General features: G+C 35.4%; 8 protein-coding genes across 8 annotated transcripts; 5 read left to right on the top strand and 3 right to left on the bottom strand.

The window, feature by feature from the left end:
- Positions 1-3,998: 3,998 nt before the first annotated feature.
- LOC148581958 (uncharacterized) lies at positions 3,999-4,574 on the bottom strand. Its single transcript, XM_088494687.1, has one exon. It carries the CDS (start codon positions 4,572-4,574, stop codon positions 3,999-4,001), a length of 576 nt encoding a protein of 191 aa, XP_088350813.1.
- An 11,537-nt stretch (positions 4,575-16,111) lies between these two features.
- On the bottom strand, positions 16,112-20,248 carry LOC107623647 (protein ABA AND ROS SENSITIVE 1-like). Its single transcript, XM_016325991.3, has 8 exons — positions 20,118-20,248; positions 19,356-19,468; positions 18,770-18,869; positions 18,410-18,617; positions 17,446-17,689; positions 16,791-16,866; positions 16,515-16,561; positions 16,112-16,419 (listed from the first exon to the last, which is right to left on the bottom strand). The coding sequence occupies exons 2-8, from the start codon at positions 19,439-19,441 to the stop codon at positions 16,233-16,235; spliced, it is 948 nt and encodes a 315-aa protein (XP_016181477.1). The 5' UTR covers positions 19,442-19,468; positions 20,118-20,248; the 3' UTR covers positions 16,112-16,232.
- Positions 20,249-29,997: 9,749 nt separating this feature from the next.
- Positions 29,998-36,117, top strand: LOC107623763 (tRNA threonylcarbamoyladenosine dehydratase 2). The gene is made up of 11 exons (XM_016326127.3): positions 29,998-30,267; positions 30,562-30,605; positions 31,215-31,308; positions 31,950-32,097; positions 32,524-32,736; positions 33,111-33,245; positions 33,706-33,840; positions 34,173-34,388; positions 34,793-34,917; positions 35,327-35,384; positions 35,852-36,117. Exons 1-11 carry the CDS (start codon positions 30,173-30,175, stop codon positions 35,966-35,968), a joined length of 1,380 nt encoding a protein of 459 aa, XP_016181613.1. The 5' UTR covers positions 29,998-30,172; the 3' UTR covers positions 35,969-36,117.
- An 8,059-nt stretch (positions 36,118-44,176) lies between these two features.
- LOC148581957 (uncharacterized) lies at positions 44,177-44,871 on the bottom strand. The gene is made up of 2 exons (XM_088496726.1): positions 44,538-44,871; positions 44,177-44,211 (listed from the first exon to the last, which is right to left on the bottom strand). The coding sequence occupies exons 1-2, from the start codon at positions 44,869-44,871 to the stop codon at positions 44,177-44,179; spliced, it is 369 nt and encodes a 122-aa protein (XP_088352852.1).
- Positions 44,872-45,590: 719 nt separating this feature from the next.
- LOC148581956 (uncharacterized) lies at positions 45,591-46,746 on the top strand. The gene is made up of 5 exons (XM_088494680.1): positions 45,591-45,604; positions 45,993-46,109; positions 46,208-46,329; positions 46,419-46,443; positions 46,599-46,746. The coding sequence occupies exons 1-5, from the start codon at positions 45,591-45,593 to the stop codon at positions 46,744-46,746; spliced, it is 426 nt and encodes a 141-aa protein (XP_088350806.1).
- Positions 46,747-50,439: 3,693 nt separating this feature from the next.
- On the top strand, positions 50,440-52,185 carry LOC148581955 (uncharacterized). Its single transcript, XM_088494675.1, has 3 exons — positions 50,440-50,545; positions 50,846-51,242; positions 51,480-52,185. Exons 1-3 carry the CDS (start codon positions 50,440-50,442, stop codon positions 52,183-52,185), a joined length of 1,209 nt encoding a protein of 402 aa, XP_088350801.1.
- A 1,735-nt stretch (positions 52,186-53,920) lies between these two features.
- On the top strand, positions 53,921-55,482 carry LOC107621392 (uncharacterized). The gene is made up of 2 exons (XM_016323415.1): positions 53,921-54,775; positions 54,832-55,482. The coding sequence occupies exons 1-2, from the start codon at positions 53,921-53,923 to the stop codon at positions 55,480-55,482; spliced, it is 1,506 nt and encodes a 501-aa protein (XP_016178901.1).
- A 5,723-nt stretch (positions 55,483-61,205) lies between these two features.
- LOC148581954 (uncharacterized) lies at positions 61,206-69,879 on the top strand. Its single transcript, XM_088494669.1, has 17 exons — positions 61,206-61,364; positions 61,555-61,822; positions 61,926-62,022; positions 62,154-62,275; positions 62,388-62,472; positions 62,582-62,714; positions 62,846-63,000; positions 63,147-63,297; positions 65,504-65,671; positions 65,764-65,937; positions 66,087-66,241; positions 66,333-66,462; positions 66,604-66,792; positions 66,875-66,946; positions 69,192-69,266; positions 69,313-69,395; positions 69,645-69,879. The coding sequence occupies exons 1-17, from the start codon at positions 61,206-61,208 to the stop codon at positions 69,877-69,879; spliced, it is 2,451 nt and encodes an 816-aa protein (XP_088350795.1).
- The last annotated feature ends 865 nt before the right edge of the window (positions 69,880-70,744 follow it).

The raw sequence follows: 70,744 nt of genomic DNA, 5'->3' as shown, positions 1-70,744 counted from the left end.
CAAAATTAATTTTAGTAAAAATTGCCAAACATAAATTATGTTGACACAAACTCACTTCTACCTAAAATCAATTCTACAAAATCACTTTCATTCAAACTCTAGTTCCAAACACATACCAAGTAGGCAAGTAGTGTTTAATTTGTTGCAAAAGGTATATATATATATATATATATAAATGGATGTTATGTTCGTATACCTAAAGAGTACTGTATGCTAGTAACCAATATTTATCGATTAATTATTTTTTTAATTTTAAATTCTACATTATAAAATATAAATCTTTAATTTTGTATTCTAAAATTTAAATTATAAATTTTTAGTTATACGCTGTAAGTTATAAATTTTAAAATTAGTTAATGTAGACTAATTAAAAGTTGAATTTTTTTATATTTTTTATTTAACAAATTTAGATTAAAAAGTTGTATTACTAACATATGGACTAAAACGGCACCGAATTCGATGGTTCCAGAAACGTTTGGACCATTAAATGGTCTCATAACAAAACATGTTTTTTAAGTTTTTCAATAATTGCTAAATAGTCCGTTTCTAATTTTAATTATAAATTAACCCCATATATTTTATTTAATCATAAAAACTATTTTTTATTTTATAAATTATTATTTTATCATTCATCAATTATGTTTATTAATAATCAAAAACAAAAACAATAACGAATTAGATCTTCTATTAATCGTAATAAATATTTTGCAATCTTAATCGATCGTAATTTTATTATTGATCCGTTCCATACATATTGGATTGAAAAAATCGTGTTTGTTAGAAATTCAATCAATTGGATGCACAAACCAATCGATTGAAATTCAGGTTTTCTAAATTTCAATCGATTCGAATTGATATACAATCGATTGAATTTCTCACGGCACGTGGGGTTTCTTTTTTTTTGAAATAACGAAAGCTCAACACAAACCAGTGGAGCAAGAAGTCAATGTGCTACAAATAGAGAAACAAGGAAAAAAGAACAAAGAAAAAAGACCATAGAGCCTGTTATCCCCAGCACTACTATCAACACTCCCCGGGATTACTGTCCGTCCATTCTTTGTAGCTCAGAAGCGTTTTCTGTTGTATGAGGTCAACACCTGCTATCTGATTGTTGAAAATCCTACCATTACGTTCCAACCAGATGTTCCAAATCACTGCAAAGAACCCAGTCAACCACCGCTTCTGCTCTTGTTTACTCGTGTGCAAACCAGTCCAACTCTCAAACAGACCTCTGATGGAACTCGGCATAGCCCACTTTCTACCAACTGACCGCAACCAACAGCACCACACTTGCCATGCTAAATCACACAAAAGAAATAGATGCTGGACAGTTTCTATCTCCTTGTTACAGAGCACACAAATATTATCACTGTGATGAATAACGCCTAGCCTACCCAACCTGTCTTTGGTATTAACTCTACCAACAAGTACAAACCAGCCAAAAAGCTCAATCCTCGGAGGCACCACTCCTTTCCACAATGAACTTGTGAAACTATAGCTTGTGATCGTTGCTGGCAGATTCTCCGATTGAAGGACCCGCATAAGAGACTTAGTAGAAAACACACCCTTACTATCAAACTTCCAGACCACATTATCCTCCATGCCCTGTGACAGCTTTACTGGCCGTAACCTCTCGTGCAGCTGGTGGACAAGTTCCAGCTCCCATTGGAAAAGTTCTCTTCTCCATTGGAAGTTCCATATCCACTCCAATCCATCCCAAAACCCACAATCCCCTACCACCACTCCTTGTTGGTTGGATACAGAGAATAGTCTTGGAAACGCCACTTTCAGTGGCCCGCCTTGCACCCAGTTATCCTCCCAAAACAGGGTACTCCTTCCATTCCCTACTTCCATGGCCAGGCCAGTAACCAATTTATCCCTTAGTTGCTGCTCCTTTATGTTTAACTGGCATATGTCCTTCCAAGGCCCGCCTTTCTCTGGTATCTTCTGATTTACCAACATGACATCAGGGCTCAAATTGTTACAGGAGCAGACAATTTTCTTCCATAAGGGGCAATCCTCCTTTGAAAACCGCCACCACCACTTAAACAATAGTGCTGTGTTCCGAAGCACTGCATCCCCAACCCCCAATCCCCCAGCCTTCTTCGGAGCCTGGACCAACTCCCACCTAACTAATGGGATACCATCCTTCCCATCCCCCTTACCCCACATAAATCTCCTTTGCAGTGCAACCAGCTTGTCCGCAACCGCCTTTGGCATCTTGTACAGACTTAAGTAATATATCGGCAGGCTATTCAATACCGACTTAATGAGGATAAGCTTGCCTGCTTTATTCAACACCTTCGCTTTCCATAGGCTGAGCTTTTCTTGCACCTTATCTATGACTGGTTTCCAAGTCTTCACTAGCCTCGGATTCGCACCTAGAGAGATTCCAAGGTACCTAACTGGTAACACAGCTTGGTTGCACCCCAGAAGGCCGCACACCTGATCAACCCACTCCTGCTCACAGTTTACTGGTATCAGATTTGACTTATCATAATTGATGCTCAACCCCGACATCAACTCAAAACACGGTAACAATCTCTTATAATTTACCACTGTCTCTGTGTTTTGGGGACAAAATAAAATCGTATCATCCGCAAATTGAAGGTGTGATAATTCTACATGCTCACCTCCGACCATTAGTGGTTCAATACGTCTGTTTCTGACTGCTTCCCCCACCATGCGATGCAACACATCAACCACAAGCACAAACAGAAGGGGGGACAGGGGGTCCCCTTGTCTTAGGCCCCGCTCCATGTTGAATGGCTTGGTTGGAGACCCATTCACCAGGACTGACATAGATGCCGTGCTCACACACTCTTTTACCCAATCCCTCCACCTCTGGCCAAACCCCATATTCTGAAGTACAATATCTACAAAGCTCCATCGGACTCTATCATACGCTTTTTGAAAATCAAGCTTGATAATAGCCGCCTTCTTTTTTCGCGCCTTGAGCCAATGGACCGTCTCACAGGCAATGAGCGCACCGTCATGGATTTTCCTACCCTTTACAAATGCCGTTTGGGTCTCTCCCACCAGTCCTGGCATAACCGATCGCATCTTTCTTACCAAAACCTTCGAAATTACCTTGTAGACACAGCCCACCATACTAATCGGCCGGAAGTCCTTGATTTCCTTAGCCCCCACAAATTTTGGGGCCAGTGTCACCCATGTGATATTCACATCAGATGATAACTCTGCCGTTTGGAAGAATTCCAATACTGCTCCAGTGAACTCCTTTCCAATCTCCTCCCAGCAATTCTTGATGAAATTCATATTGAACCCATCACTCCCTGGGGCCTTAGACGATTCACAATCCCATACTGCTTCCTTGATTTCTTCCGCCGACGGCAGAACCTCCAAGGCCTCAGCCTCAGCCCTATCAATCTGTTTCAGTAGCCCATCACGCACACCAATTCTCGAAGCATACTCCTGGCGATATAGCTCCTTATAGAACCCCCTAATTGCATACTTTATTCTTACCGGGTTCCGCACCAACCTTCCCTGGATCATCAGAGCCTCAATTCTGTTATGCCGCCTTCTGGCCGATGCAATGTTATGAAAATATCTCGTATTCCTGTCCATGTCCCTCGCATGTTTGGACCGAGACATCTGCTTCCAGTAAACTTCCTTCCTGATGTACCACTTTTCACAAAAACTCACCAAAGCCTTTCTTCTAGCTTCCGTCGTACCGTCATAAATCCCATCACTAACCTGGATGTCAAACTTCTTTATTTCATCCTCAAACCTCATCAGTCTACTGTCCATATCGCCGAAGTTATCCTTGTGCCACTGTCTCAAAGGCACCGTCAAAGCCTTCAGTTTACCAATAAATGGAGCATCTCCCAGGTTCCTCCATTCGTCTCTTACCATCCTCAGGAAGCCCTCATGGGTAAACCAGGAATCTAAACTCCGGAAAGGTCGCGGGCCCCCTCGTACCCTAGCATCCTCCACAATTAACGGGCAGTGATATGACAGTCCCCGCGGACCACCTTTTACCCAGGAAACTCCTCAACCCACTCAACAGAAACCAACACCCTATCAATTCGACTACATGATTGACCCCTAAACCATGTGAACTTCCCATCAGAGAGAGGTAGATCCACCAACTGCATGTCTTGAACCCAACTCTTATACTCCTCCGCTGATGCCGGCAGAGTCGTCCCCCCTTTCCTTTTCTCCACTTGCAGTATCTCATTGAAATCCCCTAGCAAGCAGAGAGGAACTTGGCACAGTCCCGCAATATAGCTCAATTCTTCGCAAACCATCCGCTTTTCTTCCCTCCCGTGCGCCCCATACACCAAACAGAACGCACAGTAAAAATTATTCTTTGTTAACACTCCTTCAATGCACAACCACCTTTCTCCTTTATAACAATGACTAGTCTGAAACATCATGTCATCCCACATCAATAAAAGCCCTCCAGCCGTCCCATCAGATTCCACAAACTCCCAACCTACCGGATTATCTCCCCAAAGTCTTGCAACATCATATTTCGAAATCACCTCCCTTTTCGTTTCAATTAAACCCAGCATATGCAAATTATATTTTTTCTTCAATGATTTCACCATACTTATTTTCCCATCCCCCCTCAACCCCCTAATATTCCAGCAACTCACAATCATTTAATCAAAGTACTGTTCACCTTATTTTTGTTCTTCGGACGACTCCTTCTTGCCTTTTCTTTTTGTTTTGCCAATCTTCTTTTTGCTGCTATTTCGTCATTTTGAGCTTTCAAAATACTCATGATATCCACATCATCATCATACAGCACAGCACCAGATTCAACAGCCAGAGACCAAGTAACTTCATTTTCATGCATCTGATCCTCTTGTGAATTCCTGGCCATATCTTCCTGGTTGGGGTTGCTGTTTCTCCTTATGCCTAATCCTGTGCTACGCCCCTTCACAGGCGCTCCTCCACCGTTCGCCCAACCTTGCTCACAACCCAATGCTGTTCGGTTAACCCCCAAGACCGCTTCCTTCCCTCTCCCTTGGTCCACCAGCCCCGGTAAGCACCCTTGATCTCGGCCATCGCCCATGGTCCCTGCCCAGGCCACCGGAACCGGCACCAGACCCTCATCGACCGCGCACCACTCTTCCCGGAACCCCTCCCCGACACCAAGCCCTGCAGGAACACCCTTCCCCGCCGATTCCATCGCATCTCCCTGCATACCATCCGGCGCCACCGTACCAGCCACCATCGACGGGATCTCTACCCAGACCACCTGCACCGGCAACAAACCCTCATCGCTTGCGCGCACCCCTTCTTGCATCCCCTCCTCGACACCGAGCCCTGACTGACCACCCGTCACCGCCGAGGCCATAGCAGCTCCCTGCAAGCCATCCGGCATTACAGGCCCCGCACTCGTCGACAGGTCCTCCCCCATCTGCTTTAGACTTCCGCTTCTGCCACCTTCCACTAGGGTTGTCGCCGCCTCAGACCCTTCACCACCCTGTGCTTCGGACCAGCAAGCCTGAGAACCTGGTATGACCCGTCTGTCCGATACCCGACCCGCCTCACCAACACTTGGATCTTCAGATACCCCCTTATCCACCTGCCCCCATGGGGTTTCTTTACCCAATCGATTGAAATCATCAAAGTAATTTGAGAAATACATAGATACACGGGAATAAACTGTATTTAACAAGAATTTTTTTCATTATAAATTAAAAAAATTATTTTTTCAATAAAGATAAGACTTATTCATGTGTACTGTTGTGTACTCCTATAATGGTTGCCATTGTTTATTATAAAGATTAATAATTTGAGTTAACCATTTTTGTAGAATTTAAAGTGAAGTTCGTCTGCATAAAAAAAATTCATATTTGAAAAATTAAAGTTGAAAAATTGGGTTTTGGAAAATAATAATTTTTTTTAATTTTATTTCAGAAAAAAATTCATTACTAAAAGATAAAAAAATATTTTTTCATTACACAATCAATTGCATGAATAAAGAATCGAAACAAAAAATTGCAAAATTAGAGATTAATCTCGATTTTGTAATAAAAATAATGGATTATTTTCTAAACACTACCGTGTAAAATTGATTGGATCTCTATCGCCGACTGTGATTATCAATTAATGATGAACAAATATTGGATATTAAAGAGATGGATAAACAATAAAGAAAAATTGGATATTAAGTAGATGGATAAACAATGAACAGAAACAATGAAAAAATTGATAATTAATCAGATTAATAAACGATTCTAATGGTAGGATTGAGTAATTGTTGATAGATTATTCACTAATTTATAATCTTAATATTAAAGAAAATATAAGATTAGAGTATCTAAATCAAAATAAAAACTTAAAAATTGAAGATAGAATTTTAAAGATAAGATAGATGAATAATAAAATAATATTTTATAATCACGAGCAAAAAAATTTAGAGAATTGTAACATATAACGCATTGCACAATTCAATCGATTGCCAATCTATTGAATTGTGAAAATTTATATTGCTTTGAAGACTTAAATCGATTGGGTAATATGACCAATCGATTGATAATAAAACATCCACATGTCTTGCAAAATTCAATCGATTGTGTATCAATTCCAATCGATTAAAATTTGAAAAACATGAATTTCAATCGATTGATTTGTGCATCTAATATAAACAGATAAATAAATAATAAAATAATAATTTATAAAAATAAAAAATAAATTTTATAATTAAATAATATATAAAGAGTTAATTTATAATTAGAATTAAATAAGAACTATTTAGCAGTTATTAAAAAAATTTAAAAAACATATTTTGTTATGAGACTATTTAATAATCCAAATGTTTTAGGACCATCGAATCCATTGCCGACTAAAACATTTATGTGGGACCAAAAGGGAGCATTTTTTTGTGGATAAAACAAAGAAGGTACAATTTTGTTAGCTTTTTCTCTCAAAAATATTATTTAAAAAATATTATTTTCAGTCTTAAAATGTTAAAATTCATTAAAATTTTTTAAATTTGCAGAATTTTTTCGTCCCACTAAAAAAGTTATCATCTAATAAATTATATGTGCTGTTGCAGTAATGATATCTGTGATTCTGCGAGCTAGTAGACACTGAGGTAGTCATAATGGGGTTAGTCAATGGGCTTAGAGAAGGTCCCTTCTCACAGTACATATCTAAAAGACACCCCATCTCCTTAAGTGATGTACAGGAAAGAGCCGAAAAGTACATCAACATGGAGAAAAATGCTAAGCTGAGAGACCTAAGTTGCCGACCTGGGCACCCCCCCTCAACAAAAGAAAGGGAGAGGGAAACCAAGAAGAAGGAAGAACTCGGTCTCGATAGACCAAGGAAATATCACTCTTATACTCCTCTAAAAGTCTCTATAGTGGATGTATACAGAGAGATTTGTAATACTGAAAGGCTGCCACCTCCCAGACCCATTAAAAATAAAAAAGGTGGGAGCCGCAGTGACTACTGTGAGTACCATAAAATATATGGTCACTCCACAAACGACTGCCACGACCTTAAAAATGTGATAGAAAAGCTGGCTAGAGAAGGTCGGCTTGACAGATATCTCATAGAAAGGTCGGACAGTCATGGGAAGAGAAAGCGAGATGATATAGATAGAAGAGACCCACCACCGCAGACTCCGGAGAGACATATCCATATGATCTCAGGGGGGTTCGCGGGAGGGGGACTCACCAAATTCTCTCGCAAAAGGCATCTTAAGAGAGTCTACCAGGTCGGAGGAGAGTCATCCGACCTCCCTACCATTTCATTCACGAAAGAAGATGGGCAAGGAATAATCCCTGGACACGACGATCCAGTGGTAATAACTATGATCCTAGCAAATTCCCATCTCCATAGAACCCTAGTAGACCAAGGAAGCTCAGCGGACATTCTTTTCAAACCCGCTTTCGACAAACTAGGGTTGGATGAAAAAGAGTTAAGAGCCTACCCCGACACCTTTTAAGGATTAAGTGACACGCCAATAAAGTCACTGGGATTTTTGCCCCTCCACACCACTTTTGGAAAAGGAGAAAAATCAAAAACTCTGAGTATAGACTTCATAGTCATCGATGTAGGGTCAGCATATAATGCTTTAATCGGCAGAGCTACCCTTAATCGACTCGGAGCAGTGGTATCCACTCCCCACCTTTGTATGAAATTCCCGACCTCAGCGGGAATAGCAACGGTAAGGGAGGACCAGAAATTGGCAAGAAAATGCTACAATGAAAGCCTAAACCTGAGAGGAAAGGGCCGAGAAGTCCACACAATAGAACTCGGAGGTGCAAGGGCTAGAGAAGAGCTACGACCACAGCCAGGAGAAAAAACTGAGGAGATACAGATTGGCGAAGAGGAAGGGAAAGATGCTCACATAGGAGCCAACCTAGGGGAAACCCTAAAACAAGGGTTGACTAAGCTCCTAAGAGATAACTCCGATCTCTTCGCCTGGAAGGCCTCCGACATGCCAGGGATAGACCCCGAGCTCATATCCCACAAGCTTTCGGTCTACTCGGGGTCCCGACCTGTACAACAAAGAAGACGCAAGCTCGGCCCGGAACGAGCCCTAGTAGTAGAAGAGCAAGTACAGGCACTCCTAGAAGCCGGCTTCATCAGAGAAGTCAAGTACCCAACATGGCTAGCCAATGTAGTGCTAGTCAAAAAACAAAATGGCAAATGGAGAATGTGTGTCGACTATACCGACTTAAATAAGGCCTGTCCCAAGGACCCTTATCCACTGCCAAGTATTGACACCCTAGTAGACTCCAGCTCGGGGTATCAATACTTGTCGTTCATGGACGCTTACTCGGGGTATAACCAAATCCCGATGTATGAGCCAGACCAGGAGAAGACGTCATTCATCACGCCCAGAGCTAATTTCTGCTACGTGGTCATGCCATTTGGATTGAAAAATGCAGGGGCCACATACCAGAGGTTGATGAATAAGGTGTTCGCCTCTCACCTTGGAAGCCTAATGGAAGTGTACATCGACGACATGTTGGTGAAAACCGAAAAAGAAGTTGACCTCTTGTCAGATCTATCACGAGTCTTCGACACTATAAGGTTATACGGGATGAGACTAAATCCCGCAAAGTGTGCCTTCGCGGTAGAGGCAGGAAAATTTCTAGGGTTTATGCTGACACAAAGAGGGATCGAAGCAAATCCCGATAAGTGTAGAGCTATCCTGGAGATGAAAAGCCCGACTTGTTTAAGAGAGGTCCAACAACTGAATGGCCGACTTGCAGCCCTCTCCAGATTTTTGGCAGGATCAGCACTAAAATTCCTTCCACTGTTCTCCTTATTGAGAAAGGGATGTCAGTTCGAATGGACCCCTGAATGCGAAGAAGCGTTCCAGGAGTTCAAAAGATTCTTGAGCCAACCTCCTATTCTGACCCGACCTATAGCTGGAGAAGACCTCGTCCTATACTTATCTGTAGCAGACAAGGCCGTCTCATCGGCCCTAATAAGAGAAGACGAGGTCGGTCAGTACCCAGTATATTTCATCAGTAAAGTTCTACAAGGCCCTGAGCTAAGGTACCACAAACTAGAGAAGTTTGCCTACTCCTTAGTAGTAGTCTCACGAAGACTACGGCCTTACTTTCAAGTTCACACAATAAGAGTCCGCACGAACCAACCCATGAAGCAAATCCTCCAAAAGATGGATGTTGCAGGGAGAATGGTTCAATGGGCAATAGAGCTCACCGAGTTCGACTTGAAGCATGAAACTCGGACGGCGATTAAATCCAGTGCCTCACCGACTTCATTGCAGAATACGCAGGAGACCAAGAGAAAAAACCAACTACATGGGAACTCTATGTAGATGGATCCTCAAACAAAACAGGAAGCGGTGCAGGCATAATACTGGTGGATGAAAGAGGAACCCAGATAGAGGTTTCCCTCAAATTTGAATTCCCAGCTTCAAATAATCAGGCAGAGTATGAAGCCTTGATTGCTGGATTGAAACTGGCGGAAGAAGTCGGTGCTACAAAGGTAATGATATACAGCGACTCACAGGTGGTGACCTCCCAGATAAGTGGAGAGTATCAGGCAAAAGACCCAAAAATATGAAGAGGTACTTGAAAAAAACTCTGGAACACCTTGGGCGCTTTGCAGAAACCGAGGTCAAACACATAATTCGGGATCTCAATTGCAGAGTAGACGCCCTATCCAAGTTAGCAAGTACCAAGCTAGGAGGGAATAAAAGAAGCCTGATCAAGGAAACTCTCCAGGAACCCTCCGTAGTAAAAGAAAAAGACAAACAAGAGGTCCTTGAGGTAGTCGGATTGAGCCTCGGATGGATGAACCCCTTGGTCGAATACATGAAATTCGACATCCTCCCGAAGGAGGAAAAAGAGGCTAAGAAAATCCGGAAGGAAGCACAACACTACACCTTGGTGAAAAATATTCTATACAGGAGGGGAATATCAACACCATTATTAAAGTGCGTACCGACCTCAAAGACCACCGAGGTGTTAGAGGAAGTCCATAGTGGGATCTACGGAAATCATCTCGGAGCAAGGTCATTAGCCAGGAAAGTGATCCGAGCTGGATTCTACTGGCCGACCTTGCAGAAAGATGCAACCGAATTTGTGAAAAAATGTCAACCATGCCAGATGCATGCAAATTTCCACGTGGCTCCCCCGGAGGAGCTCATCAGCATCACTTCTCCATGGCCCTTTGCGAAATGTGGAATGGACTTATTAGGTCCTTTTCCCCAGGCGCCAGGACAGGTCAAATACCTGATCGTGGGAATAGATTACTTCACAAACTGGATATAAGAAGAACCATTGGCCACCATCACCGCACAGAGAAGTCGGAGGTTCCTATACAAAAATATCATCACAAGATATGGGATACCTTATTCCATTACTACAGATAATGGAACCCAGTTCACCGACTCTACCTTTAGAAGCCTAGTAGCCAGTATGAAAATCAAACACCAGTTCACCTCGGTGGAACACCCGCAAGCCAATGGGCAAGCCGAGGCAGCCAACAAAATCATACTGGCAGGGCTGAAGAAAAGATTACAAGATGCAAAGGGAGCCTGGGCCGAAGAGCTCCCACAAGTGCTATGGGCTTACAGGACAACCCCCCAGTCCGCCACTGGAGAAACGCCCTCCCGACTAGTCTATGGCGTAGAAGCCATGATACCAATAGAAGTCAACGAACAAAGCCCAAGAGTAATTCTCCACGACGAGGTCGGAAACGTACAGGGGCACAAAGAGGAGCTCGACTTGCTCCCCGAAGTCCGAGAGAAAGCCCAGATAAGAGAAGCAGCGTTGAAGCAAAGAATGACTACAAGGTACAACAAAAAAGTCATTCGAAGAGCATTCGCCCCGAACGACTTGGTCTTGATCAGAAACGACATTGGAGTCAACAAATCAGGGGAAGGAAAACTCGCTGCAAATTGGAAGGGACCATACAAGGTCAATGAAGTCTTAGGAAAAGGTTATTATAAAGTAACCGACCTGAACGGAACCGAGTTACCGAGGTCGTGGCATGCTTGTAATATGAAAAGGTACTACAGTTAAAAGCGAACTCTACTCCCTGATGTACTCTTTTCCCAACTTCATGATTTTTTCCCAAAAATCAAAGGATTTTTTCTGGAGAAGGGTTTTTAACGAGGCATCATAGTAGAGGCTAAGGGAAATAGGTTGTCAAATACCCTTAGTAGCAATAAGGTACCTCCCCGATTAATAAAGATCTTTTTCATCTTGCAAATATCTCTTATAAATTCCTTCTTTGTTTTCTCTTTCGACGAAACGCGCCGACTTAAGCTCGACAAAACGTGAAAATCCCATGAACCGACCTAGATGGTCGTCAGGATAAAATGACGAGGTACAAGTCGGTGTAAAGAGGTTATAAAAGTTGATCGTAATAAACTCGGAAATTATCTGACTTACAAGTCGGAAAAGCTGAGAAATAAAGAAACGCATCGCAAAAATAACCTAAGTCATTAAAACTCAATAAAACAAAATTGAGTACGAGGAATAAACAAAAGAGATCGAAAAACCCTTAAAACAAAAAGGTGCAGGAAGACAGACAAGCCAAAGAAAAGGTTTTTTTAGAAAAGATCAAGGAGAGTTCGAGAAATCACTATCAAAAAAGCATGCACACATAAGGTAACTTAAATCCTTATCCAAAAAAGGACATTTATTTTTAACTTAAACCCTTATTAAAAAAGGGTATTTTAAATATGTTGTTTACGGCCTTATAAGGCCAGAAGTAAATTGTTCAAACAGCACCAAACACAAATAAAAGTTTAAAAAAGGGGGGACCCACAGGCCGGGCCCCCATATAGCCAACAAAATTATTTTTTTGAAAAAGGAATAGACGGATCACTACCACCAGAATCAGGAAGAGCACCACCAGGACCAGGGAGAGAGGCATCCATTGGAGATGAAGAGGAAGTCGGAGGAACTGTTGAAGAACTCGGAGCGTCCTTTGAGTGAGGAGGGGACTCAATGATCCTCTGCCCCTGAGTCTTCAATTCTGACTCGGAAACAATCAGGGGAGCAGGAGGATCAACTATGGCACCGTCAATGACGACTTTGTCAGGATCCAAAGGAGAAAGGTCCAAGTCAGGAGCAATGACTCCAACTTGTTCCCTAAAGATCCTCCAAGCCTCCTCGGAAGCCTCAGCAATAGAGTCCTCCAACTCAGTATATGCCTTCCGAGAATTCAGCAAATCATTCTTCACAGACACAAGGTCTTCAAATAAACTTTGGTAGCTGTCCTGCGCTGTCTTCCTCAAACCCACCTCCATGTTGCATTGGGCCTGCAACTTCCTCTCCCTCTCCCGAAGGCCATCTCTCTCCTCCCTCAGCTTGGTGACCTCCTCCTTCAACCCCCTCTCATGCTCTTGATATACAAGAAGCCTTCCTTCCAGCTCCTCAACCTTCAAGGTTGAATCCAAAGAGCTGAGAGGAGCCTTCTCAAAAATATCTAAGAGTTTACTGCAAACACCCGCCGCCCTGAGACTCTCCTCAACCAAAGAGGTAAGGTGATTCCGAACAGATACATCATCCATCCTCATATGAGCATGGGGGTAGATGTACTTTCGGACGAATGCAAGGGCATCCGCCTTAACATCACCCTCAAAGGAAGAGCCAGACTCTAAAGTCTTGCACTTCCTCCTCTCAGGCTCAGGAGAAGGTCGGCCGGAAGGAGGCGGCTGAGAGAAAGCTGAAGAAGAAATCACGATAGGCTGGGAGGGAGTCCCAACGTTCCGAGGAGGAGGGGGAGGAGGAGCAGAGATAACTGCCTTGGAGCCACTAGTCCTGGCTCGAGACCTCGCTTTGGCCTCCTGGACTCTCTGGTAAGATTCCTGAGCATTCTGCTTCGCCATCTCTACAAAAGCAAGAAGTAATTAAAAGTTAAACAAGTCGGTACAAGAAATCACAAGTCGGAAGCAAATTAGAAAAAGCTACCTAGCTGTGCCTGGACAAAGGTCGGGGACCCCTGGAGAAACTTTTTAGTGTCCAAATATGGGGCCCTCCCCCACACTTCTCGGAGGAACCCCACAATGGCTGTTTCTACCTCGTCCAGGTCGTCCAGACCATATTTCTCGCAGGGAGAGGCCTCCAGCCAGTATAGAGGAAAGCGAGGAGAAGAACTCTCGTCCAAGAAAAAGGGGTGGTGACCCTCTACAGCTTGAACTTTGAAAAAATAATTTTTAAAGTCATGGAAGGATTCGTCAAAAAGGGTGAAAACTCTCCGACCTTGTATGGCTCGAAAAGACACCCACTGTTGCTTGTTATTTAGCCCACTAAAGGGCTTGGTCATATGGAAGAGATAGAAAAAAATCTTCAGAGAAGTCGGGAACTCCAAAGCCTGGCTAATAAATTGATAAATTTTCAAAAAACCCCAAGAGTTGGGATGAAGCTGAGTAGGGGCAACTCGGCAGTGACGCAACACAGACATCTCAAAATTTGAAAAAGGAAGGAAAACACCCAAACGGGTGATCATGCACTCATACATAAAGAAAAAATGAGGGGCCGCCTCATTGGCCCTCCCAAAACAAACCCGGTCTTCTGGACCCGGGACTACCAATTCATACTTCGGCTCATCTTTCTCAAAAGTACAAATTCTGTGGTGAGTACGAAGATGGGTGATAAACTCAGTATCGACCGAAGGCTCCTCCCCTAGGACCGTGACATCAACCCACTGAGAAAGAACATCTACGGAAGCCATTTCTTTTCTTAAAAAGGTGACAAAAAACCTACAAGGGAAAAAGAAAAGGAAAATCAAAAAACACGGTCTCTAAAGGGGGGGGGGGAATACGGAACTAAAGACTACAAACCAACCTATCTACAAAATAAAGGCATGCAAATAGAAAGCATGATTACAGAAGGAGAAAATGCTAACCTTTATCTGAAAATGAGGTTGGAGGAAGTAGAAGCCTTCGAAACACAAAAGTGCAGCACGAACAAATGAAGAAGAAATTTGAAAAATCGCAGAAACGAAACAACGAAAAAGAGGGAAAGTATTTATAAACATGTTAGGGACACAATGGTAAAAGCGAGGCAGTCATTAATGAGAATGCACCATTACCAAGACCATTAATCCCTACGCATATCCCTAAACGGACACGACGCTTGATTAGACGTAACTGTCAGAACCAAAAGGTCACGAAAAGTCACGTTGGTTTCAGAACATCACGTCGGTCCTCCAACAAGTCGGATACAACCCCGATGAGAATACTCGAACCAAAATCTTAAAAAATTGGGCTCGAGTAGGGGCACTGTTCATACCCTGGCCCAATGATAAGGCCCATCTCTAAATAAAAGGCCCAATCCTAAAGGATGCGCCCCGCATCTCACCTTCCATCCTCCCCGGAAGTCGGTTCCTACCCCGACTTACTCTAAAGAAGTCGGAGATGAGAGTTAACTGGCAGATAAACACTCGTTTGAATGAGTAACTGCCCCTAGAATCTCTCTAACCACTTCTAGGAGCCATATCTTAACCTCCCTAAGATAAAGGGACGATTAACACCCTAAAAAAGTGGCACTACTTCAACGGTGGTTATTGGTTCACCACTATAAGTACACTGACATCCCTCAGGTATCTCTAAGTTCCAATACATCCTAAACCTGCTTAACCCCTTGCTGACTTAGGCATCGGAGTGTCTTTGCAGGTACCACCCCCCATTCGTTCATACTCACAAGTCGGACGGAGGCCCCCAAGGTGCAGACCCTCTCAAAGGCTTCCTTCCTCAGACGATTGGGCTAACCTAGCAAGTCCAGCCCACCATCTCCGATTATCCATCATAATACATCCCTTTTAAATTAGCCATGTTTACCACTATTATTATTATACACAAATACATAATGATTGATTTTTGATGTCTGCAACTTTGTGTTCTCCATATATATAGTTGTTTGTTGCTTTTACTTTGTTTTTTTTCATTAAATATTTACTGAGTATTTTTTGTTGAACATTTATTTGTAATTATAAATGCTTAAGAAATAAAATTCAGAAGTTTATTACGATTATTGTATTAAGCCACTAGTTAATTAAGAGAATTATCACTTTTTTAACGTCAAACAATATACACAAATTGCTTCATGCCAAATATAATTTGAGAATGGAGTAAATAGGTATTATTTTTAATCCGAATGCAGCATATTAAGAAGCATATGGTTTTCCCAATTAAGCTAGATCTCAGCTGCACACTCATCTTTTTTTTTTTTTTTTAGGTCAAGAGCTGCACACTCATCTTAATCTTCAATTAAATGTATCAGTATGTGGGTCTGTGTTTTCTTAGGCCCGAAAAGAACGAACACACCTGGCTGGACCCGATTACAGAAAAATGGGCTTCAATAGGCTTCCAAGTAGAAGACCAAAAGCCCAAAAGTAAATGATGAGCGACATAGACTCTAATATTGATCCAAGTCCAGAGAAAAAAAAAAGACTCTAATGTTGATCCATGACAACAAGAAAAGAGAATCTAATATTGATTTAACTTTTATTTTTCACTTATCTTTTTAGGGACCTCCTCTAGGAATGAGAACATCCCAGGTAATAATAATTCGCATCAAAACCGATGAATATATCTAACTCTCAGTCCCATGCAGCACCAAATCAAATATTACGAAAAGAAACAGCATGTGAGTAAACAAATTTAAGGAAACCGAAATGGCTCATCTTAAAACAAGTGGATGTTGACTGTTGAGTAAATTGTTCTACATACAAACTGTGGTGTTAATGTACATACTACATAGTATATAGAATTAAACAAATATCAAGTGTTAGTTATCAATTAGCATTCACAAGTGTTGTGCTCTCCAGTCCACAGCAAAATTCTCACCACTTTCATCATCACTGGATGACTCTTCTTCATGCCTTGACTCCTCCTTGGTTTCACCCTCACAAGTTTTACCTCGCTTTGCCGACTTTGCTGCTTTCAGCTCCAGTCTCTTTTTCTTCAACATTTCCACTCTCTCCCTGAAGATCCTGTTGAGGAGTGGTTAAGTAGTTTGAGTATAGGTAGAAGAACAAAACAAACCAAAGAAGTCAAAGACTTTTAAGTATAATGCAGATAAACATACTTTTGTTCAACGGATTCAGCTTCTTCTATCATTTCAGCAGCATCAATCTGGAGAAAAACAAACATTAGATCATATCTCATGTTTGTAGTGCATACATATGATATCTTAAAGGTTGTTACGTCATACGGCTTAATACAAAACCCTTAATCGTCCATAATATCATAGGATCTACCAAATAAAAAATTTAAGGATTTTTTGTCTATTAACAATAAAAGGTATGTTCCTAGCCATATATAGGGTGTGTGTATATAGCAAAAAGAAAATCACAATCCTCACCTCTTCTTCTTCCAATCGGTCATCCACCTCCTTCAAGTCCTCTTGAATCAGCTTCTCAAACTCCTTGTACTCATCCCTAATAGAGAATTTAATCCAAACAGGGGGGAAAAAATAAAAATATAAAATATCAATCATTATACGTCTGATCCACTTAACCAAATTTGAAAATCTTCAACGCAATTTAAAACAACATAAGTTTTCACAGAACTAATAATTAACATGGAGGTTCTTAGTTATGTACAAACAATCTAAGTACCATGCAATAACATGGACTGACTCAGCCATTATAACTTTATTGATCTGATTATAAAGACTAATAAGAAATCAAGAGAAGTAATTAACAGACACGGCTATAACAACAGTATTAGATGTGATTATGCAAAGAACAAACGAGGTCAATCTACAATCAATCATCTAATGCTATGAGTTATTCTTGTTTCTGTTCCCTTTTTGGAGTATTTGAAAATTGAAGTGTGATTGACAAAATCCGATAAAAACTAATGTGGATTCTTCTTACTCTATTTGGGCACGTATTATCCCACAACATTCCAAATATTTGTCCTATCTTTTGACTTCCATGCAACAAAACTCCCGACTATAAAATGAAGCAGTAGTAAATGTGCAAACCAACATGACGTGGGAAGTGAGAACCTACTTGACATCTGGCTTCACAGGCTTAATGCCACGTGCCCGCAAATCCGCTTCCTTATTGTCAAAAAAGCCTTCAGGCAGAGATCCTTTTGTTTGGTTGTCCTCTGGATCAGAAGTTTTGGCTGAGGTCTGCCTAGTCTCTGTTGTTGCTTGACTAAACTTTGACGGCGCAGCATCATGACCACGAAAATGATCTCTTTCCTCCAACTTTGACACCTGACTTTGAGCAGAAACTCCCACATTTCTTCCTGAATCAGATGATTTCATTTTTGGAAGACAAGATATCCATGAAACAAAGACTAACATTAGTTTGCAACAAAGGTGTGGTAGTAACATATCTAAATATATGATAAAGAACCACAGACATATTCAGTATAAGTTAATGAAGAATAACATCTGTTCATTGTTCATTGAGTATTAGTTGCTGAGCTAAAGCACAATCTTCAAAAATTAGAGCGCATGCCCTAGCCAAATATAGCAAGTAGTAGCGTGGATTGAACATGACATAAAAAATTATATGTCTGCCTTTTATCAAAACCACTAATTAGTGGTAATCCAAAAGTTGGTTCAAGGATATAGAGCAGCGATTCCATCAGTAAACAAAAGTGAAACAATGTAAAAACCAATGAGGGACCAATATTAAACAAGCACCACATATAGCATGCACGTTAGGACAAGCTTTAGTGGCTACATAAGTTATGACATATTACTATTATTAACTCTAGCAACCACCTTAGTCCAAATAAGGGATTAGACCTTATAGAGAGATTTATACTTACAAAGGGGATTTGTAATGACGAAAGGTAGTTCTCATTTCTCTTTAAGCAAAGCATTATAAATTCCCAATGAATATCCTCAGGTTAAATGTCAATAAACAACATATGTGCAAGTCTCTACGTTTTGAAAGTGCAACCTAATTAATTATAGTATATACACATACAATGTTACTTTTCTAAACCAATACTTACTGGTTTTCCTTGCACTGTCATCAAAAAAATTTGGTGGAAGCACAGACGATGACTGGGCTTTAGATACTTCTTGTGAAGGTTCAGGCTTTTTGGATAGTGGTTCGGAAGGTTGTTCAGGTTTGGCTTTGGGAAATCTGTTACCAGCAGCAGACTTTGCATTGTTTTGCTGAGTTAACCCAACTGCATTAGCTTTAAGATTATCAATCGCCTGCAGGTATTAACCACACTGTCAAAACCGTTGCACTAAGCACATGTCTGGAAGCAGGGGAGGCTGCAAAACAAGCAGAAAGGGAACCAAAACCATACTAACACCCCCCCCCCCTCCCAAAAATAAATGCCACAAATCATAAATATAATCACCTCGCGATGCTTACGGGAGATTTGGTGTGCATCCCATATAGATTCAGACTTCAGAACAACATCACAAACCCGACAAACAGGTTGATTGAATTCATTATACCTATATGCATGCGCACAAAAAGACAAACGGGTAAAAATAATAACAAAATCAATAGCAAGAATAAACAGGAAAGATATAAATAATCTTTTCTGGTGACCTCGAGAAAGAGGAATATCTTGACAAGCACAAAACAAAGTACATGACTACACGAGTAGCTATAACACGATAAGCAAATCATAATCGGAGTGTATGTGTGTCTTTCCACATAGTTGCAAACAAAAACATAGCTGCCAGCATTTACAATAAACAGAAAATTAAATAAATCAACAAAATATCCAGAACTCAAATCATGAGCATAAGATGTCTAAGGATTATAGTGTCAACATTTTTCTAAAAGAATAATAAATGAATCCATTCATAGTCAAGTCTGTAACAATAGCAGCATTTTGTGTAACAAGCTAAACCACCCGAATACGCATAATGTGCATAGCAATCAAGACAGCTGATGTTAGTGAGCGATAAAAGAGCAAATTTAAGTGAACAAACCTTACAAGGGGAGAATCTATACGCTTTTCTTTCTTCTGGGCCAATTTAGCACGAAAATCTGCCTTTTTCTTAGCTTGTGCATCCATGATTAATGATCCTATTCTTTAAGGGGACTAGAAACAATTCAATAATGTCAATTCAACGATGTCACGTATTAGAGGGGTCATGGAACAAATGTCATACTGGCTCAGAAATTTTACAATAATCTGTTATTAGGATGTGATCCAATTCTTTTGAAATAAAGCTAGTTATCAATCTCCATTTCAGATGCTTGCTCATATAAGAATTTGAATTTCATACCCAACTTTCATGTAGGTTTATATAATGAAAACCCTTTGAAAACCAGCAATAAAGTTTTAAAAAGTTACAAACTAATCTTCCCCTCCATTTATCTTATCTCAGTGTCAACATTTTCACGAAATCAAAGTTCAGCTCTCTCTAATAACAATAATGCTTCTTTCTTTCACCCTTCAGATTTAGTTCTTTCAGTACAATCTTTTGAATTTAACATTCCTCCCTTTGCACTGCAAAATTGATTTTCCAATTGGGAACCCTCTATTTTCCCCCTCAATATTGCAGTGGAAACAGAGCTTTTTTTCTTTGTTTCATATATAACAAAGCAATACAACTAAGATTCTTCATATTTTCATCTTATGCATTAATTCACAAATACGACAACGACACCTTAAACCCACAAATAGAGTTTTTCATGTGATGCAGCAAAAGAGAGGCAATAACAGATAAATGCACAAAGAAACTCACGAAACAGAAGATACTCGCTGCCGGTGACTAACAACAGCGTCGACGGCCAGGCATGTGGCAGCGACAGTGGCGCCGTGGATGGTGGATGTGCAGAGTGGTTTTGGGGGAATGGGTTCGGTCGATCAGGCAGGTTGATATGTTTTTACCAAGGTTCTGAAAATCAGACCGGTTATCAAACCGCTCTAGTCACTGGTTTACTGGTCTAACCGGTCTAACCGTGGTTCAACCGGAAAAACTGTTCCATAATAAAATAATAAGTAAATTATAAATAAACATCCTAAATATCTTTGAAATTTAAAACTCTAAAATAAAATATCACCAACTAAATTTAATTAATCATTAAAATATGCAATGACTTGCTGCAAATTTGTTGACAATTAACATAATTATACTTCCATTAAAAATAGCTGGATTGAATTACAATGCACAAGTTAAAGATAGAGAATATTGTCTTAATGTAGCTAAGTCAAAAAGTAAAACAAAAAATGATAGTGTTGCACAATAAACACACGGGTCCATCTAGTGTACAGATGCACTTTGGTACAGATTTACAGATTTTTGTTTTTATTTGGTTTAAAAGTGTATCACTAAAAGTGTTGCTTAAGGAGAAAGTGTTACCCTTAATCGTTAACTTGGCTCTGATACCAATTTTGCAATCTTTTACTAGTCCTTGTATATTGTAATTTCATTTTTATAGTTTTTAATCTTGTTTTAGTTTATAATATTCTTTTTTGCATGGATTATTGTATATAAAATCTTTTATCTGTTTGTCTTTTTCTTTAATATAATTTCTTAAATCCTCAAAAACTTCTTTTATTTCTACACTTTCTATTGTTTCTAAATACCTTCTTAATTTTTCAACTTCATTTTCCATTTTTTCTTTCAACAGCTTTAATTCTTTTAAGTCATAATATGGTTTTCCAGGCATTTATAAATTTTTTAAGTTTAATTCTAACTTGTTTATATTTATTCTTATTTCTATCCTTTTTATTATAAGATCATCAATTTCGATCTGAAGGTTATTTAATTCCCTTTTATACTCTTTTATTTTACTTTTTAATTTTTCTGCCCTTTTTCTTTTTATTTTATTTTCTGGTTTTTCAATCTTTTTATGCTTCATTATTTATTTTAAAATTTCTGCAAACTCTATCATTGATTCATCACTATTTTCTAGAGATTCTATTAATTTTTCTAGCTCTTCAACTTCTCTTTTTAACTTGTCATAGATTATTTTTAGAGCTTTAAATGCTCTTTGATCTATTTCAGAAAACTGTAAATAATTCAAACGATTTTCTCTTTCAAAGAGCTCTTGTTTCTTGTCTTGATAAGTTACATATATTTCTTCTTTATTTATTGTCATAATTTAGTGTTTAGGGTTTCATTTAATTTTTCGACCTTTTTTGTTAATTCTTTTATTTCAAAATTTTCTTCTTTAATCTTCAACTTAGATAGACTTAAAGGGCTATTAATTTTAGATTCTCTAATTTGAAAATTCGATGAAACTAATTTTCCTGACGGTTCTTTTATTAATAGAACTGGGTTTTCAATAGCTTTATATTTTGGTATTTCTGTTTTTACAATTTTCTGAAATAATTCATCGACATAAATTCTTTCTCTGTTTTTAAATATTATACTATGATGGCTATTTGTTAAAGCATAATTTATTACATATGTAATTGAAAATGGTTCATCATCTTGTTCCATTAGATTCTTTCTGTGAAATTTATAAGCCAGACTTATAGATCTTCCAAGATTTTCAGTTGATAAAGGTATAGCATATCCTAGATGGGCATTAAATTTAACATTTACGTTTGCCAAGTTTCCATGAACAATTCCAATTATTTGATCTATTGGGTCATCAGTAATTCTTTTGTCACAGATTGCTAAGCTTATTGGTGAATTAATTCCTTTCATATATGTAGATTTGATTAAGACTTGTATAGTACTAATATGAATCCATCCAATTTTAGATCTTTTTTGTTTATCCTTAATTTTCTCAATCTGTTTACTTAATTCTTCATCATTTATCAAAGCTATTTCAAGTTCTCCATTGGCGGATTTTATCTTTATAGGGGCTTCAAGTTGAATTTTTCCATAGTATATTATATTTTTTCTATTAAAAACTTCTTTTAAAAGGTTTTGTTTATTAAAATTTTCGTTTGATTTGAGATTTAATTCTGTTTTTAAAACAGCCTGTTTTTCATTATCTAATAAAGCAGTTAATCTATAATAATCAGATTCTTCTGTTAATTCTAAACTTTCTAAATAATTCATAATTGAAAGACTAGAATGAATACATACCTTTCTGGAGAAAAACTTCCTTTATTTAATATATTTTACATAAGGTGTTTTTATCTCCAGAGGGGAGATTGTAAATACTAACTCCAGAGGGGAGTTTAGAACTATTTTTCCCTAATGGGAATTCTTCTTCAGATCATAGAATCGCCTCGGCAGCTGCCTCCTTGCTCTCCTAGCATTTGAGTACTCTTTGCCTCCTGCTTTCTATTTTCTGATGCCTTTTACAATTGCCTAAGCAACCTATTTATAATGGTTGGGTCTGATGGACAATTCCCATCTTTACCCTTCTTATGACGTCATTGCTTACGTCATTGTTTATTATCTTGCACCAGCTACATTGTTGGTGCTCTATGACCTAAGCGCTTACGTCACTATGCAATAATGTTGAGAGATGCTTCGGATGTGCTGTCTTCCTCTTTCATTATGTGACCTTCAGATGCGTTGTCTTCTTCCTTTATCATGTGGGTTGATTCCGTTTTATTATTGCTTTCTTCAGATAACTCTGAGACGCATAGCTGGCACTTGTGGTCTTCTCTGTCTTTTATCAAATAGCAGAGATTCCTCTTTATCCCTTCAGGGAGCTTTTCTAAGAGTCCAGATAAGTTGTAGAATGCTGATTCAAATTCCACTAAGAGTCTCATCTCTCTTTCTTCAATTTCATTCCTTTTACTAGACACAAGCAAAGTATTTCTGCTTTTATAATTAATTCTTGTGTGAGATTCCCTTGTTATCTTTTGAGTTCTTTCGAAGACCCTTGCTAGTGTGCTGGCTAGCCTTCCTTCATGACTGTAGATTGTTAAATCTTGAACTTGATCAATTGGTTGAAAATTTCCTGGGAAGACGGACATGAATATTACTTGGTGTGCTGGGACCAAGCATTCTTCTTCTTCATTAAAAATAGGTTGACTGTTCGTAAATTTTAGGGATATATCCCTTGGATTTACGTTGTCAATCATATTTTTAAATCTCTTCACTGCATCAATGAATCCTGCAGGAAACTCACTAATAATTTTTAAATCATTAAAAATTAAGATTGTATCAATTAATCCATACTGAAAAAACTGATAGGTGTCAGATGGGGAAGCATCTGGAAATATAACCAGCTTTGTTAGCTGTTCTTTGGCAACAGGATAATATCCCAAAATTGCCCTTTTTTCTTCAGTCCAATTCAGGACTATGTTAAGGGTTTCTCTGAGATTAGATCTACAGACCCTTTTCTTTTCCTTGATTTCAGTCCTTGTAGGAATGTTTCTTATTATCCCTGTTCTCTGGGTTTGAATTGGAGCTTTATCTGCTCTTTTTAGGGTTTGCTCTGGATAAAGAGCTTCATATTCCTTGAAGGATTTCTTTGCCTCTTCCAGTGTTAGGAACCCTCCTTTATGAATTATCTTTGACTGGTGTGTGAATGGTGCTGCTTTTTCCCAGGCATCATATACTCCTTTCATGGGGCCATTATAAATTACATAATATTTTTTATCTTGGGTGGATTTTTTGATAATTTCAGCAATTGTTTTATTTTCTGGAATTTTTTCTTCACCTGATTTGTCCACCACGCTTAGCTGGCTGAGCTCTGATGGTTTTGGTTGTTGTGTTGATTTCATTGCTTCGATGGCCTTCTTGAGGGATTGGATCTGTGTCCTTATTTGCTGACAATGCTTGCATTTTTCGAGTTCTTGTTCATATTTCTGAATTTCTTGATCTAATGCGTTGTAGACGAACTCCATTCTCTTGTTAATGTATCTGCAATAATATTTTTGTCACCTTTAATATATTCAATTTTTATTGGATATTGTAACAAAAATAATTGCCATCTTACCAATCGTCCATGATTATAATCAACTTTTAAATTATATCGTATGAAACCTGTTAGGTAACTTGAATCTGTCCTTAATGTAAATTCTCTGGGTAGTAAATCAATTTTCCATTTCTTTAGAGATTTAATTGCTGCTAGAGTTTCCTTTTCATGAGTAGTATATCTCTGTTCTGTTGGAGTAAAAGTCCCTGAAATATACCTGCAAAGTAATTCCTTTGGGGAATATTTAGAATCTAGTGATTCTTTTTCTTGTTCCAAACTTTTTATAGCCTTCTTAGCTTTTAGACATCCTGACCAGGTTATGTCTGAAGCATCTGTTTCTACTATTAAGTAGTCATTTTCTTCTGAAATATAAAGTTCTGGAAGTTTTTCACATAATTCTTTAATCCTTTGAATTTGCATACTATCTTTTTCATCCCATTTCCATTCTTTTTTAGTACTTATTTTTGGAAATAAGCTTTTAGTGTATTCTGTTATATTCTTTAAAAATCCTTGATCAGAAATACACCCTAAAAATCTTTGTAATTGTTTTCTATCTTCTATTTTATTAGGAAATAATTTTACCTTTTCTAGGACATTTGGCTGTAGTTTTAGCTTTCCTTGAGTGGATAGAATTAATCCAAGAAACTCTATTTCTTGTTTTGCTATTCTTGCTTTCTTTTTGCTAAGAACTAATCCTTTATCTTTACATCTTTCTAAAACTATTAATAATTTTTGAAGATGATCTTCTTTATCCTGTTTTGTAAAAATTAGTATATCATCAATGTACACTAAAACAAATTCATTTAACTCTTTTAGATTTTCTTCCATAAATCTTTGATAAATACCTGGGGCTTGTTTTAATCCGAATGGTAATACATTCCATTCATAGAGCAATACACTTGTTGATTCTTTTGTTGGGCAAGTAAAAGCAGTTAATTTCTTTGTTTCTTCGTCTAAACGAAGTTGCCAATATCCTGATTTTGCATCAAGAGATGAAAACCAAGTTGCTCCTTTGATTTTTTCTAAAATAGAATCTTTTCTTGGAAGTTTATGAGCATCACCAATAGTTGCTTCATTCATCTTCTTATAGTTAATAACCATTCTTCGTTTTCCCCTTTTAATTTCATTATTGTTTTCGACATAAAAGGCTGGAGCCGCATGAGGACTTTTACTTAATCTTATAATTCCTTTTTCCAAAAGATCTTTACATTCTAATGAAAACTCTTCTCTATCTCTTGCGGAATAAGGAATTTTATTTGGAACATTTATCTCTTTTGTAGGATCTTTTAATTTAATACTTACTAATTCGTTATTTGTATTTTTAATATCTAAAGGATTTTCAGCACAGATTTCATCCAAAAATTCTTCTATCTTTATTTCAAGATTATTTTTTGGGATGTTTATCTGAAAGTATAAATTTAAATAACATGTCTCTAATATAGAAAATATTTTAAATTTTAAGATCTTATCTATAGTAGTAGTTGGTATTTTTATACGTTTTGATTTTTGATTTATTGAAGAATCGTGTGGAGCTTTTAAAACTATATATGTTAATTCTTGAATGAATGGATGATATAACTTTAAAAAATTATTTCCTATGATAAAATCCATTCCAGAGTCTAACATATATATAGATGGAACAATGAACCTATAATTTTGAATAAAAATTTCAACCATCTCTGCTTTTTGGTTAATTTTATAGTAATAAATGTAGCATTATTACTCAGTCTCTGAGTCTGTTTCCGAGACATATTCAAAAATATAGTCTAAGTTATCATCAGATTCTTCTAATGGTTCCATAAAACAGGACTTAGCAATTTCTATTTGTTTAGTAAGATCTTTTTTATCCTTCTTTTTCGGACATTCATTTGCATAGTGTCCTTCTTCTTGGCAATACCAACACTTACAATTTTCTTTTTTATTCGGGCAATAATCACTTTTTTGTCTTTTATTTTTATTGTTATTTCTTTTTCTAAAATACCTCTTTTTTCTCCAGTTTGGATAGTATTTTCTTTTTTTAAATTGATATTTTCTTTTTCTTTGAAAATTTTTATTAAGACCATATTTTTGAGGTATCTCTTCATTATCCTGACAGCAAATTCTAATTATATTTGCAAATCTTTTTTGAGTTGCTTCTTGCATGCAACGTTCTTTTATTTCCTCTCTTATTGCAGAGGTTGCTCCACCAAAATTATTTTCAATTGTTCCTCTATTTATTTCTCTTATAAATCTTCCCATAATAAATTCATTAGCAGGATATGGAAGTTTTGTTATATACATACTAAGATAATGATTTTTATCTTCTTCTTTTAATTTGTAATAATGTATTCTATATTCACATATATAAGACTCCACATTACATAGATCATATATCTGAATGTTAGCTAAATGATTTTTTGCTTCTTGATATTCTTTATTATAGACTTCTTGTTTATGATCTATAATATTTTTTCCAAAAAATTCTTTATATAGAATCATCATTATATATAATATCTTATCATAAGCTGTTGTTTTTGTTGCTAATTCTTCTATTATTTGGTTTTCTATTGATGTCATATAATCTCTTATAGCTCCCTTAGTATGAAACCCTATGTAATTCCAAATATCTCTTCCAGATAATTCATTAAGCTTTGGATTAGTAAAGGCTTCTAATAAGAAGGAATTCAACCAGTTTTCAAAAATTTCTTTTTCATTCTTTTTACAGTCTAAATCGAGCATTCTTTCTCCTTCCATTTCCTGGATTTTAGGAACGTATTTTGATGGTGTTTTTGTATATTTTGAATCTTTATTTATAAATCCTTTTTTAAAAGCATAATTATCAAAACCTGTTTCCCATTTAAATTGAGATTGATTATCCCTAGATGTTCCAGCTTCATTTTTTACTTGTATTGGAATTGCTGGTTCTTCGTCACTTGAATAATCTAGGATGTGTTCTTCATTTTCTATATTTTCAGAATTTACTAATTCTTCTTCTATTTGAAATCCCTGTTCCATAATATTATTTTCTTGAGCCATTTTTAATTGTTTAAAAAGCATTGTAACTTCTTCTAATTTACTTTTTTCCATTAGGTGACGTTTTTCTTTGTGAAGAGCTACGGTTTTAAGTGAAAAGTGTGGCTTTAGAAAGTGTAGTTTAAGGAAACAAATCTTTAAATCTGTACAGATTTATATCTGTACCATATAATTTCCTTAAACACACAATAGAGCCTGAAACAAACACACAACAGAGGCTGAAACAAAAACACAACAAAGCCCGAAACAAAACAAATCCAACATGGAGGAGGGGTAGCAAGTCAGCGGAGATCAAGAACAGGGACAGTGCAACCAAACAATGAACAAAACAATGAAAACAGAATTTTTTTTTATATAACTGAACAATCAAAACATGAATCATACAATCACTAATTGCAAATTTTTTCTTCATAAGAACAAAACAATGAAAACATGAAGCATATAATAAATCAAAAGAGCGCCAATTGCAAATTTTTTAATAAGAACAGAAGTTAGAACAGTGAAAAATGAAGAAAGATTAACAGTTTTCAACCCAATTTTAACAAAGCTCATCACAATGATTAACAACAAAAAAAAAGCAATGAAGGAACAGTGAATCAGTAAAATAGGCAGTGCAAATTCAAGAAACTTTAATAAAATTTAACTACAAAAACAGACAGTAAAGCAGTAATAGAGTTATCAATTTAAAATTTATCATCAAATACAATCAGTGAGCAAAACCAGTCAACCAAGTACTGACTGGGCATTCGGAAAATTAACAATAGGAACATTTAAAACAAAGCAACCCAAAAAAAAAAAAATCCAAAAATCACCATTGCTGAAAATAATGATTTGATCCGTGTATGCTCAAAGAATTAAAAGCTAAGCTTACAAGAAAGTGAAGAATACCCAAACCAAAGAACCTTCAATCACAGCTTAAATCAAGAACAGAAAATCACAAAAAAAAAAAAAAAATTAAAAGTAACAGAAGAACAACAGAAGAACAATTAGCAAATTAACAAGTTCACAATAACAGTTAAAATTTACCAGAAGAACATTAATGCAAGTGGAATCATCATGCTAATATGCTTTCTACAAAAATGCTATTTGTGCAGCTAAAATTTCCTAATTACTAAGATCCAATTATTCTAATTTCACATGCAATCAATTTACTAAGTTTCTAAGAGCTAGAAATTATAAAACCAACCAGAAATATGGTTAAAGCATTTCATCAAACATGTTGATTACGGTAAAATTAAAACGAAATAAGAGAATTCAAAGCTTAATATCAATGTGATAGAGAAGAGAACATAACTATTGTAACTTTAATTCAGTCTATGAAAAAATCCAAACCACTACCAAATCAAATAGTTACTTATTGTAATGGAAATCAGAAGTTGCAGAGTTTGAAGCAGAGTATTGGTGTTGTGCGAGTGTATTGTCTGGTGGCGGGTTTAGGGAACTCACGGCGGCGACAAAAGAGAGCAGTTCGACGGCTAGGCGGAGGGCGCGGGTTGGTCGCAGAGTTTGAAGTAGAACAACGTGGCTTCCAGACAAACGCAGAGTTTGGAACTTGGAGAACGCCGAAAGGACGAAGAGAGAAGCCCCTGAGTGCGACGGGCAGCGGCTGTGGCCCACTCCTTGCGGCGGTGGTCGAGGGCAGTTCTGCTTTCTGAAGGAAGGAGACTGGCGAAGGGGCTGGGGGAACAAGGCACAGCAGAGGAGGAAACGGTGGCCCCTGAGCGCAACGGACGGCGGCGCTGAGGTTCTCCTTGCAGCGGTGGGCGAGATTGTAACGTAGGGTAGAGTTGAGAGAGGAGAGAGTCTGAGGAATGGGCTCGAGGGAGAATGGATGACTGAGCCAGGGAGAAGAGGAATTTTGGATCCCTAAAGCTAAAAACATCAAACGACAACGTTTTCTCAAAATCGGCCGAGTTTCAGTTTGGTCCGACCGGCCGGTTCTCGACCGATTCAATAGTTTAAATACGGTTTTAATTTAAGAGGTTTCTATCGTTAAACCGAACTGTATTTGTTTTTGGTTCGCAGTTAGATCGGTCCGATCGGCCAATACAATTCAATTTTTAAAATATTAGTTTTTATTGAAAATAATAGAATTTTTTATTTTTTTAAAAAGTTATTATTACTTTAGTGATTTAATTTTAATAATATTTTAAACAATCGTATAATTATTCTCACCATCTATATAAAAAATAACTATTTTTATATATTGATAACTTTTGTATGTCTTTTATAAAATTTGTTCAATTAATAATTAAAAACATATATTAGCTGAATTCAATAAATTTTATTATTGGAAAACACTTTTTTTTAGTCGTAGAAAACATTGATCAATGGCTTTAAGCCCCCCCCCCCTCCCTTTTTTTTTTGTTAGATATAACTTTAAGCCTTTTTAAGTGGTGTTTGGATAACTCATTTTCAATTTCATTTTTTTTTGCCAAATATTTCGTTTTTGGTATAATAGAGATTTTTTGTTTGGGTTTTATTTATTTTACCTACCTTTAGAATACTTTTGTTTTCAATTAGTAATCAGCTCACAAATTTCTTTAATTAAGTGTCAAAAAATTTAAATTCTATCTATTTATACAGCAATTCATTAACTGACAATAAATTTATAAACTGAACTTAAATTTACTATGTATTAATTTTTAACTTGTCCAGTCAAAAAATACTATGAAAAATAAAACAAAAAAATTCTAATTACGAACTAATTACGAACTGTCTAATTCGGTCTTCAAAACCAAATATCAAAAACCCGCTTTTACCCCCCAAAGATACAACTAATTACGAACTGTCTAATTCGGTCTTCAAAACCAACACAACCAGAAAACCTCCGATTAGCACGACGGCGCACGGTGTTCCCCTGCAAAAGAATTTGTTCCTAAAAAATTGGTGCTTTTTTAAGTTTTTCGTGTTTCATAATCGTGTCTGCGTTTGAGAAAGAAAGAGAAAAATGGAGAAAGGTAAATACTTAGCATTGGTTGGAACCGGTGCTCTTTTTGGCTCTGTATCTACCATCTTCTTTCTTAGGCTCCTTCAAAACCATAAGTGAGTTCTTTCTTTCTTTCTTTCTTTCTTTCTTTCTTCTTCTTCAATGATAAAATGTTTGCACCTTTATTGACTCAATTATCTCTTGCATATAACCTGTTTGTCTTAATAACCCAACCAAGTGAAGTGGTTGATTCACTCTTAAAGGTTTGCGTTAGATTAGCTTCTGTTTTTAGTTTGATCAAGTAATACTGTTGAGAGTCACTAATTTTTTATTCATGTGTTTTTTTTTGGGCGGCTTGAACATTATTTGAACGCTGCTGAAATCTGAATGTATATTTTTTATGTTTTCAGAAAAGTGGTGCGGCAGTATAATAAGAATGCTACCGAGTTAAATGGTAAGTGGCTTTGAACTAAACATGTGAAGTGAATGCATGTAATGTTGTTTACAAAAGCTACAAAAGAAGAAGTTATTTAGTTACAATCATATGCTCCCTGATATCGGCAAGTAAAGCAAGTTGAAGTCATACATAGTCACCACTTTTCAATGCTGAAGAGCAAGCTGGGATGTAGTGTTATGGGGTGAATTGGAATACTGGAATATGTGATATATTGAACCCTTCTAATGTGTTCCCTTACCTGTATAGTGTGATGTTTATGCTGCCACTACATGGTTACCAAACGAAGAAAGAACAATAACCTGCATGCATAACATCATTGCATAAGATCACTTCTTAAATATAGTGTGCTATATTCGGCTATTCCTATTAAGAGTTAGTTCTTGAGGTGATTGGAGGATTGAACGGACAGGGTTTTAACTACTTGTTATACAAGATGCAATCACATTCTACCGTTACCTTTTGCAGTGCGATCAAAATAGATATATTAACCGTAAATATGTTATCACTGATAAACAACTTTTGATACCTGACAAGTTTCTGCCTAAATCCTAGTTTAATTATCATAATTTTAACATGCTATCCATCTGGACTTTGTGCCTCATGCAGGTCTTGAGACTTGCACTATTGCTGGAAAGAAGAATGATAAGGCAGTTAATGAAGATCTTCTGAAGGATGAGATTGTTTCTGAACATCTAACTAGGTATTTCATGTTATTGGCAATTGCTTTTTTTCTTTCTTTGCTGAATAATTAATTGGTAAGACATGCATGATGCACTTTTTTTAAGACTATTTAGTTTGAGACACATTAGCACTTGTCCATCAATATACTTGGTCTTCATCCTTTCTTACAGCTAATTATGATAGTGTGAATGTCTTGGGCGCTTGGCTGTTAATTCTAGAATGAATGGGGCATGAAATATCCTCCCTGTATATTATGAATGTCTACAATTTAAATGGTGCATCACTAGATTGTATAGTCAATGAAATGTTATCACCTTAATACAATTTAGAAGAATGAACTTTTAGCTTAGGGATCATTGGTTAATGCATATATTTGTGGCATGTTTAGGGAACAAGAAGACAAGGCAAAAATAAACTTTTAACTTTAGGGATCATTGGTTAATGCATATATAATTGGTTAATGTAATTGGTTGTTGGAGCTTTTGCAAAGTTTTCTTGCGAGAACTACCACCAGCACATTACCCACTATGTCTAAAACCATTTTTGTATGATTTATTTTTCATATAAACCTTTTATTAATTGGATGTATAAGGGGAATTCATTTTCTTCAATTTCAACTAATCAGTTTTTATCTGGGGTGGAATTTCGTTCTGTTATTAGGAACATTCAGTTTTTTGGCTTTGAGTCTCAGCAGAAAGTGAGTGCATCATATGTTGTGGTCATTGGTCTTGGAGGGGTTGGCAGTCATGCTGCATCTATGCTCTTGAGATCAGGGGTCGGCAAGCTTCTTCTTGTGGACTTTGATCAGGTATTTTCTGTGATTGATTCTCCGCTTGCCCATGTTTGATTGTTAAGTCTGAGTTGTGTTCTCTACTTCTTTTTGTGATTCCTTCTTTCTTGGTCTGATTGGTACTGCCGTACTGTACTATCACGTCTTAACCTACCTATTCTTGTCCAAAATTCTCCCAAATTCCCAATGGTTATCACAATTTAAAAATGGAACTCCTAAATATGAATCATTGAAGATTTTGACATCTGTAACTAGCAGCAAGATTCCAAATGTGTTACATTGTGAATGCTATTATCGTTGCAATATTAATAAGCAGGGTTTGGTTTAAAACAAAGTAATAAGAAGATAAAGTGGTTATGCAATCAATGTTAAAAGTTTGCCTGGTTTTAGAACTTCATAGATTTTCCATACAATATTTATACTTATTTATTTATTAATGAGAAGGTTTCTCTTTCATCATTAAATCGACACGCTGTTGCAACAAGAGCAGATGTTGGCATCCCAAAAGCGCAGTGCCTTAAGGAGCATTTCTCATCTATCTTTCCTGAGTGCCAAGTAGATGCAAAAGTACTGCTATATGATTCATCTACCGAAGAAGAAATTTTGTCAGGCCACCCTGACTTTGTCTTGGATTGTATTGATAACATTGATACTAAGGTATCTCCTAAAGATTACTCCCTGTTAAATTTTATTGATGTAGGTTCATACTGCCTCTTATTATTTCTTTCCCATGTATGTACATACCGCACAGACCCTAGATACGAGGCCTGGTTTGCTATACTGCTCGACGTTCTTAGTCATCAGTTTCCTGTTACTTATGTTGCAACTCTTTTAGATTCTAAGCTGCAAAAGTTAATAAAATTTGAGATGTATTTATTAATTTCACTTGCTCAGTCATTTATATCTGTATTTTTGTTGATACAAAAAATTATGTATTTTGCCTAAGCTGTTATCATTGGAAATCTTTCCTTTTAAGATATCTTGGTTTTGAATTTTACCTTTCAGTTGCCTAATTTGTTCAAGTGTAATAGGTGGCACTTCTTGCTGCTTGTGTACGGAGGGGCCTGAAGGTGTTATCTGCCACTGGGGCTGGTGCTAGAGCCGATCCAACTAGAATACGCATTGCTGATTTAAGAGAGTCAACTAATGATCCATTGTCTCGATCTGTAATGTTCCCATTTATGTTTCTTTTCAATGTTTTTCCTAGAAATTCAGAATATAGACTTATATATGTTAATTTTTGTTACAATTGAACATTATTTTTCACTCTGTCTAGTAGATTACACCCTAAAATCCCAATTATCATAAAAGTAAACTAATTATTGCCCTTCCATTTCATATGCTAGTTACTACTTACGATTATGAAAAATATATGTACATTGCTTATGAAAAGGTGCACTTGTGTGCTTAAAGATTGACAAATATGATTTTTATGTCCATCAATTCCAGCTAGATGTCAATTGTCCAAAACAGATTTCATTTGTCTGTTAGTCTTGATTTTCTTTGTTTGTAATTCCTTTTTGTTTTTCTTTTGGGGTAAAAAAACAGGTATACTGTAATTAATTATTATTATTATTATTATTATTAGCACAAGTTATACAACTCACTCATGGAAATTTTATATAGGTGAGACACCGTTTGAGGAAAGATCATGGCATTGAAGGTGGCATCCCTGTTGTATTTTCTTTAGAAAAACCCAAAGCTAAGTTGCTTCCATTTAAGGGTCCAAATGGTGAAGAGGAAAATCCTTCAGACTACCAGGTGAGGTTATTTATTTAATCAGTTTTAGTCACTAGTAGATTCTGCCACTGTCCAACTTGTGATTCTTTAATAGCATGGTTAATAAACATTCTTTCATGGTTATCATATTTAGATCAACATCAGCTCATCTCGGTGGCTTCTTTGTATGCTTGCTGTAGTAAGATGCCTGATGTGACTTTGCAATAAACTATGTATTTTTAACATATAGAATATTTTACCTTTTAGTTATCATATTCATAAAGGTTCATTGTTTTGTAGGTACTTCTCATTGATTGTCACAATATTTAGTGGCATTGGCCATATCCATTCTAATTTGTTGGTCCTCTTGTCAGATAGTACCAGGCTTCAGGGTCCGTATCATACCGGTGTTAGGCACAATCCCTGCAATATTTGGACAAGTTATGGCATCCTATGTTGTGACGGAATTAGCAGGATTTCAAGTTCAAACAGAACCGATAGTCAATTTTGATACCGATCATTACCATACTCTCCATCAACGCCTTATTGAGCATGAGGAGTTAGTATATGGAACATCACAGCAAGTGCAGGTAAAACTCTACCCCTTTAACCTTTTGTTTCATTTCAACTTCCTTATCCATAAACTGTGATATCTTGACTTTTCAAGAGCCTGAGACTCTAATGCTCAGAAACTTGTTTCTTTCATTTTCTACATTTCCTACGCTGTTTTCTCCTTTTTCAATGCTTGATTTCGCACTGATGTTAGTCTTGGGAGAATTTTGGGCTGTGGCCTTGCTTTATTCACCAATATCCCAATTCTTCCTTTATCTTCTCTATTTTCTGTCGTTTCCCACATCATAATTTAAAGGACCATACAAAGGCATGCCTGTAAGAAAAATTTTATGAAGAAGTTTTCTGTGATATTTTGACATATATATGAAATATTGAAAATGCATATTTTCTTCTACTTATTGTGTTTATTTCTCTTCTACAGGTAGATATTGAAGAAGTGATGTATATTGTAAAAGAATTATGGCATGGAAGAAGTGCTAGAGACCAGCTTGTGAAAGAAGTTGGACGAGGAATGTGGCGATCAGTTAATGAATTAATGCTTGTAAGGTATACAGTTAGCTTTTTTGTCTCCATTATCATTTACTTAGTTCTCATTATCAAGCTATTTCTTGGTTACATTCGACCATTTAAATTTAACATTTGATTGTTCCAATGTATATTGGTGCGCCCCTCCTCAAGTTCTTCAAATTTTATTTATTTGTTAATAATAATTTGAAACTGGCTTTTGTTGCCCTGTGCTTAATTCAGTAGTAGAAGTTTCACAAAACTAGAGAGGTTCACAAAACTGGCACTTAGGACTAAAGAGAGTTTTACTGAAATGTGTTTTCATCTGATGTTGCTTTTTTTTCTTTCTCTAATGAATTAAATGACATTGATTAGAATATGTCAACATAATCTTTCTTTCTCTCATTGAAAAATTTCTCACTTGGTTCTTCTATGCATTTCTTTTGTTTAGGTGGGATTGCGAAAAGCCGGCTTCTATATCAAATTTAATTCTTTTGAAATTCAAAGAGGTAAGCTAGCTTCTCCATTATATTAGACAAAAGCTTTTTGTCTCAAGAATTCTATTTATTTTATGTATATCGATAACTAATGACACAAGACTAACAAAAGGCATAAAAAGAAACATCCATAACCAGATAATTCTTTAATTTTTTTTTTAAATGTTTTATTTTTCAGTCAGCATATTTTCTACTTTTGTTTTTGCCTGTAAAATCATTGATGACAGTAACCTGTGAAATCATAAGTTTTCCTAACTCTCCTTTTAATCAAGACAACTCAATACCTTAACAACTAATAAAAATCAGCAACATGTAACTTTGATATGGTAATTGAATGAGAATAATTCCCTTACTCTCAGATTCATTGGTATTGGAATGAATATAATTCGTTTGTCCTTGTTATGCTCCACTACTATAAAATTTTAGTTTATTTTAGTAAAGTTTCCATTGTAAGATAATATAATTCTTTGTTAATTCAGGTTGATGAGCATGAATCTAGAACATTGGATGATATAAAGGAAAAGGAACCTGAATTCTACAACAGTGTAAATGCAGTGTTAAAACGAGCTGAAATTGACTTTGGCTACGCACATTAATACTGCTTTTCTTGTTACTTTAATTTAATCAAGAGAGGGAACTTGTTACATGTTGCTCTAAGAATAGAAGTATGTAACAAGATCAACAATGTAATATTAAAAATCTTGTAATTGTTATTTCTCCTTTACTTTATCAACCTTATTATGGCTTCTTTTTCTGTTCGTTTTAGTTAGAATACACATTTAGGACAAAAAATACATTTGATATCTATCAAACAATAGATAGCCGTGGTTTCATCTCCGAGCTGGAGACCACTCCGCGTTTCACGCCGGTTCCAGTCCCAGGTGGAGCCTCTCCTCCACGGTGGCTTCTCCTCCAGCGTGGCTTCTCATCTTAATGTCTGCATGTGCTCCTCTGTCACTCTGCCGTCACCCATCCCTTTCATCTCCTCGCTTACGCAACCTAACTTCCCTTTCATTGAATCGTTCACGCAACCTGTATTCTTCATGTTTTTGTTTGAACAGGTAATGATTAGTTGGAACCCTAGGAGCTTTGCTTTCTTCTCCTTACTTTCTCGTCCTCGGCCCTACCAAACTCTGTGCACGAGTCTTTCTTGGGAGTTTGCTTCGTCGCCGTTCATCCAGGTTAGCGTTTTTTCAATGGAGACTCAAATCCAGGATCTCCGATCAATCAATCAGGTGCATCCAAACCTATTTTACTCTTCATCGTTTTTCTTTTCCTTCATTGTGTACATCCTTGTGATCAATCTTGGTTATTGTTCCAGGGTTAACCCAGATTTAATTGTCTAGGGTTTGTAAAATTCCTAATTGTGCAAATTGCGATCATTTTTTGTATCTGTTCCATGGTTAAGCGAGATTCTATTGTCTAGGGTTTGTGAAATTTCTAATTGTTCAATTGTGATAATGTTTGGTATCTGTTTCATGGTTAGGGGAGATTTTATTGTTTAGGGTTTGTGAAATTCCTAATTTTTGCATATTGTGATCGTTTTTGGTATCTGTTCCATGGTTATCCCTGGTCTTATTGTGTATGGTTTGTGACATTTGTAATTTGAAAATTGTCTATGTGATTTGATTTGTTTGTGGGTTCATGTTCTTCGTTAGATTCTTTTCAAGTTGCTGTTAATTTTGAGTATGGTCTATGAATCTGTTTCATCTTCTTGATTTCGTTATTTAGAATTTGATGTGATTGTCATTTCTTCTTTTGCTATCTCTTAAATTGTTTGTTGCATGTGGTTTGTCTATTTCATCAATTTTTGGGATTTTATAATCATTATAAAGATTGTCTTCTTAATTACCTTTTCTTATATTTATGAATGATGGGTTTGTTTTTGTGAACGATTGTCTAGGTATGGGGTTTTTACTTAATCTACTTTCTCCATGATGATGTGATTGACAGGGTTCTTTCAGGAAATACAGAGTATAGACCCAGCTTCTCCTATTCAACTTTTGGATTTCCAATTTCATTCTCTCCTATTCAACTTTTGCATTCCGATTTCCATTTTGATTCAGTAATCTCTTTGGATTGTTTGGGCTGAATCTAGCAATTTTTAATTTTATTCTGCATTCAGAATCAAAATTTATAGACCCAGCTTCTCCTATTCAACTTTTGGATTCCCAATTTGATGTTACTAGGGAATTCTCTTCTAGGTAGTCTATTTGATGAGTGGTGATGTGATTGATAGGAATTGATTGATAGCTTCTTGGTGATTTATTTGCATTTTGATGAAAGCTTTTGTTAATCAACTCACTTGCATTTGAATTCTTTATTGGTTATGCAAAGAGTGCTGTATATTTCGCCTGTTGCATAGAAGTAGAGCTGATTGTCATAAATTTTTGTGCTTCTTTGATAAAGGAATATGCTTTTGCCACTTCCAATTCCATTCTCTCTTGTTTAAGTCTTGCATTCCCATTTCAATTCTGATTCAATGATCCCATTGATGGATCTTTCCCCTTTTTTTTTATGCTATGTCCATCAAATCCATTAAGTTTACCTAAAATGAATTGCTGGTTGCATGTGGGTTGTGAGAATCATTATCAAAGAATTGGTTTTGTAGCTAATGTATTCTATCGGTGGTTATGTGATTGACAAATTTTTATTAATGTTTCTGTATACTTTTTTTTCCTCATTCATTTGCTGTTTCCAATGTATGCCTACTTAAGACATTTACCAACTCTCATTGCCATGAGTACAATGATTGTTTGAGGTAGTTGATGACTACCTTCCCTATGGTGTAATGACATGTAGGTGCACTGAAGCAGGTATAGTTTGATATCTCATTTTTTGGTTCCTATTTCTTGATTTCTTGAAAGTTTTACTTGTTTTTGCTGTTTTTGTGTTGGTTCAGGTTTTGCCCCTCTCATTAGTTGTCTCTATGGCATTGAATGGAGATGGATTTGGACTCATATTTTGTTTTTCCTCCATTTTCATATTCAATTTGAATTCAAAAAGGTGAGCCTCTTTCATACAAGTAGAGCTAATTGTGATGCATTTGTGTGCTTCATTTAATTATATCCAAAGTAGAGTCATTAAATTCTATATATCAACTGATGAATCTATTTTTAATTTTTTACTTTGTATATATTCAACAAATTCATTTATGTTTGATTTCAAATTTTATGAAGCACTCTCATAATTATATTGAGAGTAGACCCATTGAATGCAATATTAAAATTTTATGAATCTATTTTTATTTTTTTATTTTCTGTATATTCAACAAATCCATAAAGTTTAGATCAAGTGAATTGGTGGTTGCATGTGAGTTATGTGAATCATGATGAGGGAATGGGTTTTGTACCTAATCTGTTCTATTGGTAGTGATGTGATTGACAGAAATTGATGTATAGCTTGCTGGTTGTTTATTTATATGTTTTGATTTTAGGTCAATTTCATTCCATTTTTTTATTCTTTATATAAAAGTACTTTTTGTCTAATTAGGAATTCCCTCCTCCAAAAACATATATCTTCCGTTGAAGATCTCTTCTGCACCGATAATGATGTTCTGCCATACATTCTTCATTGAAAATGTGGGCATCCCTATCAAGGTATGGGGTTTCTATCTATTTAGTCAGTGGTGATGTGATTGATAGGAATGAAGTGGCTTTCTCACAATCAGATGGCATCACTCCACTGTTTGTGTTACTAGAAAATTCTCTTCTAGATAGTCTATTTGATGAGTGGTGATGTGATTGATAGGAATTGGTTGATAGCTTCTTGGTGATTTATTTGCATTTTGATGAAACATTTTCTTAGTCAACTCACTTGCATTTGAATTCTTTATTGGTTATGCAAAGAGTGCTCTAGATTTCGCCTGTTGCATAGAAGTAGAGCTGATTGTCATGAATTTTTGTGCTTCTTTGATAAAGGAATATGCTTTTGCCACTCCCATTCAAGTTTTTCCCTCCCAATTCCATTCTCTCATGTTCAAGTCTTGTATTCCCATTTCAATTTTGATTCAATAATCCCATTGATGAATCTTTTTTTTTTTTAAGCTATGTCCATCAAATCCATTAAGTTTACCTAAAATGAATTGCTGGTTGCATGTGGGTTGTGAGAATCATTATCAAAAAATTGGTTTTGTAGCTAATGTATTCTATCGGTGGTTATGTGATTGACAGAAATTGATGTATAGCCTGGTCATTTATTTATTTTTTAAGTTCAACTGAATTTCATTACATTTTTTTGTCCTTTGTGTAAAAATTATTTTATATATCAGCTGTTGGATGGACATATAGCTCTTTGGCCTGAACTTAAGAGGTTCATTGAGAAAAGAATGGCCTTCTGCACGTAAAATGGCTTCATGGTATTGTTTATCTAACTAGCACATCTCTTTATTGAAAGAAAAATCTATTCAGCAGCTGCTCTTCCCATGAAAATGTCTTCTGCACACATAATAAGGTTGTGCTATATATTCTTCATTGGAAATTTGGCAATCATTATCAAGGTATGAGGTTTCAATCTCACCCATTTCCTGAATGTTGATGTGATTGACAGATTTTTATTGATGTTTTTGTATACTTTTTTTTCCCATTCATTTGTTGTTTCCAATGTATCCCTACCTAAGACATTTACCAACTCTCATTGCCATGAGTACAATGATTGTTTGGGGTAGTTCATGACTGCCTTCCCTATGGTGTAATGACATCTAGGTGCACTGTAGCAGGTATGGTGTGATATCTCATTTTTTGGTCCCTATTTCTTGATTTTTTGAAAGTTTCACTTGTTTTTGCTATTTTTGTGTTGGTTCAGGTTTTGCCCCTCTCATTAGTTGTCTCTATGGCATTGAATGGAGATGCATATGAACTCATGTTTTGTTTTCCCTCCTTTTCCATATTCAATTTGAATTCAAAAAGGTGAGCCTAAAGCCCTTGATTTTTTCTATAAAAGGATGGTTGGTGATCTACATTCAATGCACAAACATTCTGCTGTGTTCTATTTCCTCCTAAGCTCTGTCAACATCAGAATTTTTCTGTTTACATTTGATCTATTTCATCAACTCTATTTACCTCCTTTGTTTCTTTCTTTTTTTTTTTTTTTTTTCTGCAATGCCTCCTTCATTTGATATGATTTCTAAGATGCATCCTCCTAGAGAGGCTTGGAGGCTGAAAGTTAGGGTTCTAAGGCTTTGGGTTGTACCCTCTTTTGGGAATCATGATGTTCCTAATTCAATGGAGATGATTCTCTTTGATGAGCATGTTAGCCCTTATTAGCTTCTCTTTTAAATATGGTGTTACTTGTTGTTTTTTAAGTTTTCAATTTTAAATGATGTGTTTCACTAATCTGATTTTGTTCTTTTGTTGGATTTTCAGTGTGGAAAAATTCAAGCTACAGTTAAGAAACCACTCCTTAATAGGTTTAGGGATCATATAGTTGAAGGTCAAGTTTATAGAATGGCATACTTTACTGTTGTGTCAAATCATGGTAGTTATAGAGCAACTTCTCATGAATTCAAATTGGTTTTCCTTCACCGAACCACTTGAAGTGTCTGAATATTATGTATATTCAAATGTACAGGAAATCATCTCTTTATAAAGGAATTACAGAAATAGAAATAACTAGAAAATGAGAAATATACTAGCCTAAAATTAGGAAAGATTTCTAATAATAAAATCCCTAAAAATAAGCTAAACTAAAACTGGAAAGGATATTATAATTAATTCTATTTACAGAAAAGATTCATGAAATAAATTAGGGATCTGATTTTGATTTGATCTAGTCAATACTCCCCCTCAAGCTGGCTTGAAGATATCCTTCATTGACAGCTTACTTATTATGCTATCAAAGGTCTTCTTGGGTAATCCTTTAGTTAGAACATCTGCCAATTGTTTCGTGGTCAGAACATATGGGATACAAATCTGTCCTCTCTCAATCTTTTCCTTTATAAAATGCTTGTCAACTTCAACATGTTTAGTTCTATCATGCAGAACTGGATTATGGGCAATAGAAATTGCAGATTTGTTGTCACAATACAATCTTATTGGTGGAGAAATGGGAACCTTTAGTTCTTGTAGGATTTTCTCTACCCATAGTGCTTCACATATTCCATGAGCCACTGCTCTAAACTCAGCTTCTGCACTATTTCGTGCCACAACACTCTGCTTTTTACTCCTCCAACTAACTAGGTTTCCTCCAACAAAGGTGCAATACCCAGATGTTGACCTTATATCCATGACATTTCCAGCCCAATCTGCATCTGTATAGGTTTCTACTTGAAGATGTCCATAGTTTTTGTAGAGTAACCCTTTCCCAGGCGACCCCTTCAAGTACCTTAGGATTCTAAAGACAGCATCCATGTGTTCTCGGCCAGGTGAATGCATAAACTGGCTTACCATGCTCACAGTAAAGGCTATATCCGGGCGTGTATGAGATAAATAGATTAGCCTCCCCACTAAGCGCTGATATCTCCCTTTGTCCATTACATTTTCTGGTTCAGCTGGCTTCAATTTTAAGTTAGGCTCTATAGGTGTTTCAGCAGCTTTACAACCAAGTAATCCTGTCTCTTTTAAAAGATCTAGGATGTATTTTCGTTGGTTCATAAAAATGCCTTCCTTAGACCTTGCAAATTTAATTCCAAGGAAGTATTTTAATGAGCCAAGTTCTTTGATTTCAAAAGCTTTGGCAAGCTTTACTTTCAAGTCTTTTAGCTCCAAGCTATCATCACCTGTTAGAATAATGTCATCCACATATACAATTAAGATGGCAATTTTATTAACTGCTGAATGTTTATAGAAAAGTCTATGGTCAGCTTGGCTTTGAGTATAACCAAGTCCCTTCACCACCATTCCAAGTCGTTCAAACCAAGCTCTTGGAGATTGTTTCAATCCATAGAGAGATTTCTTTAGTTTGCACATTTTATTCCTCCCTAGTTCAGCCTCAAATCCAGGTGGAAGTTTCATGAACACCTCTTCCTCTAGCTCCCCATTCAAGAAAGCATTCTTTACATCCAATTGATGTAAAGGCCAATTGTAATTCGCAACAAGAGATAAGAGAATCCGCACAGAGTTGAGTTTAGCAACTGGGGCAAATGTCTCTCGATAATCTACTCCATAGGTTTGTGTAAATACCCTAGCTACTAACCTAGCCTTATACCTCTCTATGCTTCCATCAGCATTGCACTTGATGTTGAAAACCCACCTGTAGCCAACCAATTTTGTATTCTGTGGAAGATCTACAATCTCCCAAGTTTCATTCTTCTTGAGTGCATGCCACTCTTCCATCACTGCTAATTTCTAATTGGGATCATCTAGTGCTTCCTCTATATTCCTAGGCTCAAACAGATTTGTAATTTTAGAAGTAAAAGCTCGATGTTTTTGAGAGAGATTTTGGTAAGAGACATAATTGGAAATAGGATGGTTGGTGCTGGTTTTGAGTACCTTTTTGGTGCAGGTTCTGGTTTCTTTCCTAAGGGCTATTGGCAAATTATTATTAGCAGTAGCAATATCAGATTTACCTGGAAGATCCCTAGGTACTATAGTTGGACCGTCTTCTGGGTTTTCAGATTGGGTTGGTGCAGAGATGATGGACTGGTCTCTATTCTTCTTGGGATATTTTCGAACATAACATCGAAGCTCCTTTTCTGATTGTGGTATTTCTTTTTCTGTTTGTGTTCCAACTAATTCTGGCAAAATTTCAGAATTGATTTTCACATCTTTTTTGGTAATTATTTTAGAATTTGTTTGATCAGTGAAAGTTGTATCCTCAATATGTAAGATAGGAGTGGGTAAAGGTTCATGCAAAAAATTTCCTTCACTTAAACTCTCCCCCTGAAGAAATTTTTTCTGAAAAAATGTTTCATGTTCCAAAAAAGTAACATCCATGCTTACATGACATTTCTTTGTGTGTGGATTGAAACATTTATAACCCTTTTGACTTGGGGAATAGCCAATAAAAATGCATTTTTCTGCCCTTGGATCAAGTTTACTTCAAGGGAAGGTGTATGCAAAAATACAGTACAACTAAATACTTTTAAAGGTAAATCAGAATGCAATCTACATGCTGAAAAAATCTTTTTGAAAATATCCAACGGTGTGCAGTAATTTAACACACGCGTAGGCATTCGATTTATGAGATAGGCTGCTGTTAGGACAGCATCTCCCCATAAATACTTTGGAACATTACCCTCAAACATAATGGCACGTGCTACTTCAAGAAGATGTTTATTCTTCCTTTCAGCAATGCCATTTTGTTGGGGTGTATTGGGGCATGTAGATTGATGTTGAATACCTTTTTTTTTAAGAAATTCACCAAGATTTTTGTTAAAGAATTCAGTACCATTATCACTTCTTAATATTGAAATTTTTGTGTCAAATTGAGTTTCTACCATTTTTGAAAAATACTGAAAAATTTTAGAAACCTCAGATTTTTCATGCATGAGATAGATCCAACATAGTCGTGTGTGGTCATCGATAAAAGTCACAAACCATTTCTTTCCAAATTGAGTTGTTATTTTCGATGGACCCCATACATCACTATGAATCAATTGGAAAGGTTTAGATGCATGATAAGGTTGAGAGTAATAAAGAACTCTATGACTCTTTGCACGAATACAACTTTCACATTTAAGTAAGGAAGAATCAATATTCTTAAACAAACTTGGAAACAAATGTTTGAGATATGGAAAATTAGGGTGTCCTAGTCTATTGTGCCAGAGCATTATTTGGTCCTTTATATGCATAGAACTAATACCACTAAATCCTTGAGCTACTTTATCTTCCGAAATATCCTCAAAATGATAGAGCCCGTCCATCATTTTAGCACTGCCAATCATCTTCCCCAAGGTCCGGTCCTGAAAAATACCATGAGTGTCAAAGAATGTCACAGCACAATTAGAATCCTTGCAGATTTTACTAATAGAGAGAAGATTACAGGAAAGCTTTGGTACATGTAGGACATTTCTTAGGTCAATGTTTTTGGACAACTTAATGGTACCTTTTCCAGCAATGGATGAAAAACTACCATCAGCAACTCTAATTTTCTCATTTTCAAAAGAAGGAGAATAAGTTTTAAATAAAGGAGAGAGGTTGGTCATATGGTCAGATGCACCTGAATCGACAATCCATGGTGCATTCAAGTTTGAGGTGCAGTTAAGGGACATAGGAATACTAAAATTACCTATTTGAGCCAAAGAACCACTAGGAGTACTAGATAAAGAACTGGAATTTAACAGCCTTATGAGCTGCTCAACCTGTTCCTTACTCAAGGATGATTTTTCAGCCTCATGAGCAGTTGGGGTAGCACGTAATTTGGGACCAGATTTGCTGCCTTTAAAATGTGCTGGTTTCCCATGAATCTTCCAGCAGGTTTCTCGGGTGTGACGAGATTTATTGCAGTGGTCACACCAAAGATTGGAGGGATGCTTCTGATTTGATGAACTTTTAAGTGCAGCAGGTGCCACTAAGAGTGCATTAGACTCCAAAGTCTGTTCAGTCTTGCCTTTTCTCATCATCACAGCTCTACGAGTTTCCTCTCTTCTAACCTCAGCAAAAACTTCTCCAATTGAGGGTAGGATTGCTCTTCCAATAATTCTGTCACGAACTTCATCTAACTCCACATTGAGGCCTGCAAGAAATTGAAATATCCTCCCTTCTTTCACTGTTTGTTGGTGGTGTTTGGCATCAGCGGCTGAAATCCACTTGTAGTTATTGAAGTGGTCAAGGTCCTGCCACACCCGCTTCAATGTGTGGAAATATTTGGTGACGTTGTCACTCCCAAGATCAGAGTACATCTCCTTGACACTATCCCACAATTCTTTGGTAGTGGTATAGTACATATAGTTACTACTGATATCCTCCTCCATTGAGTTCACCAGCCATGTCATCACCATGGAATTTTCGGTATCCCACACATTATATTGTGTGTCAGTGACGTTAGGCTGGCTTCGCTCACCGGTGAGATATCCAATTTTCCCTCTTCCACGAATGTACATCTGAACTGATTGAGACCACCTAAGGTAGTTTGACCCATTGAGTCGAAATATGGTGATTTGAACTGAATGGGAGTCACCACTAACTAGTACCCGCTGCTCAGATTTTAAATATGATGGAGTAGGAGTGGTGTTCTCCTTTTGTTCATGATTAATGACTGAGGAACTGTCAGCCATATCTATAAATCAGAGGCACAGTGTAGAGATTCTGCTCTGATACCAACTTGAAGTGTCTGAATATTATGTATATTCAAATGTACAGGAAATCATCTCTTTATAGAGGAATTACAGAAATAGAAATAACTAGAAAATGGAAAATATACTAGCCTAAAATTAGGAAAGATTTCTAATCATAAAATCCCTAAAAATAAGCTAAACTAAAACTGGAAAGGATATTATAATTAATTCTATTTACAGAAAAGATTCATGAAATAAATTAGGGATCTGATTTTGATTTGATCTAGTCAACAGAACCACTGTTGTAGCTGTTGATGAAGATGTTATCCCTAAGACTTGTTTCAACATGTTTCCTTTTTCTGAGCTGCTGAACATGACTCAAGATTATGATTTTTTAGTTAGTGTGTCTATCTTCTTGGTTTGCTGTTATTCAAGTTTTTTTAACAAATGCTTTCAATATTTAATAGGTTGTGTTTATTTGGAATAGATGTCATTGGCCTTTTAACTTCAGTGGGGGAAGAGAAAGAATATGCAAAAGAGGAGAAAATTGTGAAAATGATTGTGCTTGAATTAACTTCAAAAGAGTATGTTGATTGAGTCATTTCTCTTGGTTTCTCTTTATGTTCTAATCATCTTTTTTCCTTGTTTTCTGTTTGATCCTTTGTCATGTTTTGAGTTTCAGTCTTACAGTGCGATGTGCATTGTTTGGGGACTATGTTAATCAAGTAAATCATTTCCTTGCCTTTGGCTATGTGGAACAGCCTGTTATGGTGATTCAACTTGCTAAAGTCAAGTTCTTTAGGGGTAAATTGTTTGTTTTCTGTACATCTCATTGCTACTCTAGGTGTTGTCTCCAATAAACTTTGCTATACTATTTCTGTGTTGCTGTGTAGGTCAAGTAGGCCTTCAAAATGTGATGTATGCCACTTAAATGTTATTTAATCCTGATCTTCTTGAAGTTGTTGAATTCAGACAGAGGTTAGGATGTTTTATTTTGTTGATTTTTATTGTATTCTTTATTTACAACCAATCTGGAATAACAAGTACAAGTATTTGCATAATTTTTTTTTTAGTATGGTTGAGCAAGATGTCAATGGTACCCAACCACTGTTTATTGCAAATGAGGGTAAAGTTGTCTCCTTGGGAGATGATTTCATGCGTTTAACTAGAAAATACACTATTGAAGAGCTTCAAGATAACAATGAGGTTGTCTTCTTTTGAGTTAGTTGTGTTTATGTTTATTTTATACACAAATGAATTGAAAAGGAAAATGAAAGAACAATTTCCAGATCTGTTTTTTCATTTATATTGTTAACAAATGTTGAAATGCCGATTGCATAGGAGGGTTCTTTTATCATTTTTGGTACAATCCAAGGTATTGTTGAGGATGGAGGTTGGTGGTATTCTGCTTGTGTGTGTGGAAAGGGTATCTATCCTCAAAATGGTGTATATTACTGTGATTTTTGTTTGAAGCACATAACTAATGTGACTCCAAGGTCAGAAATTTTGTTCAAAATGTCTTTTCATTTTGTCTTGTGGATTGTTTATAAAAATAATGTTTCTTGGTATTATTTATTCCGAATCATTGTGTTCCTTTTTTTTCTCCGCAGATTTAAAATTAAAATAACAGTTGAAGATCATAGTGGGGAGGGTATTTTCCTTCTCTTTGATCATGAGGCATCTTATTTGCTTAAGAAATCATGTGCTGACTTGTTTACCGAGGTTCAAAGAGATGCAAGTGTATGTTCTTAATTTTTTTTTGTGTATTGTTCACTTTATGGGATGTGATATGTGTTATTTAAACTCTGTATTTCTTATGTATTATTTTCAAAATAGCTTGTATGTGGGGATACTTATCCTCCCATATTCCAAGGGCTCATTGGAAAGAAGTTACTGCTGAAGGTTGATACCAAAGGTGTGCCACATGATACATTTTATGGCACTTTCTGAGTTAGGAGAATATATGATGATCCCACCATTATTTCCATGTTTGAGCTTCCCGATTATGATGCTGATGATGAGTCTACTCCAAAAAAGGTTAGATATACATATAATTATTTTTACATTGTGTAAATTCATGTTTTGTTCCTTTTTTTTATTGTGCTGTGGTGAATTTTTCTTACGGTCTTATGTATTTTTAAACTCTTGTGGCATATGAATAGGAGCCTGATTTACAAATATCTGTTCCCTGTGGAGAAGGGGATATTGGTATTAAGAAGGAGTCATCAAAGACTTTTATCAAAAGTGAGAAAGTTGTTGGTGAGTCTTCTGGGATTTTATCTAAATCCCCAGTTCTTATAGATTTTCTGGCTGGAAAACAGTCTGCTGTTTTCGGAGGGACTGAGTTTGCTTCCTTAATTAATGGTGAACATAGAAAAGATGAGAAAACACCCAGCAATGATACTGTTAGTGATACTGTTAGTGATGATCTTTCTGCTGAACTGGATATATTGCTTAGCTCACCGGAAAAAGAAACTCAAGTGCTATTATATAATATTTTTTTCCTTCTTCCTATGTGTGTTGTTTCTAAATGGATTTTGCATTTCTTGAGTGACTTTCATAGCTTTTGTTAATTTCTTTGTGATAGGAGGTGTTGTCCCACGTTATTGATGCACCTTCCCAATATGGAGAAGCTTATTCATAAAAATCATGTTGTCACCTCCAAGGGCAAGAGGAATCTAAATCCCCAATTTGAAGAGGCGGCTGCTGATGCAGATGGGCGTGGGTTCAAGATTGCCAAGGTTAATGGAGTTTGATTTAAGGTGTGGAATTGAGCTGCTGTGTCTAGGTGTAGGTAGTTTATATAGTATATCTCCAAGTGTTTAAGAAGGCTTGTGATTCCAAATACATCGAAATGTAATCATGCTGGCTGGATGGTATTTTGATTTGACCTTTTTGGATTGTGTCGAACAAATAGGATTGTCAGATATAGGGGTTTTCTTTTTGTGTTGGCTCGGGTCATCTGTCAACTAGGTCTATTCTCAACTCCTTCTTTTGTAATAGTGACTTTGCTAGGGATTGGACACATTTTCAATGTTGTACCCTCTTTAGGTTACATACTAGGATATGTAATCATATGTTGGGATCCTCCTTATCATAGGAGAGATGGCCATATGTAATTGTGTATATCACTATCAGTATTTTAATGAAATGCGGCAGTTCTTATTTTTATTTCTTTATTGTTGTACAACTTTATCTTTTCATGTCAATTAGTTATTGGTGTTGATTATAATACTTTATTTTTTTTTATGTTTTGCGTTATCAAAGGTGTGCATGGTTATATAAGTTCTTTGTTGGTGTGTTTCACAAGTTCTCTTCACAGCCACCTCCCCTTTTTTTTACCTCTTGCTTATAGGAACTTAACAATGTGGATGTCTTTTGGGCAATGAATTAGGGGTAGTTCTTGCGATTTATGTTTCAACCTCTTGTTTTCTTTAGTATGAGTAACAAAAATGTCTCATAATTCTGTTCATGCTAGAGAATATACGCGAAATTCTTTGAAAAGAAAACGAACACAAAGTCACCATCGAAATGCAAGAGGTCAGTATTGAATTGACCTTCGTGATATTTTTAGTGTTTTATGTTCCATTTTTCCGTGATTTCATGTCTATGGGAGTCTTTTGTAATTTATTTTCGTTTTTTAATGTTTTTGAGGTCCTCGATTCCTCGATGCTTGCTCTCTTTGAATGATTATATGTGTAATTTTTATTGCTCTACCTATATTTTTTTAGTTAATCTTTGTGTTTCTAAAAATTTATCTGTTTATTTTATATGTTTTCAATGTTTTTGTTTATTTTTATTTTTTAGAAAATTTAGTTGAAGTGTCCCAGAATGTTAATCAGAGTTCAAATCTTATCTTGTCATGTATAATAATATCTTTAAGTATTTTATTCCTGTCCAATTTTATTTTTGTTAAATTATATTTTAAGTTCTTTGGATTTATATCTAATAATAGATTGGTTTGTTAATTTATTATTGTTTTTTTACATTGTTATAAAATTCTTTATGGAATCATTTAGATCAGTATATAGGTTTAATTTATATTGTTGTTTCAAACATACACAAGTACTAGAGGTTAATAAATTGTTTAATTAGTGTTTATTCTTGTCTTAGACAATATGAAAAGTTTTTTTGTTATGTGATTGGATTCACGTAATTAGTTAATTAATTAACTTTTCTAGCTAAATAATAGACGAGGGGTATTTCTTGAAACTTTCTTAATTTGATGTCATAATCAATAGTTGTATATTAAAGAAAAGTTTAATTATTCTGTCGGTTCCTCTAATTTTTTGAAATCTTTTGTTAGTTCCATATAAATATTTTTTCTTTTAGTTCTGTCTGTGAAATTTTTTTTTTTTTTAGTTTTTTCAATTATGCCTCTATTGATAGTGATTAGGTCAATTGTATAATGAGATGTTTACAACAAAGAATATGGTGCATGGATTCAATTAAAAGAAAAAGGAAGCCTTTGCAGCCAATTAAGAAAAAAATTTGTGCAATGACTCAGTTAAAGTTAAAAAAAATATATGCACTTGGTTAAAAATTTTACAAGATTCTATGGACCAATAGAGTCATTAAAGTCTAAAAAAATACAAAATGATTCTCATAGTGATTTAGCTTATTTAATTGCAACCTAGACAATTAGTATGAGTGATTAAAATAATGAAACAAAGTCTATTCTAACGTTAAAAAAAATCAAACTGTTCTTGAATGTGCATTAAGCTTTATTTATATTTAGTTATTTAATAAATCAATGTTAATTCAAATTGGTTTTCGTAGTTTATTACATTTTTAATGTTCAATTTGTACGCTGATTATTAAATAATTAATTGATTTCTTATTTCATCATTATTTTTTTTTTATGTTTGGTTGTCAAATATATATTTACATAAATTTGTGTTATTTTAAATTAAAATGGATGATATAGACCAATCAGAAATATATGATCCTTCGATAAATTCATTCAGTCAAGTTGGTTCTCTTATTGATCATCCTCTGTTCTTGCAAAGTGAGATACAAGGTACGCTCTCTTTCTTAAATCATCAATTATTCAAGAATAGTAAAATAGAAATCTTATTTACTTAGTTCTAAAAGATTCTATTGTGCTTCTGTGATGAGATATTATTCAGGCAGTATAAAATAGAAGTAATGTTTTGTGATATATTTTTTTGACAAAATTTAAATGAGTCAAGTATTTGTTATATATTATATCTGTAAGCTAATGGTTTATTCATTTTATGTTGAATCTATTTCATGCCATATAATTGAGATAAAAAAAATTTATTGTTATGCATGTTTTTTTCCGCTTTATCTTTACCAGGTTGTCTTGATGTTGGTGATCCTAACTATGAATGTTCAATCTGTGGGGCGTGTTTCTGGTTATCAGAACGTGTTGAAAGAGACTCTACAGTTAATCGTCCTGTTTTTACTGTTTGTTGCTCAAAAGGAAAAATTCAGTTACCTTATCTCCGAAAGCCCCCAGATCTGCTATATAATTTGATTAACGGACATGATAGTATCTTTGCCTTCACGTCTCTTGGTGGTAAGGTTCTGGATTCAGTGAATGATGGGAGTGGTCCACCGCAGTTTATAATAACTGGTCAAAATTATCATCGGATTGGAAGTTTGCTCCCGGATCCTGGTCAGAAGCCTAAATTTGCTCAATTATATATATACGACACTCAGCATGAGATAATGCATAGGCAGGGAATCTTTCGGTATGTGTGTTTGAAGTTTTGTTGTTAAGTTTTTTTATTTTATTTCCCTGATGTTTTAATGTTATTTGCACTGAAAAATAGGTTTATATCTGTCATTGCATAGTTATATTGTGTTTTATTCCTGTTATAATGCGTTATTAATCATTTCTGACTAATAATGATGTATTAAAACATATGATAATTGTATTCTGTGTAGTTTTTAAATATATTTTTGTGGTTAATGTATATTTGTTTTAGGCAAACATCTGAGATAGATAAAGAATTGATAACTGAGTTGTTGCAAATGATCGATACTCATAATGTGATAGCACAGTTATTTCGAAGAGTCAGAGAATTCTATCAGTGTCATCCATCCGAGATCTTCTCTTTGAAGTTGTATTCGCATAGGAAGGTTGATCGAAGAACTTACAATACTCCCTCTTGTGACGAAGTTGCTGCTCTGATTGTTGGAGATTTTGATTCGTCGGATCATGGTCGTGACATTATTGTTCGATCTACTACTGGTCAGTTGCAACGTATCTATAAAACTCATGCTCTGTATTGGCCTTTACAGTATTCGTTGTTGTTTCCATATGGCGAGGATGGTTACCAGTTGAATATTCCTTATCGAGGTCAACAGGAGGGATATGTCCCTGGAAGGAGAACAAGGGTTTCTCTCAGGGAATTCATATGTTTTCGTCTGCAGATTAGGGAGCAAGAAGATGGAATTATTCACAAGTGTAGGCGATTATTTCAACAATTTGTTGTTGACTGTTTCACCATGATTGAGTCCCAGAGGTTGTATGAGATTAGAATGAAGCAAAGTGCAATTAGAGGAGAAGTGCTTCAAGGAATAGAAGAGGCTATGTGTCGTGGTGATGACGAAGCTTCTTCAATTGGGACACGAGTCATCTTGCCTTCTTCTTTCACTGGTGGTAGACGTTATATGTTTAATCGTTGTTAGGATGCGATGGCAATCTGTAAACATTTTGGCTATCCAGATTTATTCCTTACTATTACGTGTAATCCAAATTGGCCTGAATTTCAGCGATTCACAGAGCGAGAGCGAATTTCCATCGCCGATCGTCCTGATATCTCTTGCCGTGTCTTTCATGCTAAGTTGAAATGCCTTCTAAGCGATCTCAAGGAAGGTGTGTTTTTTGGTCCACTTAGTGCAGGTATGTTATTTCTCGCTTGGCATTTCAATTTTTGTCTGTTGTCCTCGGACATGTAGTTGTCTGGCTTCTTAATGATATTTTTGTATTTTTTAGGTATCATACTATTGAGTTCCAAAAAAGAGGTCTACCATATGCACACATGTTACTATGGCTTAACGGGGAAATCAACTTACAAAGTTTTGAAATTGTTGATGAATTCATCTGTGCCGAGCTACCCAATCCCCTCAAATTTCCAGCTCTTTATAATGTCCTCACCAAGTACATGATCCATGGTCCCTGCGGTCGACTTAGACCGAGTTCTCCTTGCATGAAAGATGGTAAATGCTCAAAATTTTATCCGAAAAGATTCGTTGACCAAACGAGCTTTGATGAAGATGGCTATCCGATATATAGACGTCGTAATATGGGTGTGGCAGTGAAGATCAACGACGTTGATATTGACAACAGATTTGTTGTGCCTTATAATCCACTGCTGCTAATGAAATATCAAGCTCACATAAATCTTGAGTTCTGTAACAAGTCAAACGTCATCAAGTATCTTTTTAAGTATATCAATAAGGATCCGGATCGGGTGACTGCAACTGTTGGAGAAACATATCATGTTAGTGAATCTTCTCAGGTGGTTGATGAGATCAAGCAGTATTACGATTGTCGTTATTTATCACCGTCTGAATCCATGTGGAGAATTTTTGCTTATGATATTCATCATAGATGGCCGTCAGTACAGAGGTTGACTTTTCACTTGCCGAACCAACAACATGTTGTATTCGATGATGCTGATATCACTACTCATGTTTATTTGCGCAACAAAGATTTGCTGACGATATTTACGGGTTGGATGATAGCCAACAGGCGGTTCCTGGATGGGCGGTCTTTAACATATGTTGAATATCCAGGCAAATTTGTCTATTGTTCGAACAGTAGGGAGTGGAAGCCGAGACAGAGGGGATTCTCAATTGGAAGATTGAGTTTTGCTCATCCTTCGTCTGGTGAACTTTTTTATATGCGGATGCTTTTGAACGTGCAGTGATGTTGTACCCGTTTTCAAAGTATAAGAACCGTGAATGGTGTTACTTATGATACATTTCAGGAGGCATGTTCTGCCATGGGATTCTTGATAGATGATAAGGAGTATGTTTCTGCTATTAAGGAAGTCGCCGAGGTAGCATCCGCTGCACAGCTAAGGAGGCTTTTTGTGATGTTGTTGCTATCTGGTTCCATGGGAAGGCCTCTGTCAGTTTGGGAACAAACTTGGACTTATTTGTCTGATGATATTCTTTATCGCAGAAGGCATGAGCTGCAATATCCCGGTAAGAATTTTGTTCATGATGAATTTATTATATGACAAGCAGGCACACACGGACACAGACAATGTAGAAATGATATTATCGTGCTAATATTTATTAATTATCGTTAAACGTAGATCTAACGATGAGTCAGGACGAGTTGCAAACATTTTGTTTGTTGGAAATTGAGAAACTATTGCAGAGTAATGGAAAATAATTGAGAAATTATGCTGGCATGCCGGTTCCTAATAACTCTTTAGTCTCTCAATTTAGCAACTTGATGTTGTTGCGTGAGTTGCAGTATGATACTATTTCTTTGACTCGTGAGCATGATGCAAATGTCTTAAAGTTAAATGAAGAACAGAGGGTGGTCTATGATAAAATTATTGATTGCGTTTCGAATAAGAGGCACGGATTCTTTTTTGTGTACGGGTTTGGTGGTACTGGAAAAACTTTTTTATACAGGGTTTTGTCGGCTAGATTGCGATCTGAGAAAAAGATTGTTATAAACGTTGCTTCTAGTGGTATTACCTCTCTGTTGTTACCTGGTGGTAAGACGGCGTATTCTATGTTCAATATTCCTATTGAGCTGACTAAAGATACTGTTTGTCGGATTAAGAAGGATAGTGCAAAAGCTGAGGTAGTCCGATTGGCCGATTTGATTATTTGGGATGAGGCACCGATGACTAACAAATTAGCATTTGAAGCGCTCGATAGGACGTTACGTGATATAATGGTTTCGGTCTCTGATAGGAATAAAGATTTACCTTTTGGTGGGAAGGTGGTCGTTCTTGGTGGTGATTTCAGGCAGGTCTTGCCAGTTATTCCGAAAGGTTCTCGTGCTGAGATTGTCATGGCTTCGATAAATTCTTCTATCCTCTGGAAATATTGCAAAGTTTTGCGTCTGACAAAAAATATGAGGTTAACAATGGGATTGGAACAATCAACTCCTCAGGAGTTAAGGTCATTTTCAGATTGGATACTTCAAATCGGTGAAGGTCGATGTGGAACAGTGGTCAGTGATAAAATTTTTGTTGATATTCCTTCTGATCTAATCATTCCTGTCTTGGAAAATCCAGTGGAAGATATTGTAAATACAATCTATCTGAATTTGGTTCAGAATTTTCGTGATCCAAGTTTTTTCAGGATAGGGCGATTCTGGCTCCGACTGTCGACAATGTTGAAGAGATAAACAATTATATAGTTGACTTGTTGCCCGGTGAGGAGAAAAATTATCTCAGTACTGATTCGATATGTGGTAGTGATGTCTATTATGATGTTGATGTTGATTGGATAAATGTTGAATTCTTGAATCAGATTAGGTGTTCTGGTCTACCTAATCATTCGTTGAAGTTGAAAATAGGCGTGCCTATTATTTTGTTGAGGAATATTGATCCACCTGGGGGTTTGTGTAATGGGACCCGACTTGTTGTGCGAGATCTAGGGAGAAATGTGATCAGTGCGGATATTGTTTCTGGTAGCAATGTTGGGGATAAAGTTTTTATCACCAGAATGAATATGATTCCCAGTGATACGGTTATACCGTTTAAATTCCAATGCCGTCAGTTCCCGATTTCTCTGTCGTTTGCGATGACAATAAACAAAAGCCAGGGTCAGACATTATCAACAGTCGGTTTGTTCTTGCATCGTCCTATGTTTTGTCACGGTCAACTTTATGTAGCTCTTTCCCGAGTTAGGAATAGAAATGGTCTTAAGATTTTACTTTGTGATGATGGATTAGTTGATCCTATCAGGACTGAAAACGTTGTATTTACAGAAGTTTTTGATAAGATATAATGTAGTTTCTTCTTATACCTTCCAATCTTATCTGTGTAATTTATAGTTTTGTTTTGGTGTATGTTTTCTTTAGAGAGGGACAGTTTCTTTGGGGTATGTCTAAAATCATCTCAACCATTTTGTGTGCACTAGATGCACCATTTTTTATGAACCGTTAGATTCTATTAAATGAAAATCAAAGGATGGTATGAAAGAAGAGTATTCATACGATTTATAAATATAGAATATATTAGTATATATTAGCATACGCGTGGTTTCATCTCTGATGTGGAGAGCTATCCGCGTTTCAGGCCTGCAAACATCCAAGCTGGATGTTCTTCTCCAGCATGGCTTCTCCTCAGGAATGGTCCATGTGCTCCACTCTGCTTTCGTCGTCAGCTGTCTTTTGTCGCGATTCCTTCACGCAAGCTCCCTTTTTCGCGGATTTAGTTGATCAGGTAATCATCAAATTGAACCCTAGCCCCTTTGTTTTCATCTCCTGATCTGCTTTCCTCTGCCCTACCAAACGTTGTCTACAGCCTCTGTTTCTTGGGACTTTGGTTCCCTGTCATTCATTGCAGGTTAGAGATTTTTCCATAGAGTCTCAAATTGAAGATCTACAATCAATCAATCAGGTACACTCTTCTGGTCCCTTTACTTCCAAACCTGTTTTCCTGTTCATCGTTTTTCTTTTTCTTCATTGTGTATATCCTTGTGATCAAATTTCGTATCTCTTACACTGTTAATCCAGGTTTTACTGTCTAGGGTTTGTGAATCTGCTAATTTACAAATTGTCTATCTGGCTTCGTATGTTTCTGGGTTCATGTTCTTTTTTACATTCTTTGGAAGTTGCTGTTAATTTGAATATGGTCTATCAATTGGATTCATCTTCTTCATTTCATTGTTTGCAATTTAGTGTTAATTTGATTATCATTTCTCCTTTTGTCAGCTGTTGAATTTTTTTTGTATGTGGTTTGTCTATTTTATCAATTTTTTGGTTTTTATAATGATTAGAAAGATGAAATTTCTACTTATGTTTTCTTATATTTATGGATCATGGTTTGGTTTTGTGAATCATTGTCTAGGTATGGGGTTTCTACCTAATCTACTTCCTCAGTGGTGATGTGATTGGCAGAGTTTTTTCAACAAAGTGAGTTTATAGATCCACCCTCTCTTATTCGAGTTTTGCATTCCAATTTTTGTTCTTATTCAATAATCCATTTGAATTATTTGTTATATTATTTAATTTTATTTTTGTATTTTTTTAATAAAAACTATTTTATATTTCATCTCTTGCATTTCATAGACATAAAGTTGTTTGCGCTGAATTTAATAGCTTCATTGAGAAAGGAATGGGTGTTGTGACACCAAGTTGGCATCACGGTCCTGTGTTATCTTTCCTTAAAAATGTCTTCTGCACATATAATGATGTTCTACCATATATTATGTATCTTTTTGAATAACATAATGTAAGAAATTAAATTATTTTATATTACTTGAAAATAATTAAATTATTTTATTTTATTAGAAAATGTTTATCAATAGTTAACTTTGTAAAAAATATGTTATTGTATAATGTAATTTTTTATTTAAATATTTGTAAACATACATTTTATTCAAAATAGTATATATAATATTAATTTAATAAAATTAATTATTATACAATATTTGAAAAAACGTATAATATTTTGTTGTGCAATTAAAGATAACTGCTTGAAGGAGTAACGTTTAAAACCAAGCAATTTTGTTTGGTTAGCCATGTTTTATATTATGGAAGGAGAATTTTTTTTTAATCATGAAATACATAAAAAGAATCTTATTTACGATAATTTAATAAGAATATCACTTGTCACTCATTTGCCATAATATAAATAAATAAAAAATAAATATTTATCTTTTTATAAAAAAGAAAGTTAGATGATACTAATGCAAATTTACTTTTAATCTGTCATAAAAAAATTTTATTTTAATCTGAATTAGACTCTATCCATACAATTTTATTTTATTTTATGTTCTTTCTAAAAAATTTGTTTAAGTAATATATATTATTAGTAGTAACTTTTTTATAATGTCATAGATCAATTTTCCTTGGCACTTGTTTGCATAATTTGTAAGAAATAAGGAAATAGAAGTTAGAATATACCTTTTTACTTTAATTTTTAATAGTTGAACACGTAAAAATTTATTAAAAAATACTTTAATAATTACCCGTTAAAAAAATATCATCAATCATAATTATTTTAAAATGATCATCCAGGTTTTATGTATCAATTTTTCTTGGTGCCTTCCCGTCTTTTATTTTTTATTATTATTTTGGTTTTAATATTTAGGCCAAATTCTAATTTTATGTCTAATATTTTAAATATTTTATTTTAGTTCAAAATAATTTTAGACGAGTTTAATATTATTTCACTATTAAATTTGATACAAATTCTTTGTATTAGAAAAGCATAATAACCAAAAATTTTTTGCAATGAATTTTTTTACAAATATCTCAAACAACTAACAATCAATCATCAGTACTCCAAAATCAACTAAATTGTGAGTACTCTGGACAACTTGATTGTTCATGGAATATGATGTGGTTTCATATTCGGTGTGGAGAGCTCTCCGCGTTTTAGGTCCGCATACATCCAAGGTGGATGTTATCCTCCAGCATGGCTTCTCCTCAGGAGGGGTGCAAGTCGTTCGGAGAAATCATCATCTCTGACATCAAATCCGTGAAAAAAGGGAGCTTGCATGACCGAATTGCGAGAAGAGACAGCTGAGCGGCGGAGTCAGAGGGAAGCACATGCGCCGTTGAAGTGGGCTTGCCACGTTGGAGGAGAGCCTCCACCTGGAAATTGAAGCCTGCCTGAAATGCAGGGAGGTCAAAATTGATGGTTTATATTTTTATATTTTTATATTTTGTTTTAATTTCTTTTTTTCGTTTAAAAAGCCATTTTTTAAATACAGCTATTTTATCTAATATCAAAAAATTACTTGACTATGTCTTTTTGAAAATGTTAAATTTTATTAAAAAATTTATTTATTTTTTTAAATTTGATATTGTTTTTTCCAAAAGAAAAGAACGAAAATATATCGTTAATATATTAATAAAAATAAAATATGACTATTTTATTAATAAAAAATAATTATTTATCTTTTTATAGAAAGAAAAGTCAGATGATACCAATACAAATTTGATTTTAATCTGTCAAAAAAAATTAATTTTAATCTGGATTAGACTCTATCGATACAATTTTATTTTATTTTTATTATTTCTAAAATATATATTTAAGTAATACATATTATTAGTACTAACTTTTTTATAATGTCATATATCAATTCTCCTTGGCACCTGTTTACATAATTTGTAAGAAATAAGAAAATACAAGTTAGAATATACCTTTTTCATTTAATTTTTAATAGTTGAACACGTAAAAATTTATTCAAAAATAATTTAATAATTTCCCATTAAGAAAAATATCATCAATCATAATTATTTTAAAATGATCATCCAGGTTGTATGTATCAATTTTTCTTGGTGCCTTCCGTCTTCTATTTTTTTATTATTTTGGTTTTAATATTTAGGCCAAATTTTAATTTGATGTCTAATATTTTAAATATTTTATTTTAGTCTAAAATAATTTTGGACGAGTTTAATATTATTTCACTTTTAAATTTGATACAAATTCTTTGTATTAGAAAAGTATAATAACCAAAAGCTTTTTGTAATGCTTTTTTTCTCTATACAAGATATCTCAAACAACTAACCATTAATCATTAGTACTCCAAAATCAACTAAATTTTGAGTACTCTGGGCAACCTGATAGTTCTTGGAATATGATGTGGTTTCATATTCGGTATAGAGAGCTCTCTGCATTTCAGGCCTGCACACATCCAAGGTGTACATTCTCCTCGAGCGTGACTTCTCCTCAGGAAGGGTGCAGCTGCTCCTCTCTGCTTTCGCCGTCAGCTGTGTTTTCTTGCTATTCGTTCATGCAAGCTCTCTTTTTCATATATTTTGTTTTTATGTATTTCATATTTAATTGTTTCAAAATAAAAGATTCTATTACTATTTAAATTTTTTGTATTATAGTATTGTTATTTAAAGTACTTAATTATGCACTAAAATATTATGTATTTATTAGAGTCTATCAATGTTCTTATTTTATATTAACCTTTGATTTCTATGTAATATAATCTAATGGTCTACACAAATATGGCATACTCTATAAGTACATAATTATTGTTCTCATTTAAGATATACCTTCTTCTTTAATGAATAGAATTGATTGTTCATATTTTACTTTGATTTCTTTTTTTCGTTTAAAAAAGTCAATTTTTAAATACAGTTATTTTATCGAGTATCAAAAAGTTAATTGACTATATCTTTTTGAAAATATTAAATTTTATTAAAAAATTTGATTATTTACTTTTTTAATCTGATATTATTTTTTTCAAATAAAATATATTGTTACTATTTTATATTTTATTTTTGTGAATTTATCCAGATCTCAATTTATTTTGTTTTTTTTTTTGTTAGTTAAAATGTATCTCTTTTAACAGATGAACCAGATTTTTATTTAAAAAAAATCAATTTAAATTATTTTTTTTAATACATTGAATTTGCATAAAATTAAAAAATTAAATATCTAAAATTATTGATATTTTTTTTACTACGAGTCTAAACACACTTGGTTGCAGGAATTTGTTTTTATTAATATAATCATCTCAATTAAACCATAAACTTAATTAAAGTGAGGTTATTCTAATTTTTTTTCACCAAATTCATCACTTTTAGTTGATTAGGGATCCTAAAAGACGTTACTACCTCACCCCATCTCCTCTATCCCTAACCCAATCTCCATCCGTCGCACCATATCCGTACCCTCATCCTCGACTGAGGTTTCGGCTTCTCTTCTCGGTTCTGGCCACATGCAGAGAAGCTATGGGTATCTCTGCGATTCCATTCGATCCCACCATGAGGGTGTTGTTCTCTTCGTTGCGTCTGTTCCTTCTCCCTAGGGTTCCTCTGTCTCTCTCTGTCGAGCATACCTCATTCTCCATCTCGATTTTTCGGTTTTGGATAGCAGACGTTGCCACCGCGGTTCAAGAGGTATATGTGGGCTATGGTTCCATTCTCCTCCTTTTCAATCTCTTTCTGGATTCCTTCTCCAGTTTCAATTTCTTTTTGTGTTAATTGTTACTGTTTTCTAGATCTATCGTTTAATGTTGAGTTGTTTGGTTTCTGATTTAATCATGGTGATTGTTACTTGTTTTTGTAAATCAATGGTTCTCTCCTATGTATGTGCTCTTGGTGTTTCTATGAAATAATTTTCTTCTTGGGGGGTTTGCTCATTATAAATTATATAATTTTCTTTCTGCTATTGGACTGAAGTTAACTGTAGTGTTAGGTATAGTTGACTGATAAAATTCTGTTTTTGCTTTATTGTGAATTGTCAAATCAACTATATGTGGTAGGTATTTGGTAATTTGTAACAGGCCTCTTCTCATATTGTTTTTGCTCTTTTTCCATGAGTATTTGGTTACTTGTGATATCTTCCTAAATGATGTGTGTAGCCATATCAATCTATATATGCCTATTAGTCTATCTCTATCCCATATGTGAAGCTTACATTGTAAGCTTTAGTGTTTCTTAACTTTGGGAGTTTATAACTCCAACTCATGTGTTTATCTTCTCATCTTAGTTCTGAATTTTTCTCTGTATATTTTCTCCTTTTGGTGTTCTTATCCTACATATGTTGGGAATGAATAACCGTGTTGATCTGGTGGAGAAAATCACTCTGTGGAGAGAATCATGGAAAGTGCATGTTAAAATTGTGAAGTTGTGGTACCACAAGAATCCTACTTTGGATCCTTCTCAAAATCTGTTGCATATGGTCTTAATGGATGAGAAGGTCAGTTTTATTTTATGTTAGCATTTCCTTAGGTTGTTGCAAGTTTTCATCTTTTTTTAATATGCAGAAGGGAAGGTTGGAAACTGATATGTTTTTGTTGTTTTATTTTTTTAATCAAGTGTTTTTATGCTGTTTGGATACCTAAATAAGTTAATAAATTCAAAATATGAAGCATTTTTTTCAATTGCAGTTACACAAGATCCAGGCAACCATTAGAGATCAGCTTACATCAAATTTTGCGGTGTCTCTAAATGAAGGGAATGTGTACTTGATGACCCATTTTACAGTTGTATCGAATACTGGTTTGAACAAAGTGACAAAACATCGGTTCAGACTTTTGTTCCAATACAAGATCTCTGTTGTTTCTGTGGTATCTCCAAGGATACCTCATTCGGGTTTGTGTTTTGTATCAATAGATGAAATTGATCAAATGACAAAGGATGATAATTTTCTCATTGGTTCGTACAAGTTTCTTGCTCTTCCCTTTTGGAATCATAGTATTATGTTTTAAAAAGTGTGGTTTCTGATTCAAATTTGTATATGTTTCAATCTAATTATTAGACTTTGTTGGGATCATTACTGGTGTTCGAAAAGAAAGAGATGTAGCATCATATGGGAAGCTTATCAAAGCAGTGGTGCTAGAAGTCTTTACTGATGGGTAATATCTCTCTGACTTTCTCCCATATCAGTAGTTATCTTCTATTAATTCTATTTTTTTTCCAGTCTTTATGTTTATAACAATAAATATATAGTTAGATCCTTTTGATCTTTTGAAACTTATCTGTTCAGCAAAAGGGTACAATGCAATGTGTTTGGAAATGCTTGTGATCTGTTGGAATATGATAACTTACAAAAATATCCAAGATCTCTGCTGATTGTCCTCGAGTCTTTTAAAATCAAAGCAATTGAAGGTTAGTTTCAGGCATATTCAATGAATTTTTACTCTAATATTTACTTTTCTATTTTTTGACCTTTTAATTTAAATATGGTTTGAGACTAATAGAATAGGATTCTTGCATGCAGGTGGGGTAATCCTACAGAATGTGATAAATGTCTCTAGGTTATTCATTAATCCTAACATTTCTGAGTTTGTTGAGTTCCTAAGCAGGTTAGTTGTGATAAAAATATTGAAAACCTACAACCTGATATGCTTATTTTGTTGGTATTCATGTATATGTTTTGTGTTATGAAGATTAGTTATTGTATCTTGTGTGTAGATTTAGTGTAGCCAGTTATGGATTCTCAAGACTTGTGACCAATGACCCTGGATACTTAGTTTCTAAAGTTGATGGTGATTATTTCAATCCCAAAGATATCAGTAATATTCAAGATCTTCATTCAGATAATGGGGTACTATTTTATATTGGCAAACTCTCCATTTAATACTTAAAGTTGAATTTATTAAACATGTGTCTTGGGTTTTGTAATCTGGTTTGTTAATCATTATTGTATAGTATATCATTATTTTTAAAATTTTACAGGATTCTCATTACTTTGTTATTGGGACAATTAAGGAAGTTATGGATGAACCAGATTGGTGGTACTACTCATGTGTGTGTGGTCATGCCGTTGTTGAGCATGAGGATCTCTACCTTTGTGATGCTTGTGGTTCATGTGTTGAACATGTTATGGTCAAGTGAGCTTCATATGTAACTTTATTATGGAATAGATTAATTAATAATCTTTTGGATTTTTTGTTAGTTCTTTGTTATGCGCCACTGTATGTGTTGTTAAGCAGATTTCTTGGTTTTAGTTATCATTCTTGGTTGTTAATTGTGTTAGATATGGGATTCGGGTAAAGATTCAGCATGGTGGGTGTGCTGTTTTGTTTGTTCTGCTTGATAATGCAGCAACAAAACTATTTGGAAAAATCTGTTCTGAAGCATTTCTCAGGATAGAAGAAGAATTTCCTGTTGATCCTAGTGTGCTTGCAGTATGAACTCTTTCATAGCGAATCTCATTTAATCTTTATTATTTATTTTTTGTGTTCAAGTTTATTGATTCTTTTATAGGGGTGTAATCGGTTCGGTTTGGTTTGGTTTTGGACCGAAAACCAACCGAACCGACCTGATCGGTTGTACGTTGATACCAACCATTCGGTTGGCTACTTTCTGGACAACCGAACCGAACCGAACCGAACCAACAACGATTTGGTTCGGTCAGTTTTTTCGGTTTTTTTATACCTAATAAACAGAATTTAAAATATCATAAAATGAAGTTTAAAACCTTCAATAAAATAGAATAACAAGAGTATCACATCCAAATCCAATACAAATTCAACTTAATTAAATATAAAATAAAGGCAATTAAAAATGTCTAGCAAAACAATAAAAATAAATACACTTTAAACCGCAACAGTCACTTTAAAACAAATAAAAACCAAACAGCCAGTCAACCACCATGCTTAATCTGAATCCACACCAGACTCATCCTCATCTTCTCCGGTTGGTGCAATTTCTACAAAAATAAAACAAGAAAATCAATATAGATTATAAATTATAAACATAAAGTGACATATCAGTTTATTTTCTATTTTGTTGAGTGTTTCTGATATATGCAATGAAAAAATCCAACTGCATTGCAATTACTTGTTTTGACATGCCAAATGATAATGGAATAAATTCCAATCCTAGTGTACTCTAGTTCCATATTATGCTTTATGACTGAACTTGTTGAGATAGGAATCTGTTGGACAATTTGTTGGTCTATCTACCCATATTATGTGTTCTCCAAAGAGAATAGTAATCATATTAGCATCCATAACTGCTTGTTCAGAATCTTTAGTTACAAATTTTCCCTGTTCTTTCAGAGAGATAATACACCATGGTTGAGCTTAGGAATGGAAGTGCCCAAGCTGCCAATGGAAAATCTAGCGCTGCTGGATCTACTTTTCATCCAAGAAAAAAATGAAAATAAAAAAAATAAAGCGATGCATTATCCAGCCAATTCTATTTTATATATGCCTTGTTAGTTGTTATGTATATGACATTATTATTACAGAAAATTACTCTACACAAATTATTCTGATGATTCAGCCATTGCACAAAATCTTCACATTAAAGGATCTTGGTTCCTTATCATATTTTCTTGGAATTGAAGTTCATACTTCATAGAACAGATTCTGTGCAGTTTGTCCCAAACAAAATATATAATAGACCTTCTATCAAAATTGGGAATGAGTGAAGCTAGTCCAATGCCTATCTCAATGATTTCATCCCTAAAATTACTATCAACTGAAAGCGATGCATGATCCTATGAGTTCTTGATGCAGCCAATACAAACAGAATTTCTAAAAACAGAATTTCTAAAAAACATAACCACAAAGGCACAAACAGAATTTCTAAAAAACATAACCACAAACAATTGTTCAGGTTAAATCAAGCACAAATGCACAATATCACATTATCACTAAACAAAATCTCTAAAAACAATTGTTCAGAATTTCTAACCTCCGAAGAAGACATTGTGGAGTTGCTTTTTGCAGAAGATGGCTTGGTGACAGACTGACAGGAGTGCTTTATGCTTATCGTCGCTCGAGTTGGACTGCGACGGCCACTGGAGTCTTGTTGGCGACTGGACTGCTGCTCCGTGACAGGACTGCTGCTCGGTGAATGGAATGCTCCTCGGCGACGGCGACCCAGCGACGGCTACCCTGCGGCGGCGATGACTGAACGCCTTCGAGCAAGGAGTGGCGACTTCCTTCACGGTGGACACCGGACAGCACTCTCTGGCTCCCTCATGGTCTCCTTCTCTCGAGCATGGAGGAATCACCGAATCGGAAGTGGAACCGTGGAAGAGAAGAAGAGAGCTCGGGACTAGGGTTAACAGAATCGCCGTTCGCGTAAAAGGGAAGAAGAAAGCTAGGGTTCTGTGTGATAGGGCTCTTTTATACCTAGGTTAAAGGGCAATTTTGTAAAACCACACCATTGAACCCTCATTCTTCGGTTCGGTTCGGTTCGATTTCTGCCGAGCCAACCGAAAACCGAACCGAACCGATCGGTTTACTTCGAAAAAAACAAAAAAAAAACCAATTTTTTCGGTTTTCTAATCGGTTGTTGTAAGATTCGGTTCGGTTCTGCGATAATTTTCGGTCCGGTTCGGTAACTTACACCCCTATTCTTTTATATTAAACTCCCAAGGTCTGTTGGTCATATTCTCCACAAATGTTTGATGATGTTGTTGGAGAGGAGAAACTTTTCAAGGTTGAAATTCATTCTGCAGTTGATCTAGATTACTCCAGGTGCTTTAAAATTGTAAATGTCTTTAGTCATAATCCGGAACCAGCTGCAACCGATGATTATATCAATGTATGATTCCTCACTCTATGTTACAACATGTTCATGCAATTTGTTTTTCTCAATCAATGCATTCGATACTTATTCTAACCAAATTATCCCAGGCAATGCTTCACGGTCCCATTTTTCCACCAATCTATGACACCTACTTGCAGTATGCAACTGGAGAAGATTACAAGACTCAAGTAGTGTGTGATAATTCTATTCAATCAGAAACTATTGAAGATATTATTACTGATCTTATTTCACCCAATCGCTGCTATTCTGATGCTGAGAACGTATATTTTTTTCCTCATTTGCAATAAAATCTCTTAGATCATTCATTTTTGTTATTCTTGTTATATCATACCCTGAAAAGTTAATAAATGATAGTTTTGTAAATTATTTGAAATTTGAAATGCTGTAATCATTTTTTCTTTGCTGGTAAGGTGGTTTCGTTTTTATTCTGGAAACTATATCATCTATTTTGAAGAATCATAAGTGGTGGTTCTCAACTTATTTATGTGGTTCTCTTGTGTCAACTAATAAAAATATTTTATCATGTGATTTATGTCAGCTTCAATGCATTGATGCTGTCCCAAGGTGTTTTGTTCTTTAATTTTATTCTGTTTTGGTAACTAATTATTATTTCAATGTTAACTCAAATTTTCCTTGTTTTCTCATGGTTTGGAAGGTTCTGCTTGAAGGTTGTAGTGTCTCATTCAAATGGGAACAATATATTTGTTCTTAAAGATCGTGAAGTCGTCCAAATAATAAAGACAAGATGCTTGTGCTTTTTGGATAATCACCCAGAGTTGAATCAGGTTGTCATCCAATTGTGGTTTTAATTAGTATATAGATATAGATATAGTTAGTTTGTTTCTTTTGAAATTCCTAGAGAAAACATAAATTATTATTATGCTATTTGTTAAGTATTTTGTTTTGTTTTGTTTTGTTTTTTTTAGGGATCTTATTGCAAAGTTGTTCCATTGAAACTCATTTCAATTCTTTTGCACAAAAAAGTTGTATTCATGGTTGATGCTAGGCCTGTGGGTTATGAGATGAATCGATCTGTGTATATTGTTCAACAAATCTGGGATGATGCCTCTGTTATTAATGTTTTTGAGGCTGCTGCTGAGATGATTGAGCATAAGGTCTGCTGTATATTTTTTATAATTTGTTCAATTATTAGTGTTTAAAAATATCAATAACTGAGAGGATTTCAATTTTCTCCAGATTCATGTTCTGGTTGATTCTATACCTGAAGTTGAAGATGCTTTCAGCCAATGTGGAAGCGATCATGAGGCTGTAGAGATCTGCATGCTTTTTAGCTTAATGTGTTCACATACTACTTTAAATTGTTGTTTGATTTGTGATACTTAGTGTCTTTTGAATTCTAATATGGATATAATTGTGATCTTTATGTATTTAATGAAATTTCTTTTTAATTACAACAAAAGAAAATATTCATTTATTTGATCAGTTTCAAATGAACTGATTCAATAAAACAATAGATTATTACTCTGTTGATAAAAACAACAAAAAATGATAATCGGCCAAAAAGATATAGATGCTGGTTAATAAAATGGTTTACATTTACATTTTTAAATGTATTTAAGCTAAGGTTAAATTTAATTGTTATTAAAAAATATATATCTTGTCTTCATTTAAAAATTTATAACATTTGAAATTGAAATATAAATATGAAAGCCGTTGCTGGTTGGCTAACTCCAAATACAGAATTGATTCTGTAGAAGAATTCCGGTCTTCATGAAAGCGCCATAATTCTTAGATGACAACACAGTCAAAACACAAAATATATCGTAGTTACAACAAGTCTATTATCTTTTATTTCAAATTATCCTCAACGTGTACGTAATAACATGAAAAATTAAAATACAATTATATTTAAAGAATTATTTGTATTACTTTTTTGTTAATTTATTAAAAAAATAATTAAACTTTAAACTTATTGGCATATTATTTTCATGCTCACCTAAAAGATCTTATATAATATTTATTGAATTGTGGCGTAAAATTTTTTTTCATAGTATTTGAACAAAAAAAAAAATCTTATTTTAAGAAAAAATTGATAATATATCTTTAAAACAAAATAATAAATTTTAAATATTCTTTAATAATAATATATAAATCTAATTAATATAAATATATATACAATTTTAGTTAGCTTGCTTAGCGAGGTGAACGTCGTATCATTATCATAAGGTGGCGGTGGCGGTGGCGTGGTGGTGACGGTAGGGTGTTGTACCGTCAGCCGTCTCATCAATCACTAAAACTATAATACAAAATAATATATATTTTTAATATTTTTTTATATAACACAAAAGCTTCTATTATTGTATTTATATTTAGTATTATAATTTTGTTTTAAAAAACAAAATTTATTTAAATTTTCATATTATATATGTAATATATATTTAATATTAATTTTTTTTAAGATTCTAATATATCTTTTTTTCGTAATTTAGTACATAGATTTTCAATTTTTTTCATGTATTATTTATTTTAGTTTTAAAGGCCAGTAATTTCTTTTGTTGTACAGATATATTGCTTTTAATATTTATAGACTATTTTATTTTTGTTTTGGACTTCAAGCTAATATCTGAAACTTATAAAAGAATCTAAAATTTATAAAAAAAAATAGTTAACTTGATTAACAGGTTAGGTTTTTAAATCCAGACCATTTAAATAAAATATAATAAATAAGGAGTTCAGATTTAACGAATTAACAAAATGTGCAGCACTCCATACTTAACAAGAAGTTTTTAAGGATGAGCTTTCATTGTTGCTGGTTTTATTTGCTTTTAATTACAATAGTATTGGATTAATCTTATCCATTATAATAATCTTGGAATGTTTAGTATTGGTTTATTTTGGTTTCATTACTTTGTTCGGTGCTCAATGGGTTGAAACATCAGAAGTCATCTTCCTCATAACTTTCTCCTTCTTTACCGAGACCTCAGCCCTATCTTTCTCTTTTCTCCTTTTGCTAGCTGTTGCCACTCTCGCGTTCCTGCCTCGATCTTCTCTGTGGTTGTTGTGACCCCGATTCGTCCGTCACCATCGTCAACCTAGTTTTCTTTATCCCCACGCAGTTTGTGTTTCTGGATCGTTTCTTGGATTATCCAAGTTTTCTCTCTGTCGGAAAATTGTGCATCAAGGTTACCCACTTCGATCGATGTTTTCGGTCTCAAATGACCCCTCAGAACACTATTGGTATCAGCATCATGTTTTCTATGATTTGTTTGCTTTTGTTTCAAATAGAATTCTAATTTACTAATCTTTATACTGTAATCTGTTGGTAGATGAAGATGTATAGGAGATCAATTGAGAATGCAGCTGATTTTGGATCTGAAATTGCAACCGAGTTCTACTGAAAATCGAGATGGGGTCGGAAAATTTGCAAGAAAGTTAAGTTAAATAATTTTTCTTCTGAGCTATTTGTGTAGAAACTATGTTTATTTGTGATCGGTTTTTTCATCTTTCTCATCAGTTGTTTTGGGTGATTTGGTTTCTTTGTGAGTGTGTTCAGGTAGTGAAGGAGACAAGGGATTCAAGTGGGAAGCATGCAAGAGACTATACCGTTTACACAGGGGCTCTTGAGACAGTATACTTGTTTTCCTTTGTAGGTTTTTTTTCCTGTTTGGTCTCAGGAAAATGGTGTCCTTAAAATCTATGCTGATAAGAATCAAACTAGGATGTCAACATTTCTTGAATTGAAATATCTCCAAAGCCTGTTGTTATTGGGAGCTCTACTATATTTAAAACCGAAGAATTTGAAAAAGAGATACCGTTTTTTATGTTCATTTCTGTTTCAGGTTAAAAACAAAATTATCGACGACAAAAAAAAGTGATTTGTTGATTTTGAATTAGTGTGGGTTGGTTTCAATTTTATCTTTTTTTTGGTGTAGTTTTTACTTTGTTTTTCAGCTCTCTTGGAGTTTCAGCTAAGCTCTTAGGCATGAGATGTACCTGATCACCGTAGGCATGCCAAGGAGGTGCGACCAAACACTCGGAGACCTGTCTGGAGGGAGAGGGGTGAGAGGGACCCCGGAGGAGCTGCAGTGCCTCAACGAGAATGTGCCAGACCCCGCAGGGAGAGGTTGGATGTTGAGTCCGAGGAGGAGATAGAGTATGCCTGGCAGGAGGATGCCGGCAACATACCCGAGGATGCGGACGACTCCCCCCACTGTGAATACCGATTACCTGCTGCCATTTGAGCCTGAGCCTCCCTACCCTTCCAGATGAACAACTACTACAATCTCTTGTACGTGCATCTAATAATAGTTGAAAATGGGTAGATATCTTGTACCCTTCAGAACTGCGTTGATGCACTCGGATAGGTTAGTTGTCATGTGTCCAAACCGACATCCACCATCACAATGTTGCAACCATATTTTCTTATTAAATCTACAAGCCTAATCAGCCATTTCACGTGATAACGTCCTCAGAGCATCCATGTACCACTCGTACCCAGAATTGCTAGGATTGTATGCAACATTAATGAGATACTGTTTGCCCTCGACTGACTTGAACTTAGACATGAAGTTCGCAGCTATGTGCCTGATACAATACGCATGAAACGTCCTAGGAGGCTTCCAGAGGCTGTCAACAGCTCTAAGTGTAGACTTGATTGCTTGGGATCTATCAGATATAATCACTAGCCTTTCTTGCGTGTCACATGGCATCTCAGATTGGTAAGGAAAAAGGACCATGATTCTGTACTCTCAGACTCAATAATGGCGAAGGCCACATGGAGAATGTTACTGTTACAATCATGTGCAACTGCAATTAACAACACTCTACCATATATGCCATACAAGTGCGTGCCATCTACGGAGACGAATGACTTACAATGCTTGAAAGCTTCAATGCAAGGAGGGTATGACTAGAACACCTTGTTGAACTAACTGCAGTCGCGCACTATCAAGTGTCCATCATAATATGGCACCGCACTGATGTCACATACCATGCTAGGGAGACAAGTTTGCAACACTTGGAGCAACCGTGGCACCTTGTTATATGACTCCTTCCAATCACCATATATCTGCGCAATTGCCTTTTACTTTGCCATCCAAATCTTCC

This window comes from Arachis ipaensis, chromosome B10 (genome assembly GCF_059453495.1).
Source record: "Arachis ipaensis isolate K30076 ecotype BB chromosome B10, ASM5945349v1, whole genome shotgun sequence".
Lineage (NCBI taxonomy): Eukaryota > Viridiplantae > Streptophyta > Magnoliopsida > Fabales > Fabaceae > Arachis > Arachis ipaensis.
This window is presented reverse-complemented; position numbering and strand designations above follow the sequence as displayed.

Excerpts from the sequence above, each read along its gene's own strand:
- LOC148581958 (XM_088494687.1), bottom strand. The coding sequence starts at position 4,574 with ATGGTGAAATCATTGAAGAAAAAATATAATTTGCATATGCTGGGTTTA.
- LOC107623647 (XM_016325991.3), bottom strand. The coding sequence starts at position 19,441 with ATGGATGCACAAGCTAAGAAAAAGGCAGATTTTCGTGCTAAATTGGCC. Across the intron at positions 16,867-17,445 it reads CCTGTGAAGCCAGATGTCAA|GGATGAGTACAAGGAGTTTG; the intron begins GTAGGTTCTCAC and ends ATTCTCTATTAG. Across the intron at positions 16,562-16,790 it reads ACCGATTGGAAGAAGAAGAG|ATTGATGCTGCTGAAATGAT; the intron begins GTGAGGATTGTG and ends GTTTTTCTCCAG.
- LOC107623763 (XM_016326127.3), top strand. The coding sequence starts at position 30,173 with ATGGAGAAAGGTAAATACTTAGCATTGGTTGGAACCGGTGCTCTTTTT. Across the intron at positions 30,606-31,214 it reads GAATGCTACCGAGTTAAATG|GTCTTGAGACTTGCACTATT; the intron begins GTAAGTGGCTTT and ends TGCCTCATGCAG. Across the intron at positions 32,737-33,110 it reads TTGATAACATTGATACTAAG|GTGGCACTTCTTGCTGCTTG; the intron begins GTATCTCCTAAA and ends CAAGTGTAATAG.
- LOC148581957 (XM_088496726.1), bottom strand. The coding sequence starts at position 44,871 with ATGATGAGAAAAGGCAAGACTGAACAGACTTTGGAGTCTAATGCACTC. Across the intron at positions 44,212-44,537 it reads TGGTTCTTTGGCTCAAATAG|GACCGGACCTTGGGGAAGAT; the intron begins GTAATTTTAGTA and ends GGTATTTTTCAG.
- LOC148581956 (XM_088494680.1), top strand. Across the intron at positions 46,110-46,207 it reads CTTGAATTAACTTCAAAAGA|TCTTACAGTGCGATGTGCAT; the intron begins GTATGTTGATTG and ends TTTGAGTTTCAG. Across the intron at positions 46,444-46,598 it reads GTAGGCCTTCAAAATGTGAT|TATGGTTGAGCAAGATGTCA; the intron begins GTATGCCACTTA and ends TTTTTTTTTTAG.
- LOC148581955 (XM_088494675.1), top strand. The coding sequence starts at position 50,440 with ATGGATGATATAGACCAATCAGAAATATATGATCCTTCGATAAATTCA. Across the intron at positions 50,546-50,845 it reads CTTGCAAAGTGAGATACAAG|GTTGTCTTGATGTTGGTGAT; the intron begins GTACGCTCTCTT and ends TATCTTTACCAG. Across the intron at positions 51,243-51,479 it reads CATAGGCAGGGAATCTTTCG|GCAAACATCTGAGATAGATA; the intron begins GTATGTGTGTTT and ends TATTTGTTTTAG.
- LOC107621392 (XM_016323415.1), top strand. The coding sequence starts at position 53,921 with ATGCCGGTTCCTAATAACTCTTTAGTCTCTCAATTTAGCAACTTGATG. Across the intron at positions 54,776-54,831 it reads AAAATCCAGTGGAAGATATT|GATAGGGCGATTCTGGCTCC; the intron begins GTAAATACAATC and ends AAGTTTTTTCAG.
- LOC148581954 (XM_088494669.1), top strand. The coding sequence starts at position 61,206 with ATGTTGGGAATGAATAACCGTGTTGATCTGGTGGAGAAAATCACTCTG. Across the intron at positions 61,823-61,925 it reads GGATGATAATTTTCTCATTG|ACTTTGTTGGGATCATTACT; the intron begins GTTCGTACAAGT and ends TCTAATTATTAG. Across the intron at positions 63,001-63,146 it reads GTTGAACATGTTATGGTCAA|ATATGGGATTCGGGTAAAGA; the intron begins GTGAGCTTCATA and ends TAATTGTGTTAG.